Source organism: Achroia grisella, unplaced genomic scaffold, assembly GCF_030625045.1.
Source record: "Achroia grisella isolate CSIRO2021 unplaced genomic scaffold, CSIRO_AGI_Agris_v1 utg544, whole genome shotgun sequence".
Classification (NCBI taxonomy): Eukaryota; Metazoa; Arthropoda; class Insecta; order Lepidoptera; family Pyralidae; genus Achroia; species Achroia grisella.
Window position 1 is genome coordinate 3824209 of NW_026712929.1, and position 72089 is coordinate 3896297.

At 31.2% G+C, this 72089-nt stretch overlaps 2 protein-coding genes across 2 annotated transcripts in view; both read left to right on the forward strand.

The window, feature by feature from the left end:
• Positions 1 to 24440: 24440 nt before the first annotated feature.
• Positions 24441 to 26635, forward strand: LOC131847903 (uncharacterized). The gene is made up of 4 exons (XM_059197607.1): positions 24441 to 25223; positions 25405 to 25497; positions 25829 to 25979; positions 26463 to 26635. Exons 1-4 carry the CDS (start codon positions 24441 to 24443, stop codon positions 26633 to 26635), a joined length of 1200 nt encoding a protein of 399 aa, XP_059053590.1.
• A 38882-nt stretch (positions 26636 to 65517) lies between these two features.
• The window catches only part of LOC131847972 (peroxidase-like), an 8632-nt gene continuing 2060 nt past the window's right edge, over positions 65518 to 72089 (forward strand). The window contains exons 1-9 of the mRNA XM_059197702.1: positions 65518 to 65614; positions 66110 to 66294; positions 66952 to 67138; positions 68276 to 68476; positions 68919 to 69063; positions 69324 to 69480; positions 70223 to 70390; positions 70779 to 70977; positions 71601 to 71709. Coding sequence (XP_059053685.1) covers positions 65518 to 65614; positions 66110 to 66294; positions 66952 to 67138; positions 68276 to 68476; positions 68919 to 69063; positions 69324 to 69480; positions 70223 to 70390; positions 70779 to 70977; positions 71601 to 71709 — 1448 coding nt within the window. The remainder of the gene's footprint in view (positions 65615 to 66109; positions 66295 to 66951; positions 67139 to 68275; positions 68477 to 68918; positions 69064 to 69323; positions 69481 to 70222; positions 70391 to 70778; positions 70978 to 71600; positions 71710 to 72089) is intronic.

The window sequence follows — 72089 nt, forward strand, 5'->3', positions numbered from 1 at the left end:
GAGCGTGACGGCCATTGTTTTATCTTTTAAATTAATTATTGTTATTTAAAGGATTGTAATTATGTCGGTTGGCAGGGAGAATAATTGCTGTATCCGGGTCGTATTTAGCAAAGTAATGTCTATAACCTACTATTAGAAATAGTAACCGAATTGTACTATAAGTAATTTAGAGTCATCTATGGGTATATAGTTATTTTATGCGATATCATTATCAATATATTTTATTTAAACATTTCCCATTCGGTTACTACTTAAATTATTCTTCACTGTATCGTTTTCTAATTACAGTGGCTTTAGTAAATTTATTAATCTGATATCCATTGATTCGACAGAACTCATTATTATACCTAAGGCGCTTCACGGTCTATCATTGCTTACCCTTGAGATATTACATTTAACTCTATATAGAGTCATTTCACTGTCATATCTAGGCTTTGGAAATATAAGGCAAATTTTGTAGCAGCAGAAGAAAACGTGACGAAGATACCCATCAAACAATTTATTCGTAGAGAAAACATCTGTGCACCTTTTTATAAGCGGTCGAGATTTTGCGATTCAGGTAAAGTAAGTATGCAATGAAAATAAAATTAAATTCACCCGCTTGAGGAACGATAAAATAGGGCAAGCGAGGAAAATATAAATTCTCGGTTGTCCTATAGTAATATCAGTTAGAGTATTACCTAAGCGGACGATGTCATTGTACATCTATAAAGTTCGGATTTTATTATGGCTATAAACTATATTAAATCAAACATCCTTTGGCAGTCTCCTGTGTTTTATAAAAGTTTTATTTTGTGACGCTGAAGGATAACCTTATTAAATTACAAGAAGTTAAATTATTCGTTTCAATAATATAATTATATTATTAAATAAACCGCGGTTTCACCCGCGTTAAATTTCAATATAAAATATAATCTATGTGTTATTCTGATACATAAGCTACATTACTCTAAAGTTTCATCAAAATCTGTTCGTACTTTTTGCGTGATAGAGTAACAATTTTCCATATTTTGTGAATATGGAAAATTGTTACTCTACTCTACTCTTTAGCGTTTATAACATTATTAAGATTAAGATTGGTATGATGAGAATATTAAGATTAATAATTATAAGATAATATAATTTATTAATCTGAGCGTTTCAAAAACAAAACGGAAGTTTTAATTAGTGTGTTTTACTTGGTATCTGACAATCTTCTTTCGTATAATAATAATAGTCCACAATAAATTTTGCTCTATAAATTAAGGTGTTGAATATTTTTTATACAAAAAACTCTTACACAACTTGAATTACAAAACTTAATTATTTTAATGCTGATTTAATAATCAGCATTAAAATAATTAAAAACACTCATATTTATAATATATACGAAAATTCCAATTTAAAAATATATTTTAATTATTAAAAAGCTTTACATTTGGGTATGAGCAAACTCTTTGACGGTAGCGAATTGACAGACAGTATACTAGAACGACAAACAGATAATATCCATGACGTAGCCTTACCTATTTGTTTAGGATTGCCTTTCAGCAAGGTAAACTATCTGGGAGCAGGTAACCGCAATCCATCGCCAGTGCCAAGACATACACTTCAAGATAAGTATGTGGGCACATTTTCACACGTAAGTTTAAGGGATATCTAAATGGATAAAGTTCCTTTCAGCTACCCCCAACTAGAAACATCAACTGATCTATTGCAATGGCCCAGTTTTGTTACGATTTCTCTATGCATTAGCTTATTTATTTCTATTTTCCTCTCGTCGATTCAATTTCGGTTGCACTAGCTCTAGATTTAAATCGTGACCACGGCTAGTGCAACCTAGTCGCAAAGTTGAGAGAGTTTACCTTTATTTACCAATAAATTATTTGTGTTTAAACCCGTTTAAATATATTAATAATAAGCACAAAATGCGAAAGTTTAAACAAAATATATTTCTATTTCGTCTCTATATAGATACCGACTATCCCGATTCACACCAGTAGCTAGTTTAAAAGGCTATCTAAATTAGTTGGAATACCCGAGTTAGATGCATGATTAATTTTAAAATGTACATCAGTACTTAATAGTATATATGCGAAAGTGTATCTATCTGTTTATTTTTTTTAGACTAAATGTCTGAACTCAAGTCAATATAACTTCTTATGAAAATATATTGTACACGAAAATTGATTAAGGTTATCTTATATCTTAAAAAACCGTAGAAGCCACGAGTAACAGCTAGTTAAACATATAACTTAAATTATATTATATATAAAATGGCATCTGGATCCCTCTTAATTTTCAGTTAATAATTCACGTACCTGCTTTGCAAGCAAAATTTCAATGTTGCCGCAAATTTTATTACACTCAAACAAAGTACCCATAATAAAACGTGTAGGTCGTAAGTAGGAAATAATTTCTAGTATTGATATATTTGTAATTCAATGAATTAATATTTCATATAACTATAAATACAACATTATAAACAAAAGCACTAAAGTAGCGTCGTGGCCTATTTGTATACTATCTTGAATTACGCCTACGAAATCGTGAATTCAAATCTGATCAACAGAAAAAACTTTGTGCTACAATTTATATTTCGACGAATTCTCCGATGAAAGATATGCCGATATCAAACCAAAGTTGCGTCAATTTCTCCACTTAGGTATTTATAAACCACGTGGCAGACTTTGATACGTATTACACTATCCTTTAGATATTACTAGCTACTCGCCCCGGCATCGCACGGGTATACGTATATGTATTATACATATAAACGTTCCTCTAGAATCACCCTGTCTATTAAAAAATACTCTTAAAAATCCATTGTGTCGTTTTAAAGATTGAAGTATTCATAGGGAAAGACAACGACAGCGACTTTGTTTTATACTATGTAATAATGATGCTGATTATTATGTAATACAAGGGTCGTAAGTAGAATACACTCTACTATAGTAAAGAATTTAGGGGTAAAACGCATCAATAACAATGCGACTGTAATAAAAAGGATAATTTTATATGCTTACTTCATACAAAACCTTAAAACAAACTGTATCATAAGTTAATAATATAAGCAATTAATATTAACACATCATATAACATAACAATCAAACCTCATACAATAAAGTATCCAACAACAAAACAACAAAGACTCTATAGTTAATATTTCCGCGGTTTTAATACCACAACGTCTTAATTTTCAAGAAGCAAAGATTTACGAGGATTTGGATTTGCTTAACCACGTAACTTTATTAACTTTAGACACATACCGCACTATGGGTAAGTAATTTTATGAGCTTAACTCTTGTTTAAAGAGTTTTCTCGTATTTAAGTGTAATCAGGAGAATAGATTACAATATTCTATTAAAATAATATATGTTCTTAAAACTGATAATACAGTTGATATTGGTTACAGTTAATTTTTTAATTATTCAATTTAATGAAGTTCAGTTCAGTTCAATTCAATTGAATTAATGAAAATCTGATATATTTTTTGTTGTACTTGTACTCCATTCTCCTAGTACCTACCTATACATTTACATCACAATTTAATAACATTAAATAAACTTGAATAAATAAATGTAAACGAGATACAGATGGAGTCAGGTATAAAGCAAAATATATAGCCGAACGAAGTAGTTTCAACTTACTCAAATAAACACAATGCTTCAACACAATTTTCCTAACAGAAATAACAAACCATGATTATTATCCTACCGAATGAGGTACGCGTACTGTTTTAATTAAAGATTCTTCAATATAGACGTGACTTGACTGTTAATTTCGTAACACGAATAAAAGCAATTAGGAATTCCCATATGAAGGAACCAGATCTTTATCGTAAAATGGAATTGATATTGCTCACGACTCATTTACAAAATTGCTGTATGCATTATTCATTACCAAGTTATTTTATTGTGATAGTAAACCTCTTAGCTAAGAAGTCTGTTTATATTTTAGCATTCTATGAAATCCTACAAAGGCAGAAATTATTGGCAACGATGGATGGAAAACGGGAATACTGGAAAAACACTGAAACAAGCGCTGTTCCACGGAATAATAACACAAGTTGATAATATAATAGAATAATATGACATTACTATTATCTCATACCTTACTATAGTATTTACATAGTACTTATTTGACATTTACATTGCCTTAAAAACTTTATATCAACATATATTAAATATTTATATATTAAATATAATTTTAATTACACTATCATTAATCGAAATAGAGGCATCAGAAATACAGAAGATTTGATATCAAAACAGACGATCAGACGGAGAAATAGAAGCAGTAAGAATTACTACTGAAAATATGGTAAATTGTATTAGTTCTATATATTTAATAAATCGATAATGAAATTGAAAAAAGTATTGTTTATTTTAGGTTAGGTTGGTATTATTAAATTTAATATTTTTTTATTTCTTTAATAAAGTGACAGTAGTATTTTCGTATTACATTTATACAGGAAAATAGAGTATATCTTTATATATTAATATATTGAGTCTAATTAGCCATCACCAGAAAAAGTAGACTTAAACAAACCTTAGCGAGTAATAAAACGAGTGTAAACAAGTTGTGAGTAGTCTGTAAGCCTACATGGAAGTGTTTTACTCGCTTCAATAAACACGTGACGAAGGTACCTTGTCAGTGTTCATCCCACCCTTTCTTAACGTTGAATATTGTGCAGGTGGAACAAAACTAGTATCAATGTTCATTAAGCACAAATTGAAATAATATTTACGGTCTATGATTAAAGATACAAGTAAACTCTTTATAAAATTTTAAAACTTATTTTTTTTATTTATAATTTTTTTTTTTTAATAATAATAAGCGAGAGAACAAGAAGTCAAGCTTTACATTACAGTGCAACTACGGTTAGTAGAACACACACCGGTTAATGGTAACTAAAATAAGGAACTATGCATGGAGTTAAATACACTCTGTAATATCCAACAAATAAATTTTGGGCTAGTTTCTATTACATCTTGACTTTGTACCTTCGACGTATCCGTCGCACAGGAAATGGCCTGCAACCGCTTCATAAGTCATTCCGCCTATTTGAAGTGCCCTCTGCACTCACCTCCTATCATTCAGTGAAGCTGTATAGGCCAGCTGCAGCCAACAGCATTTGAAAAGTCTGTAAAAAAATTGCACCATCATAATATGAAGTCGATATACTGTGTTTACAATATTCCTACCTCCTCGATTACAATTATCGTTTGTACTTAAAATATGTAAAGTAGTGAATAATAATTATATCACGCTGAGTTTTTCTATCTTTTGCTCTTTTTTTTTTCTTCATCTTTCTTCATTCCGCCAAGCAGAGTAATCCCGTCGCTACGTAGTGATAAATATACATAGGTGATTTATAATACTTTAGCAGCATAATTTTTGTTAATTCCTATTCGAAATCGTTAACCGTTTTCAACGGTCCCTTAAAAACTATTACATTATGGACTTTAATGCTATTGACCATAAGACTTTAGTCCTGCGCAATCCGGAAGTTTATAAAATTATTATATTGAAATATATACTGTAGACAGTGCAAGGGTTCATGTAAATTGTTTCAAATTCCTCCAAGTACTATATTTTAAAGTTCAGACTAGAAAATATGCATTATTGCTCCCCGATTTTAAAAAAACTACGTTATATCGGTTGACTTGTTCATATATATATATATATATATATATATATATATATATATATATATATATATATATATGCATCTATTACCATCAGATGAATTGTTGTTTTCTATTACAGTTACATTAAAAAACCTGTGTGGCAAAACTCACGCAGCTACATTTTTCTTGCAGAGAGCACACAAATTGTTTGCCGTGTGACGGAGCGCGTAGTAAATCAACAGCGAGAGGTCACAGCTTATCGCGGGCCTGTTAAGTTGCAGCCATAGTCATTAACTTCAGCGTTTCCCTCTGATATATTTTATTCCCATATGATTGACTGTCTTCCTTGCAGCTTGCCTTACTTTTGTACAATCAGATATTGTCATATAGTCATAAAACTGAAAACTGAAATCACAGTGAATTATAAAACTGTTTATATTTTAGTATAGTTTTTATTTTAAATGCTTACACCAGCTGATCCGCGCAACTTGATGCATCATACACAACATCTGCATGACACTTGATGTTTATTATTACATCTTTTTAAATTATAGCCTATGTATTATTTTGATTACAACTCATATTACTGCATAGTTTCATCAAAACCCATTCAGTAGTTTTTACGTGACAGGAGAGAAGCCATCATCCATCCATACTCACAAACTTTCGCGTTTATATTGGTAAGATATGAAGAACATTATGAAAGCAGATTTAGAAGGTAGTTTCTGGACATTATATTTAAAAGAGAAGACGATTATTAACGGAGGTAGACTAAGGTGAGACTGAGATACCCATGCCGACGTCTTTTTATAACCAACTTCTGGTTTAAATATATAATAGAAATATTATTAAACACAGGATATAAATTTAAAAACAAGACTGTTGTGGCGCTGGATTAGATAAACATTACGAGGAAAGGATAAATGATAAATAATACTTGGAAAAGAGTAGGACCAAATAGAAGATGGAAAGATGAATATAAGTTAAAACAGCAGAAAAAAGATGGACCAGAATCACTCAAAACGGAACAGAATGGAAAAGATTGTAGGAGGCCTTTACTTAGAAGACTACCAAGAAATATTAGATATATTGTAAACAGCAAGAAATAATAATAATAATAATGATAATAACGTGTGTTAATAAGTAATAATAATAATAACGTGTGTTACTTTTGAATAACAGAAAGCTTATATCTTATATTACTTTATTTATAAATAATCATAGATTGAGGACATGCCTTACATTGATAGACTAGTAATATTAACATTATTAGACGACCCAGGCTAGCTTTGTGTGGTCCCTAATCAAGCGAAGGGTCGGCACAAATGTTTGTTTGACCTGCAAATATTGGTTTCGTGATCGGACTTTACCATATTGATAACGCGACCAATATTTTTGTCATAGTTCATCTGAAAAACTTTATTTGAAGATAAACCTACTATGTAGGTAATATAACATACGAAGATTACAGATTTTACATAAAGTCGTCGGTGTGTACACATCTGTTTTATCATTTTTAACCGCCAAGGTGTTGGTTGTACACTGTCAATCAATTGGAGGGTGAGGTAGGGGAGTCCACCGGAATGGCAACATATGAGGGGTAACATGAGCGTCATGTCAAATCAATCTAACTTCGACAAATCCTTATAGTAATTAATATTACTACCTTACCTAACCTAACCTTATTGATATGCTTAATATTATTTTTAATTAGAAAAACAGCTTGTAAGGTATTATATATTGGAAAATCTAAATAATGAAATACGTTAAATCTGTTTTAAAATAAAATACAAAAAAAGAAAATCGCATTCTTTACACTTTAAAAAACTGATATACAACAAAATAGATCAAATATCTAAAAAGCTTACGAATACTTGGGTATTGTAAAGTTTAAATCCACTGAATACAAAAGAAATTCTAGTCTCAGATTTTCACGAGTTATATGCATTAACTGAAATTAAATGTATTTCATTTGCTTTTCAGAATCTAATCAACAGCACCCCTCAATAGAAAATGCGATAAGAATTATTTATTCTTCAACTCTTAATTGTAAAACAGTTACATATTATAATGAAAAAGTATAAAGATTAACTTCAACACGTGAATCAAATTACAGAAAAGTACCGGGCAGTGTAATTTGATCTTAGAACACTTAGAAACATACGTTAGATGCACGTTTCAAAATTACTTACATCTTTTCTCTATAAACCCTGAAGTATTTTTATAAAACAAGTTTCAAAAATAAAAAGCAGCGATGTATAAGATATTAGAAATTCGCTCCCAACAAGAAAGCAACGCAAACGCTTAGGTTCATTGTTTTGAATTAATTACTCTTGAATCGAGTACATAAATACAAAGATTTACTCAGGTCAAGGTCATTATGTTATTCGACTGTGAAAACAGAATACATTATTCTGAGACAAAGTGTTAAATGAGAATAGCTCTTATTTCAAAAGCAGAAAGTTCCAAATTATATGTTTATACAAATACAATACTAGATAGCTACAACAGTCACTGTAATAAGCAGACATTTATAATACCATCATTCGTGATTAAAATAATGGATACGATTTATTAAAGTTACAATAAGAAACCGGATACTAATTGCAATGGTAGGGCATTGCAATTAGTATCCGGTTTCTAATATTTTACTGTGTAAATAGTGATAAAATAACAATGACTTGCATTAGAGGTCAAAACGTCCGTATGAATAAATATTTTTGTTGTGAATTGATTTCGGTGAAACAATATGTTATTTGTATTTGTGATATACTTTATACATATCTTATATATGACGAGTATTGTATCTATTTTGAAGAATAGTACAATTTGGCATTTTTTAGTTTAATTTCTATTCGATCTCATTCAAAAATAAGTTAAAATAGAGTAAGCTTTGATAAAATGGATGATGCGGATCAGTAGTAGAAGAAATGAATACATGTCTATTGTAATAAGTCAAGACAAAACAATAATGATGATAAGTGATACAATATTAAAGTTAAACTTAATATACAACTGCTATTTATCAAGAAAGTATACATATTTCATGAAACTAAAATCGTTATTATGAAGTAATGAACACAGACAACGGCGTAATAGCGTAGACGAAACTAGTAAATAATAATAAAGTCTAAATAATCCTTATCTTCTTTGTTATAAAATGAAATATTGTCACAACAGAAAGATTATCATTGTATTGTTTACAATGCTAGGCGTTATAATATTGCCGATTTGAATTTAAATTATTAATTTAGTATTGTAACTTTAATAAATCGTATCCATTATTTTAATCACGAATGATGGTATTATGAATGTCTGCTTATTACAGTGACTGTTGTAGCTATCTAGTATTGTATTTGTATAAACATATAATTTGGAACTTTCTGCTTTTGAAATAAGAGCTATTCTCATTTAACACTTTGTCTCAGAATAATGTATTCTGTTTTCACAGTCGAATAACATAATGACCTTGACCTGAGTAAATCTTTGTATTTATGTCTCGATTCAGTAATTAATTCAAAACAATCTAAGCGTTTGCGTTGCTTTCTTGTTGGGAGCGAATTTCTAATATCTTATACATCGCTGCTTTTTATTTTTGAAACTTGTTTTATAAAAATACTTCAGGGTTTATAGAGAAAAGATGTAAGTAATTTTGAAACGTGCATCTAACGGATGTTTCTAAGTGTTCTAAGATCAAATTACACTGCCCGGTACTTTTCTGTAATTTGATTCACGTGTTGAAGTTAATCTTTATACTTTTTCATTATAATATGTAACTGTTTTACAATTAAGAGTTGAAGAATAAATAATTCTTATCGCATTTTCTATTGAGGGGTGCTGTTGATTAGATTCTGAAAAGCAAATGAAATACATTTAATTTCAGTTAATGCATATAACTCGTGAAAATCTGAGACTAGAATTTCTTTTGTATTCAGTGGATTTATTCATACCCAAGTATTCGTAAGCTTTTTAGATATTTGATCTATTTTGTTGTATATCAGTTTTTTAAAGTGTAAAGAATGCGATTTTCTTTTTTTGTATTTTATTTTAAAACAGATTTAACGTATTTCATTATTTAGATTTTCCAATATATAATACCTTACAAGCTGTTTTTCTAATTAAAAATAATATTAAGCATATCAATAAGTAGGGCATTGCAATTAGTATCCGGTTTCTAATATTTTACTGAAGTAAATGTACTTTAACTCACATATACATTCAAGAAGTCTTGTTCATTATTATTGTTGTTCGCTCCATTTAGATTTTCACTTTGATATATTAGCTAAATATAAGCATTATATGTATATTATTCTTTGCTAATCGGCACTAGACACTCTTTTACCCAATTAGTGGAAATTGTTAACACAAATAATTTGCAACTTGTAAGCTACAAAAAAAATTCAAGGGTGCTTTAATTTTCCATTTTTTTAAATGTAATTAGAATAGATTAGAATAGTAAACAAGCTGTTGACCCACCTGATGGTAAGACCTTCTCTTATAACAGCACTATGGTTATCAACTGACGCCCGTAATACCGCCCATGCTCTACAATTTTTCAGAACAAAGATGACTTTAAAAAAACCATATCTTACACACACTTTGGCGACTTAAATAAAAGAAGCTGAGGAACCCAGGCAGATGACTTTTTACAAAGTTTATTTCTGTAATAAATGCTGCGAGAGCAATACACTGACCACATAACGATGCATAAAACTGTAATGCGCTATCGGAAAACCTTAATGGCGTACGAGCTTGTATCGTTATCGCCATCTCGAATCTACTGAAATGGCAAGTGGTCCAATGGGAGCTAATGCCGATTCAATTGAATACATTCACGAACAAAATTAAATTATACTTTAGTGGGAGTCTCAGGAATTGGTGCGCAGTTAATATTGAAAGTAGATCAATAACGTTCATTTTACGGAATGGTTATTTGATATACCAAATGATAGTAGGCTCGCCACATTGATTTCAAATATAGGTACTGGTAATAATATATGGAGATACATTCGTCATGGTATATTATTACATGATAGTAAAAGTAATTGAATCAACAATAATTATTCCGAAACATTACTTATTTTCTTTTGCTAGAACTGGTTTGCAAACACTAAAAGCTCTATTGTACCAATAGTTGCTAACTCCGCATTGCATAATTGCATTATGCATGCATGCATAAACATTGCACTGAATAAAATATTTTTCTTTCTTTCTTCTTTCTTTCTTTCTCCGTAATTTCAGGGCCATATTTCGCCGTTGTACATACAAATATTCTCACTCTACAATAAGGATAATGACACTCATATTAATTGTCGAGGATGATACTCCTATCAAACAATTCACTAACTTCAAGAAAAAATATGGGATTAATTAAGTATAAATTTAATTATATATATTTTGGAACTTACTTATTGTAACAATGTGTATAATTTAATAAGAAAATAAGTTGTGTATTCGAAGCACAATACGTGCTAGATAACATGAAACAAACAGTTATCAAAACAATTTAAACTAAATTTTCGCCTCAAATATTTAACGAACTCCCTCAAAATTACTTGTACCTATAAATAAACGTCGCCGTCTCAAATTACGAAATTAAAGTTGATTAAGGAAAATCCAAGTTTATAATCTCTTGTCTGCTTGTATAAGAACGTGGCTTAAAGAGTTTGCTTATCGCAACAATTATGGCCTGAACGCGTTTCCCCGGGGAGCAATACCTACACAAGTTGCCAACTAAGCAGTGTACACACGACACTAAAATCAGGCATAATATCAGAGCAATAGTAGTGAGCACTCTGGATCGCATCCTAGATCGCCTCATGTGTAGCTAAATAGGTAGCAATATCACATAGTCTGATCGCCGAGCCAATGCTACCCCCATCTACTTACCCCCTAGTACCTTACTGTTCTGATATTTTTCCTAAATTTAGTGTCGAGGATAGATCCTGTAAAAAGGTCTGCATTGGCTAAAGAAAGTAATAGTGGCGAACGCCTTAGATCGCTTCCTATATCGCCTCACTTGTGCTCAAATTATAATAATATTAAATCGTGCTTTGATGTAACCACACATTTCGGAGCCGTGTGGTGAGGCTTTAAAGGAATTTCAGTATTTCCCACTTTCACATAATATCACTCAATGGCCTCACATTTTCTTTGACGCCATTTACTTGATACACTGTATATTTATACGTAAATATAAACAATTAAGAATAAGTGCATGGTAATAAATAGTCATCAAGATAGGTAGGGAGTATCTTTTTAACTATTATCCGCGCATTATTTAAAACCATCTTAAACAGCATCATTCCTATGTACCGAAGTAGTACAAAGGCAACCTATGTCATCGCTCAAGTAAAATAAATATGGAACGTATAATAATATATAAATGTAATATTCCTATAAGACCTAGATTGGATAGTCGAGATACCGTTACTGTGACAACATCTGACATCCTAACATTTCGCTTGTTGTATTTTAATCCAACGTGGCAGTTGGCGAGCCTACCACCGTCCCTCGGATTAATTTGATTTATTACCAGTATATCAGTCAGAAATATAAATTGACACACAATTTTTTTTTTTACGTCGACTAGATTTTTGGGCATCGCATTATCATATGACCTTCGTTCATTCGCTTCACTCATGCGTTGCTATTCCAGAGGACAAAGATGTAATTGCCTTTTATAATATAATTTACTTGCCTAAGCTGATCATACAATGAAACACAGTTTACAAATGAAGGTGCTTGGCGGCTGAAATAATTGAGTCTGATCTAGCCACACACACAGTCACACTACCTACAGACCTTTGGTGGTGGTGCGATTAAGATACTGCAAAAATTTAAAACTAAAGAAATATTTATGAAGTACCACATTCCTTAATAGTAGGTTCCGTGAGCTTAGTACCTACTCTCTGTAATTTGCCTTACAGAGGTTTATTTTTTAGATAAAAGAAGTTAGTTTGATTTATGATATCGTGTATAAAAAATTACCTGATCTACAAAGGTTAGTCTGGCCCTTGTCTCGCATAGAGATAATATTATAAGAGCACGCTTTTTCAAAATCAGTATCATTTTCCATTAAAGTAATATTCTTAGTACATACATTCATCACTATAATTTTCAACATCCCTGTTATAATTAAATTTAATTGAATATTTACGTACGCCAACGTTTTATCTAATAATTTAAATATTAAATTTAGGGTTTAATATCGCCTGAAGTTGCTACAAAAATCTTACTTTATTTATTTACCTATACATTAGTAATATACACTGTCATGGGCTTGTATATACGAGTATGTATGTTTATCTGTACTAATAATATTGAAGAAATAGGTAAAATTTGTGAATTTTAATGTTTCGTGGCCTACATATTCGATTATGAAAAATATTTTGTGTTGAATTGCCCATTTATTTTATTTTATTTTAATTTATTTCGTAGCCTACGTATTCGATTATGAAAAATATTTTGTTTTGAATAGCCCATTTATTTAAGAAAGCAATAGGCTATTAAACTCACGCTACGGTCAATAGAAACGTAGCTGCAATGAAAAATGTTGCTAAAAAAATTGTATGGGAGGGTAGTATATAGATATCTGCAGGAGGAACCTCGATACGGCATATGCTGAGCGGAGACTAATATTCATATTCAATTTAATTCAATTTTTAATTCAATTCATGGGTAATTAATTTTTATGTTTGGCGTTGTCTTCTATACACCTAAAAGATATTAGGCACTAGTCTATTTCGCAATACAATATATTTAGAGCTCATACAATTATGGTGCTTTCTAAATAAATGGGCGAACATTAAATTTACTACTCTGTATAGACTTAATTACTACAAGGTAAATTCTAAACAACTAGTTTATTAACGAAATTGATTGCTTCAATTAATTTTAAATCTATCCTTGTATACATTATAATTAGTCTATAAAATAGCTTACACCGAGTTAATCAACTTTGAATAATTTAATGCTATATTACTGCACGATGTTTTATCGGTATCCGTATCACTTTCAGTTTGATTTTAAAATATCTAAAATAAAGCTTCTACTTACTTAATTTAGACACGTAGCTCTATGTAATAGGTTCAGTGTTTGTTTAATAATATATTATCTGTATCTAGACCGTTATGACCTCATTATTTAACTACCCCGACTCAGAACTCCAGGTCGCGAGTTCCAATTTCGACCTAAATCTCCGGTGTCAGAAACACTGATTATAAGCTAATGAATCCTAGACATAGCGGTAGAACTACCCTCTGATAAATTGAATTCAAATATAACCAGTGAAATATGAGCATATCAAATGTAGTTCTCGGTATGTATTGTTAACAATGCCTCTAACTGCTCCAATTGGTATATTATTATGATTATTATTATTAATGAAGTAGAGCGAATAATACTTGCATAATGAATTTAATAAAAAAACTCTACAAAATATTCTGACGTAAAAAAATCTAAAAGAAAGCTAATCACCGCTAATGAGAGTTCGTTAAGATAATAATTTCCTAACAGAAAGTGAAACTGACTCCAATTTTGTAGGTAAGTACTGAATTTTCTTCTCTATTTGATATTAATATTCTGCTGATAGTAATATATGATAAGCATTATTCACACTTCATCATGAGATTAGTATTATTATTATTATAGTCGTTATTACTTTCGTTATATTTCAAAATATTTATTTATCCAGACAATTATATATACATATCGAGATATAACAGATATATATATATATTTATTATTAGGTTACAAGTTATCTAATTTTATATTATTTTTAAACAATATAGTCATATTTAAACCGATCCATATACTATTCTTAAAAAAGAGGTAAATTTTATGACATTTTAATGTTCGGTAATCTCCAGTTACTACATCCGATTTATAAATAGAGTGTTAGGTAGCCCTTTTATCGAAAACGATTATAGCATATAACATCACTGTATTACCAATAGAAGTAGACTTGGAATGAAAAATATTGCAAATTTAACGAGAATTAATTATAGACTGTCCCTTGCGTTGCACGTACTTGGATATTTTAATATTTAATAGCAATAAATACATCAGTTAAAACTTAATTTTTGAGTGACGAATATATAAACATACAGACAGATAAACAAATATTTTAAAAACTATACTTACTATTATGTCTCTAATAAAGACCACCTACTTTGCCTTATTTTATATTAAAGGAACACATGTATATAAATATCGACCTGTTACAATTCTGTTATATGTATATAAGTAGTTTTTTATGGGAGGTAGCCATTCCTTTTATGAGGTTATTGCTCGGTACAGATAAATATCAAAATATAATATTTAGAATAAACATGTTATGAGTTTATGACTGTATCTTGTAATATCAAGTCTTTATTGAATGAATAAATCTGTTTAATAATTCTCTCAAAGAAGATAGAGCTATTTAAACTAATAATATATCATACATAATTTGTATCATAAAATGTATGTATACATATACATACATTTTATGATACAAATATATTTTTCTTCAGATAAAATATTTTATTCTAATTATTTACTCGACATTATTAATGAAACCAAACAATTTTAAACAAACTTATTCATATTAAAATTTTCGATCTTCCTGTTTCTCTCGAAATTGAGATAACTTTGGAACGTCAAGAAGATTGGATTGTCACGTTTCAGAACTTATATAATTTACGTAGAATTGTAATCATAAATTAGTAAACACAAAGGATGACACAGGCTCTTGTCATCTTGTATGTATGCTGAATAATTGTTAACAGTCTTCCGGAATAAACTCATCATATACTCGTATACAGTCGAAGTAATACAGTCTATAGTTTTTACCACAACTAAACCGCGAAAAGTCATATGCGTGGTTACTTCTTTCCTGCCTATTTAAACAGCTAAATAGCTTTGTTTTTGCAAATTGTGATTAGGAGATAGGGTGAAAATACAGGATATGCGTATACGTAAAACCAGTTTATTCGTGATCATGGTGGTTGAAACACTGCCGAAATATCGGGAACTCAGCAAATAAATATAAAACGTGGTAATATCACGTGATTTTTACTAATTATACGTATAAATAATAACCACGTCAAACTTAAAACAGTATATAATACAGAATAGGAGACATGACATATTAATCCTTTGGAATAGCAACGCATGAGTGTTATCACTAGTGTCACATAATAACGTGATGACCATAGTGCTGTTTATGTATAGATAATGGTTACTGCTTACTATTGGGCGAAATGTCAGCTTGTTTACAATTCCAATTAAGTATATTAGAAAAACAATCACCTAAGCATGAATACTTGTACTTAAAGAACTAAGGACATGTAAGACAGACTCGTAACAACAATATTTTCATTAACGTTCTTTCACCCTTCAACAATAGTACGCAAGCGACCAGACAGCGTCTTATAAGTCCTCTAATGATACTATAACATAATAAAATAAGTATAGGTATATTTTCTTTCGTAATCATCAGGTTCAGTGACGCAAACAAATTGTGAAAATAAAGATGGCTAAAATATTCAAGTAGAGATTTATCTCGTTTATTTACTTTTAAATGTAATTTATTATTTAATTTGGTACTTGTAATAATAATGTAGGTAGACTATTTACAAAGCGTCTGCGTAGGTATCTCCGTCTTATAGCCACCAAGCAGCGTGTTTTTTTTATTGATGATAATGGAATGGTGTACCTACCGGCGCGGCGCTAACGGTTTACTCTGGCGCGACACCAGTGGAGGATGATAAGATGAATATAAAGTCAGGTCAGTTAGCCCATCATGACAAATTCACCAAGAATTTGTCATGATAGTTTCCACGGGGAACCGCGTGGAGGTCAACCTGACACGGCAATGAACCATTGATTGCTAGCAATGGGGTCATCATTAGTCCACATTAGTAATACTCCCCTTTCCCCGCCAAGCAGCGTGTTCACAAGGCCTGTGTGAGATATCGCAGAGAAATTGTAGCTTAAGGAGGTATGATCATCGTAGTTCTCCGGAATGGCAACGCTTGAGCTATTACATGATATACGTGATAGATGTTGATATAAATAAAAAAATATTACCGTCAGGTCATTAACTATTCAAATTACATGAATAAAACAACATATATAAATATTCTTTGTAAATATCTGTTTCCCTTGCCATTTTGTAAATTTAAATAAATAATAATTCTTCAAAGTTAGTTATAATATAGACGCAAATGAAAGAAAAAAAATGTCATACAAAAATTACCGCTTCCTAAAATCGTTTTTAAGTTCGAATATCTCTTAATACCGATTTACATCATAATCCATGTAACAGTTTAAGCATCAAATATAATAATGCATAACAAATAAAGTATCTTTCGTATTTATAATATAATAGGCTATGATTAATTGTGGTAAAAAGCTTTTGTAAGGGACAGCTAGTATAGCACTGAATTAAAATATCATTATTTATGATTATCTGGGTTTAAATTTACAGTCTACATGTAACTTTATACTTGTGCCATATACAATATAGTCTAAGCACTTGGCTTATAATACCTCTGTAAGGTTACTCTGCTCAACCCACATTAGATTAATGATTTTAATTATTCAACACTAAATTAATCGGTGACTTGGATTTCAACATATTATATATTCACGACTGAGATCAATAATAATGATATACTATATACTGAACAAGATATATGTATTTCTGCTGGTAGCCAGTAAAAATATAAATATATACACATACTCGTATGTAGATTTATCAGTTTATTAGAAAAAGAGAAATAATTTAACATTCAGCTATATATATACATAATACTAGGTGTTTATTTATAATAAACACCTAGTATTATGTATATTGTAATAGTATAATTATATTTATAATATAATTATACTATTACAACTACGTATAACGGCCAAAATAAGAGACTAAATGCTGAAAACAAAGTACAACACTTATCTCCATTCGAAATTTCATTAAGATCAATTTAGACACTTGTTAGTGTAACAAACATGCAGCCAGTGGTCAAATGTATCAGCAAGTTTAAGGAATAATAAAGAGATTATTTATTCGTGACTTTTCACGATTAATTAGTTTTTAAAAATTAGTCACAGTAAAAGCAGAAACAGGTATAACATAACTTCCCTTTTTGGCACTATCGCAGTCAGTTAAGAATAATAGGAGATGCCGGAAGGACATCAATTTACAAACAGAGTAAACGACAGCAAACATGAGTAAAGGCTAATGAGGGCACGAAAAGGCACGGCCTCTCCAATGTAGCTTGACGGTTTGCCATCACGGCCTACTTTTTAATGGAAGCCTATTTGTTTACAGTCGCGGGTCTAATGAACACCTCGGAATTGGTTTAGACTATTTTTTCCTCGATGCAATATGATGATGATGTAATCCAGGCCGATTTCGGCCACGGCGACTATCTTCAGTTCCGATTTTGTCGTTGATGTGCTCGCATGTGACTTATGTAGCCTATTTTGTGTGTAAAAATCCTCGCACATTGCGGGCATGAGAGCACACCGCTCATATAATTATAGCTGATAGCCGCAGATGGTCGGGCTTTCAGCTTGTCACGTCTGGCATCCAGCTCAAGGAGCCGCCGGTTTTCAAAAGCTTTGATGCTAGAATTAACAAGCGCTCTCCACTCCGGCCGTTCGGCAGCCTGCTGCTCCCACATCGAAGGATTGATGTCGCACTGCTTCATGTGTCGCTTCAGCACATCTTTGTACCTGAGGAGTTGTCCGCCATGCTTCCGCTTGCCTTCCTCAAGTTCTGAGTAAAAGATGCACTTAGCCATTCTTTCCTCCATCATACGCGTCACATGCCCGCACCACCGAAGCTGACGCCGCATAATATAAGACTCAATACCACCGACATTGGCCCTTCGCAGCACTTCAGTATTCCGTACGCAGTCAGACCATCGGATATGAAGTATTATCCGTAAGCACTTGAGGTGGAATCGGTCTAGCATACGGATGTGACGGCGATATACTGTCCACGTTTCGGCAGAGTATAAGATGTTGGGCAGCACGACTGCCATGTAGACATTGATCTTCGTTGCCAACCTAAAGTCGTGCGAGTTAAAGACCTTAGAGTCCAGCTTGCCAAAGGCCGCTGCAGCAGCACCGATTCTGCTGTTGATCTCTGCATCATGATCACACTTAGATGATATTGTGCTACCCAGGTAGCGAAACTTATCCACCTCCTTCCTTGCTTCAGCTCATCCCCTCCGAGTGTAATATTCAGTGACTCGCGACCATGAGTATCCAAAGACATCACCTCCGTCTTTTTGACACTGATTTTTAAGCCAAATTTTTGGCACGACTCGTGGAAATCGGACATTAGCTGTTGCAGGCCCCCTGGGGATTCTGCTACGAAGCACAGGTCATCAGCGTACATCAACTCAGTGATCACGGCATGCGACACTTTGGTGCGGGCTTTCAGTCTGGCTAGATTAAAAATATTGCCGTCCGTGCGAAATCGAATGCGAACACCTTCAGAAGTCGTTTGTGAGACCTCTTGGACTACGACTGAAAAGTATAACGCGAACAATGTGGGTGCTAGAACGCACCCCTGTTTTACCCCACAGGTGACGGGGAAAAAATTGGACTGTTCGTCGTTAACAGCGACGCAGCACTGCATGTCGTCATGCAGGAGTCTTAGAAGTCTCACGAACTTCTCTGTACATCCGATTTTGTGAAGTACAAGCCACAGGGCTTCACGAGGCACACTATCGAAGGCCTTCTCAAGGTCAACAAAACAGAGATATAAAGGACGATCTTGCTCTCTGCTCTTCTCCTGTAGTTGTCTCACTGAGAATATAGCCTCACACGTACCTCGTTCTGGCCGGAAGCCGAACTGGGTTTCGGGAAGAAGTTTTTCGGAAAGCGTCATAAGGCGGTTCAGCAACACTCGTGCAAAGACTTTTCCAGGGACTGATAGTAGCGAAATACCACGGTATGAATTACAATCGGACCGGTCACCCTTGTTCTTATATAGGGCCCTGATACGTGATACTTTAAAAGTAGATGGGACTTATTCCTCTTGCCACATACGAACAAAATGTTCCCATATAGCTGAATACAATTCATCACCGCCGTATTTAAACAGTTCTCCCGGTATAGAGTCAATGCCCACCGCACGCTTATTTTGCTGTTGTTTGATGGCGAGAGCAATCTCCTCACGAGTGAGTGTCTCGTCCAGCTCAGTAGCGACAGGGAGTTGCGGAATCGAACGAATGTGTTCCAGGTCAGCAGCCCGGTCCACATTTAGCAGAGTGCTGAAGTGTTCTGCCCATCGTGCAAGTACTTCCTCTTTGCTCTTAAGTAAACCTACTCCAGACAGCGGCTTTAACGGTATTTTGGCAATAGAGGTTGTGCCAATTAATTTCCGAACCTCGCCGTAAAATTCTCCGAGCTGATTCGTGTCAACGAGCCACTGAATCTGTTGAGCCTTCTCTCGCCACCACTTGTCTTTGGCCTCCCTAGATAATCGCCTCAGCTGCAGATTACTTTGTCTGATCTCCGCAACGCTCACATTTTGGTCAGCTCCGCGGTGTTGTCGGAGGAGACGGCGATGCTTGTCAATTGCTTCCGTCAATACTTCATCATTCTCATCAAACCAGTCCTCGTTCTTACGGACTCTACTACCCAAAGTAGTTGTGGCCGTGTTCAGTATGTGAGAAGATAAAGCACTCCAGTCGCAATCCACAATGCCGCCGTCTTTGTTGATGGATGGCAAACCAGAGACCAAAGATCGAGCATATTCTTTCCTCATCTCAAGATCTTGAAGCCCATCTACGTTAAGACTCGCATTGGGCTTTGATCTACCAGATCTTCGAGGACGATAGAGGCGAAGATGCAACTTAGCAACAACAAGCCTATGGTCAGTCCAGCAGTGCGCACCACGCATGACGCGGGTGACGACGACTTGGGAGACGTCACGTTGCCGAACGATTGCGTAGTCAATTAGATGCCAGTGTTTGGATCTTGGGTGCATCCATGTATTTTTGTATTTAGCGGGAAGCCTAAACAAGATACTCGTTATTGCAAGATGGAATTATGCACATAAACTGAGTAAAAGCTGGCCGTTGCTGTTCATGGAACCAACTCCATGCCTACCCAAAACATTGGGCCATGCATCGTAATCCCGTCCTACCCTGGCATTAAAATCACCCAACAGGAGAATCTGCTCTTTAGGTCTTACGCTTTCGATACAGCTTGAAAGCTCTTCATAAAACTGATCCTTAATGTCATCAGACTTATCCATAGTCGGCGCATAGATACTGATGACATTAAGACAGTTGTCTTTGTCCAGGTGTAGGCGCAGTGTGGTAACGCGGTACAAAATATGAACCGGACACTCTTGTAGCTGGTTAACAAGTCTATTCTTAATCGCAAATCCAACACCTGACCGACGCGTCTCAGAGGCAGCGAGTCCCTTCCAAAAGAAAGTATACTCGCCACCGCATTCCACCAGCTCCCCTTCATCAGCTAGGTGTGTTTCGCTGAGAGCAGCCACATCTATATCATAGCGACGAAGTTCACGGGCAACAATGGCGGTTTTCCGTTCGGGGCAGATATTTTCATCGCGATCAAGCAGGGTACGTACATTCCACGCGCCGAATGTCATAATAGGGATTTTATTATTTGTATACTTCTTTCTGTGGCGTCGACCGCGAGTTTAACGATGCGGAGGCAGCCGCGGTTGCTACCGTCCTAAAGTGTTGGGGTGAGCAATTTTTAGGACACCTTTTCTAGCCCCCTCCCTGGCTGAGCAGGGAAAGCAGTGCTTCCCTGAATAGGGCTGCTTTGCCGCTCCAGGTGCTGCCGAGCCCTCTCTGTCCCCCTGATCAGAGAAGGAGCCGCCCGCGTGCAGGTCTCAGACAAAGCCCAATATGCATCAAATCGGACCTCTCTACCTCGACCCATCGCCACGGGACTTTCCGTCAAATCGGAGTCCATATTCGGAAGCAGTCAGTTGCGCAGGAGATATTTAGGTGCACAAGCGTACGCGCAAACACATGTGCACACCCTCGTCTTCTCCCATCTTGATCCAGTGGAGCGGAGAGACCGATACGACTGGAGACAGGTTCAGATGATGTGTCTGGCCAATGATAACTCTGTCCTCTATCATTACCCTAAGCCGTCCACCAGGCCTTGCTATCCCGCCGGGTCCGCCAAACTCGTTGCATATCTGCGATGAGTCGCCTTTTCCACCGGGATAGACTTCGTGCACTAAGCGGGAGGTATCCGCTGTACAACCTGCCTCAACGGCAGGCCCCCTCGACCCGGTTTAGCCCGCGAGCCGACGCGGTTTACCGGGGTGTGGCCGCTGTTTCCACTACAGCTACTTGGAGCCACTGGCGAGAGTTTGCAGAACGTCTGCGATCAGTGGAAAAACCCACCTCCTTTACAGGCCGACTGGTGAGATTCCAAGGCCACAATTCATTAGACGCTGCAATACACCCCAATATATCATCATATATCATCTAGATGATGCTTGTAGTTATAGCGAGATTTATAATGAATGAAAAATACAGTCTTCTACAATTAATCATACAGGGTGGTTGGTTGAAAAACCTCAAGCGGTGGTTTAGGATGGTGGTTTTCAGGAACGATAAAGATCGCCATCGCCGATTGCAGATGGCTAAGTTGAAGAAGAAGAAGTGTGTTATAAAGGTTATGATTTTTTCATTACAGTATCATAACAACGCCTCGAATTCAATGTTAACTCGCTAATTCTTCCTCAATGCAAGGAGATCTGTATGTTATCTTGATTATGATTTTAGTTACAGTCAGATGTTTTATAGGTTATGATTTTTACGTCACAATATAATAGCACGGATATTAATGTTATTCAAGATATTTCTATAAAAACCTCTAATACATGGTTAGTTCCATGGATTTTTAGGTAATTATATTTGTTTTCTTTCATAACGTTGTGATGTTAATGTTATTGACTCTGTTTGAATATCAATTATTTCGTTAGAAGTTTCAGGTTCAATGTACTTTTTTGTATCTATAATCGTCTTCTTTCATTTATTTCTTTTTATATATAAAATTATTCTACTGCCTACTTTGTGTATAGTAAGATAAATTATCTATAATATTCATGGAATTTCTTATAATTGGGGTCAGGATCTGGCATTTCTAACCAATATTATTCTCTCTTAGTTTTGTTATTACTCTTTTTAAAACGACAAACAAACAAACAGACAAACTACAAATTATAGCCTTAAAATGATTTTCATAATGTTCAATAAAATATTGCATTGCATTTATAATATTGATCTACGTAGAGTAATAATAACCAATAAAAAAGGGGTTTGTCATTTTAAATTATTAAGGTATTTCCTTTTATTATACATACTAATTGATTCTACTACTTAATTGGAATTTATTGTTTATTCCGTTCCCACAGAACAAAGATTAACCTTTTCTAAAGAATGTCACCATATCACATCGTCATCATATCCTCGTATCGGGTAAGAATAATACTTCAAATTTCTTGATTCGGTGAGTTTGTAATATTATTTCTACATCTTAATAGTTTTGTTAAAAACGTGAATATTTCAGTCATTTCAGTGATATTTGGCTATTCCGCGAAACAATTTTATTGTTGTATAGATAGCAATCAAATCAAATCGTATGATTTGTATGTGATTGATACTTATGCCTATATACATATATGTCCCTAGCCTTCAATCAAAGGACGACAACCATACTCGTAGCTTCAAAGTCGTCACAATAATGTAAAGAAAATAGTAGTCATTACTAAAATTCTAAATGTGAAAGTGAGATTATTTGTTTTGTTGTGTGTTACCTCGTCGTAATGAAATTTCACATATACATAGTATTTACAAGGAAGAACGTATACTTTTTGTGTCAATAAATTAATCCACCCCCTTTTGACCACCACCACCCCCTTTAACATAGAAGTATACATAAGACTAAGACTAAGACTAAGAATTATAGTCGACCGCTTTTTAAAATGGAATCTAAGATTTTTTTTTATTATTACAATAAATACTGTAACGATATTTTTTACGTTATGCTCCTAACATGCCTTCGTTACAAAACCGCTTTGTATTAAAACCGAAAGCTTTATAAATTCTTGTCTGAGTCACGGGCTGCTATCAATCTTCCGTATTTTGACGTAATACCACCAAGGTTAATTCCCACATACTGCCTTATATCCTTTGCGAACAAACCATCAATCATTGCTTAGTTTAGCTTATTACTAGGCCATAAATTGAACACAGTTTTCAGTATCTTTATTCTTTGTTAGACTCCTTGTTCTAACTTCAAACACTCACTGGAGTTCTAATAGTTAAGAACTTGGCTCGGTCACTTTTCTATGTACAAGATTGATCGGCTTTAGAAATAATATATATAATATATTAGATATTATTTTAGTTTATAACAAAAGTTGAACCTTAGTAAGATTTGTTTTACCAATTCATATTATTTATGTCTATGTAAGAAAAAAGTACCTTCTTCAATCAGTAAAAATATTTATTTATATACATAATAAAATGATAATATTTAATTTACTTTATTGGTGCTATAATATTTTGTTAGTATTAAATGCTATAATTAGTTATGTAGTATTAGGCTATAAATAGTATGGTAACATATTAATTTACAAAATTAAACAAAATTGTTACGACAATGATTACTATAAGTCTAATAGCCATTACATAAATGAAAGATTATTATCAGCAATCGAGTGTTATGACTGTCTTCATTAATGTAATTAATTTATAACTTTAATATATTTGAACGGCAGTCAGCAACTGTAACTCAATAGGTATGCGCATTGAAACCAAAACAATGAATAATTTAAAAAAGATTTCCGTTTCTAAAGTTACGCCCATACAAGTGGTTCCATCAAAAGAAACTCAAATTTTACCTAAAGAAAGCCAAAGTTATGCTTATCGTATGAACTATATAATAATTGTTCAAGCAGTGTTGGGATTTAATCGATTATATTTATTGAAATATGGAAAAGTGCGGCTATGGTTAAGTTATGTGTACAGCATTTTCTTGATGGCATGTATATTAGCTTTTGCAATACTTCGTCGATCAACTGCGACATCATCGTATTTAGTAATACAATCTACAACATGCATTGAGTTTCTGCTTCTCGTATTCATTACTATGACTTCTAAAAAGAAGACATTAGAAAGTTTCTTCGAAAATCTGAACAAGTTTGATGAGAAATTAAACATCAAGGATTGCAGCATTATCGTCTCTAATAGTAGAATTTTTATTTGGATATTAATCTGTATATTATATAGTATAATTGAATACCTTCTACTCATGTTTTATTTGAACAGTGAATATGACTACTTTTCGGTGTTGATCTACTTATCTCGTATAGCTCACGATTTGGAACAAGTATTTTTCTGTACATTACTCAGGTCTATTTATTTAAGAGTTCGTGTTATAAAAGGTCATATTTCTAAAACATTTGAAGAAAAATACATAAATGATGAACAAAAACCGTTTGAAGCCTTGTCAAATAACACAAAACTTGATATTAGTTCTATGCACAGAATGTACGAACTATTACACAAGTGCGCTGAGCAACTTAACTCAACAATGAGTTTACCGGTAAGTTTTTAGTTATGACAGTAATTGTTCTTGATATAATGCATAAAATTAGAAATTTATATACGCTAACACTACAAAGAGTTCTACAGTAGTTGACAGAGAGTTTCAGTTAATTATGACTCCGGCAGATCAAAACGTCAGCTTTCTCGTTAAAACATTTAATCAAATAATTATGTTACAGATGATTATATCCTTATTTTGCTCTGGACTGAGTACGACCATGCTGCTGAGGATTTTATTCAAAACACTACAAATTGATAGCTCGGACAATAATGTTAGTATGAGTTATATACGGTCTTTACTAGTTTTTATATTACATTCAAATTATACACAACTCTTTATTAGTGCGATAGGAATAATTTTAATCACCAGATTTCTATGTCCTACTATATAGTAAACAGGATCTGTATACTACAGTTTATTCCGATTAGCTAAGCTATTAGGGCCCCTAGAGTTAATAAAACATTTTGCCATTTATAATATTAATAGATATTTTATATTTGTAACTAAACATATAAAATAATATTTGCATCTTATATACATATAGTGAAATATGTAATCAACAACTTAACGTTACATAAATAATTATATTTTTTATATTGCAGACAAAGGACGCAACAGTAATCTACATTTCTGCCCGTTGTCTTAAATACACATTGCTAGTGATTTTTCCGTGCTATTATTCCAGTATTACAACTACGCAAGTTGCAAATATTCGGACAATGCTTCATGATGCCATGAATGGGGCCCAACTAGGTATGTTTGTATTAAAGTTGTATTTACCATACCTATGGTGGATAGCAGTTACAATTATTGCTTCCTGTAGGATGAAACAATCATAGTTGATTGCAATTTTTCTGACGGGTGTAACTTAACTATAACCTTATTTTTAAAAAACTGCAGGACGTGTTGAGAAACTCTTTTGATATTAATATATTCAAAGTTTATTTTTTGTATTCTTTAATCAAAAACTATATATATATATATACTTCACTATCTACCATTAAAATATTTATCCCTTTATAAATAGTGTATCTACAAATATCTACAATAAAACGGCAGTACTAGATGACTCGTAGAATTCTATTTACAATGTTTACCTTAGTAATAAATAACTGTGTAAATAAAAATACTTTCTATGTCTCACCAGAGATAATAAGATTATCAGTTCTATTCTCAAGCGACAGTTCAGAGCTATTTATTTGCTAATTTTATCTATTGAAAATTATTCATTTACAGAGAAAATCGACCGGCGGCGAGTAAAAGCATTTTTTCAGTTGACTAGGGAGAGCGAATTCGCCTATGCCCTCTGGGGAGTAATAAGACTCAATATGTCTCTGCCACTGAGCTATACCAGTCTTTGTACGACCTACTTGGTAATCATAATACAATTCTCAAAGTTCATAGACTAAATTCAGAGAAGATGTTATATTTTTTTTTTGCAATATATTAGTAAGACACTCGTGTATTGTTCAGAAATTATTAAAAAAAATGTTTTTATTAAAAGATGGAAAACTATTTTTTGAATAGTTGATAAATATCTAATAATAATATATAAAAGTAGTTGATAAAATATTTCAGTTATTCAATATATGGTACATTATATTTCTATGGCTGATTGTGACTCCCTCACGATAAATCAAAGATATTTACTATCTATAAATATTTACTGTTACCATATTGACCAGGTGACTTAGCGTATTTATTTCTTGTCTCTACATATAACTTTTACATGTACTAGTGCCATAATAGTAAGTAAGAGAAGAATAATATACTCATATTTTGTCATCTCATCAATTTTGTAAAGTTTATATTATAACAATGCAAGTAATAATCATTAATATCAATCAGCAAATTTTGTTTATGTATTTATTAATTTTATATTATCATATTATAAGATTTAATTTAAACATAATTTAAGGAGTAAAATTTAGGAATAACTTAAAAAGAGTTTGCTATTCAAACTCTTTTTAAGTAATAAGATCAAAATTTAGTTCGAAATTTAGTTCCTTCTCATCATAGTAAATACAACGATGTATATATTCCTACTAGTGATAAATGGAAATACAAAACGAGTCGAATCTTTACTGCATATCCCAACTGTAAATGACAGATAAACATAATTATACAATTTGTAACAAAAAGGATATAACAGCGCGAATTTCAACAATATTACTGAAAGTGAAAGAGGTATTTCCCTAGGGAAGTCCGAAAGTTAGAACACAAATTACCTTCCTTTCTCCGGCTGTTGGGTAAAATCAAATTATTCTTCATACAAACCACATCAGCACGTGTTCGATTAGCTGTAAAAAATGTTTAAACATTATTTATATATATATTAAAAATATGTACTATAAGAAAGGTGATATTTTTTTATACGATATGGTAATCAAACCCATGGCCCATGTGATGGTATATGTTTATCGTAGCCTATGGACACTTGAAACACCAGGAGTATCACGTGCGCATTGTGGAACCTTATGAGATCTTATTCTTTGATCTTATTATATTCCTGAAAAGTACAATTCTTTAGTTTCTAGACATAATATATAAGTAATATAAGTAAAGTAGTTTGCGACTTTATCGCATGTACACCTTGTAACATATATAGCATTCGATTTTTAAATATTTAAAATTTTAACTATATTGCTGTTATAGAGCACTGCAGGTTACAAGTCAATGCTGGGATTAATATGCCTATATTATTTTTATAGATTTAGATGACAAATCATAGTGTCAAAGAAAAGTTAAGTCAATGTTAAAAAAGAACATGTATGTTGATACCGTAATTCGGAAATTATTCAAATCACAAAAAACGATTAAATTTTAGAAGTGGGTGTCTATTGCATTTACCTGTTCAATATAAGTACCCATTCAATATTCTGACAAAACAAACGACGTCGAAACAAGCTCGTTTTTAAAACGAAAACATTATGAAGGACCTTGTTGGCTGTTATAAGGGTCAAATTGGTGTACAAATTGCATGAAACACGTTTCCCTCTTGATTAACTTTCAGATGAAGTTCCACTCAGGTCCTAATAAAATAAAATTGAATTCTATCGATATACATTTTTTTATATATAACACAATCACTCTATCGACTCATCTATGTAACCAGATATTTCTTTATCTCAGAATTGGAGGTACGGATTTGTAATTCAGCTCTTTCTCGGATAAACTTTTACCGACAATTTTCGATTTCTACAGAATTTTCGCTAAGTCGTGTCATAATCGTTCCGGTTCTCCGTAGATTCCGGTTATGGCGACTGAAATCACCAGATCTGAGGCGAGGGAAAAAATTAGCGAGATAACATTCAGTTTTATTGCTCACCGTCCGTCTTCGGCAAAGTTCAGGGGCGACACAAATAACCAAAGCGACGTGATCTTTTTATCTTTTTGCGGATGGAACTTAACAACAGGATTTTTAGGATAATTATACCGGATAAACTGGATACTTTGTGGATATTAGCTCTAATAATAAACTGAGTAAGTTAAACAAACCCTACGTTCTAAATATAACCATCTGTTATTTGCATTACTTATATTAGGACTCTGTTACGGATCTAAATTTGTATAAAGGGTACATATTAAATATCTTATAAGTAAAGCCTTTGACGCTTATCTTCAAATAATTTATTATAGATGATAATAAGTTACATGACATAAAAACTATATTCGCTAGTGTATCTAAATATTTATAACACAATATGTGTTTCCATATACACTTTTCCTTTTATAATATTAGTATACTAGGCAGTAAGTGAATTTTTCAAGATCCGTTATTGGCATGCACGCTACAAGCTATAACAAGTGCCTTACTGAAAATGTTTAACAGGAAAATTCTGACATGTGCCGGAAAGCACTCTCCGTGTTGGGACGTTTATGCTAGACCTTAATTTCTACCAGATTTTTACTAAGTTACTTACAAAATGTATGTAGTATATATTTTCAGATAAATTATTACCTGACGACGTTGTACTGAACGCAACGTTTAACATATACTCTCTCAACATACTTTCTTCTACTCAGTTATATGTAATGTATAGTATAATATATGTAACTGGGCAGAAGAATTTATATAAAGGGACGCCCGCTTGCTAACAATATACTAGGGTATATTAGGTATTAGGTAGACCTCCACGCGGTTCCCATGGAAACTATCACGGTTAATTCGTGATGAATTCGTTACAGATCACCTGCCTTCGCTCTCCTAAACTGTTACCGCAGGTCACGCCTACACCATACCATTTCTATAAAAAAAGCCCACATATTTCTGATAAGACACTTCTTCATGAAATACTTGTGCATTTTACAATTATATATATTTTAACATCGAAAAAGTTACAAATCACATTCATAGCATAGATCACACATCAGAAAAAAAAGTTTTTTTTTCTAATTAGATTGCGTTCCATTTCATATCAAGACGGAAGGATTGTGCGGTCAACAACGTACCAAAGCATTACCAAAGATGGCTGCGTGTAGCTATCAATCCAGTATGACCAGGGTATGTTTAACTTCGTGCACAGCGAGCCTACCGCCATCTCTCAAATTAATTCAGTTTGTCGTTGAAGAATTAAATCAAATCTGAGAATGCCAATTATGTGTTATTAATAATAACACATAATTGGCGTTCTCAGATTCAAACTGACGGCCTTTAGTGTCTCTAAGTCAGAGTAATGAAATACATTCAGTTATTGACTAATGTAATTCATGTTACATTGGATTTAAATAATTAATTCTGCGATTACACACGTCGTACTTATTACACATGAGACTCGACTATATAATTCCATTATTGCATACAATTCACTACTGAAACAAATAGAAACTGACAGTTATTGCTGCATCTATTTGCCTTTAGCCTCAGAGACTAAAAACATGTTCTTATTTTGAATGCATTGAAATAAAAAAAATATATAATTATAGACAATAATGTATGTTATGTTTACTTGGACGTAATCTTAAAGATTATTTTATAAATAAGATCGGTCAAGCCATTTTCGAGTAGTATGGTAACTATACCATACTTCTCTGAAACGGATTTGATGAAATTTGATCCGATTTTTATGAAACTTTATATGTTTATTCAGTAGGTCTGAGAATCAGCTATTATCTATTTTTCATGACTCTAAGTGATAAGGGTTGGCCACCTCTAACATTTTTTTTTTATAATGTGGTATTAAAAAATACATACAATCCTAATTTTCACCCTTTAATTTTACCCTTCCATCACCAACCCCTATATTTAATAGCACTTTTAATTTATATCGCAAAACAACGTTTGCTGGGACAGCTAGTATTTATTAGTTATGGTTCATTAACTTTTGTTTAAATTAGAACGGGAATAACATAATAGTCCTACCGCTGTGTTTAGTTCATCACCCGCTCCTCCATTGAAATATAAAATTATATTCCACGATTCGCTTGCAGTACAGATTACCATTTTATAACTGTGAGGGATGTCCGTAATGTTCTAGTGGCATGTTACACAAAACGTTTCATTTTAATTCTTATTATATTTTATATTTTAATATAAATGGCAACCCTGTTGTGATTGAAGTCATCAATGAGTTTTTAATCTCCGCATGGCATTATTATTAGATTTGTGATTTTTAAATATATAGATAATAGAAATGGTAAGTAAGCTAACGTACCATTTGACAGAAAGGTATAACTGTCGACTATAAACATGAACAGCACCATAGACACCATGACATACATCATGTTAGTGTATCTTACCTCGGTATACCTTGCCATTTCTGAGTATTGTATATGGTATATTCTCTGAGATAGATAGATATACATTTCCCGATATTATATTCCCTACAGCAGATTATGCCATATACTGCCAAATCTCACCCCTCAAACCTGAATACAATTCCAAAGCAAGTTACTGACAGTAAAGTTAATTTAGATAGAAATACCCTCTCAGAATACTGTACATATCTTCTTTCTGGCATATTTAATACCATACCATAATAATAAAGTGGAATAAGTACATTTATATCTTTTGTATTTTCAATTCTTTGATCTCCATTGATGTCTTACCATTCTGTTGAAATGTTTGATTAGATATACCCAATTGATGTCTTCATTCATACGTTCATAATTTAAGAGAAATTTATATCTTAATATATCAAAAAATGTTTAAAACATTAATAATCAAACGGAGATATACGAGTAGTAGGTATGGGCATAAAAGACTTTTTTGTATAAGAAATTTATATTAAATAAATCTCATCAAAAAGATATAGGGTCGTTCACCTTGATCGTGTGGAATAGAATACATATTAACGTTTGTATCCGAATTATTCATGCATTAGAAATATCCGGGGTTTTTGTTCCACTATACAATAAATTCATTACGGAGAAATAGACCGGATTTATTTAAATTGAACTCTATTTCAGTAACATTAAATTATAAATGGTAGAACAACATTAACCACACAATCTGTTTTTAAAAGCGCGAATTCTGTGAATTCTATTTTAATTATAAAAATAATGTATATTAAGATATATGGGAAGTAAATTAACGCGGGAAATGAATAAAGGTGTTTCTTTTTATGTACATAATGGTGATACATAAACTAGCTGCTGATACATAAACGGTACTATGGACATCACGTTATGCCCGTGGTACCGGTCTAGCGTTGCTTTACCGGACTAAGATGTAATGCCTGTAATTTCACTGCTTCTCATACATTGCCTTTCACTAGACCTAATATATCTCGTCTCATCTGTAATGCGAGGCATGACATATTAAGTCTGCATGAATTTGACTGCCTGAACTCGAACATACTCCTATATTAATTTTAAATTGTATTATAATGTCCGTGTTCCGTACACATACTGTCTCCCTTTAAACGTTTCAACAAAAACAACCCAACTTTTTTATTCATATGCGTGTGGATAGGATTACCGGGACCTTTTGTTAGTAATTCATATTGAAATAAATCCACCTTCTTTTTGATGGAGAATTATATAAAGAGACTGATTTAATTCAAGAGAAACAACTGGATACTGGTATATTCATACTAACGTACAATCACCCCAAGATGATTCACCTCAATATTACCCCGATACGATTAGGTTCGCTCGAAAAACAATATAAACTACCTACGTATCTGCAGTTGTATATAAAAGTAAAAAAAGTGTGCGTTATTCTGAGACAAATTAACAGTTTTGGGTTAAGAAATTATGGATGTTATTTTTAAAATAATTGGATATTACTTAACACCTATATTTTTATATTCGTATGTGTACATGTACCAACTATGTATAATAATACCTATTCACATATAAACTTATTTAAAACTAGCTGTGACCGCGGTTTCACCAGTGTGACATTTATAGCCTATATTTTATTGTGATGTGTAAGCTATACTGCTGTAGAATTTCATCAAAAGTAATTTATGTGTGAAAAAGTAACAAACATCCATCTACACTCACAAACTTTCGTCTTATAATATTAATTAATAATAACAAGTACACATTACGCATGGAATAGCATACTTACTGCAATTTAATATCTCTGTCGCAAGCAGAAGGTAAACATACACCCATACCTAATATCCGAGAATTATTTATCTAACTGTCAGTCTCTGTGGGATTCCAAAAAACTTCATTTTGTTTATTTCTTCATCTGTACATACATATTAATGGTGCACCATACCCTTTTTACCCTTTTTCTTAAAGGTGTTGAGAACGTTTATAGATAGTTTCGTTACAATAAAGAAACCGTATTGCATAAATGTATTACAATATATTGAAGTAGACTGTGTACAAAGTCATCTGCGTCACCTTTGTTTCTACCATCTATTCTAGTAGAATAGGTTACTATTTCTACCATCCAAGTGAATCGCTTAGTAAAACTGCATACACACAACACTTAAATCAAGGATTGCCTATTGCCCCTGATATTGACCTGATATTCGGATATTTCTGAGCAGTAGTAGGAAATGCCTTGGATGGCTACTACAGCCTCTCCTGCGTAGCGAAATCGCATCGATTTTACGTTTGCCACAAATGGTCTACTATTAGTCTGTAAGTTATGTTTCAGTTGAAGAGTGAGATACGGCAGTTGAAGAAATTAATTGTCACATTACATTATATTAAGACACCTGTCGTTTCACAGTTGGGCATGAATATTTCCACGTAAGAGGAGCCTACTATTGCCATCGTACCATTGCACATAGTAGCCAGGTGCGAGTCTTTCGTCACTTCCACCAACAAATGGGGCTACTTTTCATATTTGAATAATAAAACCGGTTACACATTGTATCTTATTACGTTACTGAGTAATCCCTACTAATTCTTAAAGAACAAAAGAAATATTTTAAGTTACAGAGAATATATCGTATAACATTTTTTTTTATTGGCGTGGCAAATATGCTGGTAAATAATATAGTCCGTTGCCTATAACTAAGTTATAACATCTTCTTAAGTTATTATTATATATAGTAATAAAAACTTAGAATATATTATTATATATCCTATGATATTATTACAGATTTACAAAAAAATATATATTATTTTAGAATACCTATTTTGAAGTCCGTTGATAAATAAAACCTGTATTAAACCAGATCTATGTCTCAGCGTTGATGCATTGCCGTTACAATGTCCTATCCGTAAACGAGGGGAGGGCCCTTAATACTGGGAATTTGTCTCTGAATTGCGTGCTGCGAGAAAGTTCTCGACATTTCTCGTCTGTTTTCGACACATCTCGCCTTTGTCCGGAATTATGTGAGCTATTATCATTATGAGCAGATGACGAGCGTAGCAAGTTACATCTTATCTTTTATATGGACTTCCTTTGTCCGGTAACGACTTTAACGGTGCCTTTATAAGAAATAAGGTCGTTCTGAAATACATTATATTGATTATATTGATGCGATCAGAAAGTTATTATTAGAATTTAAAATATATGGTACATAGTGACTGAAAAAAATATTAAGCAGACACCGGCCTATATTACAATTTTACTAACGGGTTAAGAGATTTTAAAATCTTAGGTATCTTTATCATTAGTAAAGATACCTAAGGTTTAAAACACACTATGTATAATGAACGAAAACAGAATTTAATACGAGAAATAAATAATGATTAGATACTATTGTAATATTATATATGCGTTTATATTATTGACATGTGATAAATTGCTCTTACTGGTATTGCAATAAATTTTATTATAAATAATACACATAATTCATTGATAATGTAATAACAATACTCATGTTTACAGGTATCATACGTGAATCGAACTCGCGACTATCGAAACGTAAGATATTGTGTTATACAATAGTGATTTTGATGAAGATATTCAGTGAATATGCAGCAGTAAATTTACTCTTGATTTTAAACGTGATGGATAATACTTTTTATTTCACAATCAATGTGCCTAATAGATTTTGACAGGTATATAGTCTTCTTAAAAAGTGGAGTTTTCATAATAAATTAAAACTTATATAACATTGTGCGGCGATAATATTCAGCGACCGGTTTCCTATCCGGGGAGTAAATGGCCTATTCTCATTTACGCAGCCATAATTGGCAATTAGTGTGGTTGGATCTCATCGATATTGCTATTCATACGTACCAAGTCAAGTGGTTAACGCGATATGATTGTAGGTATATTAATAAAAATATCCAATAAAAGCAATCATACTTCTATATTAATTAAAAATAAACTATTTCAATTAATTAAATAGAAATGATATGAAGAAATGTATTTTTATTTATTTATTTATTATAGCTTTGCATTCCTTAATGTTCTGTATAATATATTATACAGTTTTCTTTCAACTCAGACGGTTTACAGAAGATATTCTATTAATTCCAATATACAGAGTTTGTTATAACAGCATAATATAGTATTCTTTTAAATTTCGTTCCATATCTAACTCTTTCTTAGCTATTTAGATATCACTCTTAAATGTTTACAATCAGTTTCTATTTAAAATATTTATAAAACTCTTTAATTTTGGTAATAAACGGTTGTTCTTGAATAACTCCAGAACACAAAATTACTCTATGAAACCCATAAAGAAAAAAAACTTTGCCAAATTTAACACAATTAAATTTAAAAACTTAACAAAATTTATTCACATAGTAAATGTTGTTTTACTATGACAAATTTACCTATATAAATTCAATATAAATTTATGTATAATATATGTATAATAAGCGTACGGATTTTAAATGAAACTATTTTGTCGGCTAGTATGATACAAAACAGCTATTCAATAGTATAATTTAAAAGTTTTAAAAACCTTTTAGATTTAAACTATATTGTAACAAATATCATATATAGCCCGTGTACTATATGATATTTGTTTGTTACATAATAATCGTTTGTCATATATTGAGATTTACACTTCTGTTATGCTATAGCTACGACATACTACTGTAAATTAAACAGAAGATAACATAAACAAATATTATACAAAATAAAAAAATTAAATTAAATTTGGAATTTAAAAAAAATTGTGTGATTCTTTTCTCATCACAAAGGTAAGTATTTGTATTAAGGAGGGAATTATTTGAATATTCATATTAATTTTCCCATATATCATTTTAGTTGTAATGAGTATAAAGGCGACAACGTTAGTCCTTGTGAGACAAATAATATGTACAATTTTAAAATTTTAAAACTAAGAATATATTCGAGTGTTTCTTTACTCAACACAAATATCTACATCATTTTCCCCTTACAACGACAAGTTGGACCAATACACGACGACCGCATTCAAGCCAACTCGGACACCGCATGCATAATAAACTTGGGACCAAACGACCGAACGCCTCTAACACGAATAATACATAATATTAAACTTCTACACAAATGCGCTGCTCTGTTAGTCTGTTTGACACAATTTTATTTTAAAAGAATTGTTCTATAAAAATCATCTAAATGCACCGCTCAAAATTATTCTACATTAAAACAAATACCAATATAATATATCAATAGATATAATGACAATATGATGATGAAATGAATTAAAAATGTGAAACTTCTTATAGTTAATCTTCTTGAACTATCACCCAAAGAAATAAGAGTAATCATCTCCCATTTTTCCCTCTCTCCAAAAATGGGAGAGAAAAAGATGATAATAACTAAAGAATTAAAATTCTTTAGTTATCTTAATATATTTTGCAACCTAGTATTGGAGCCTTTTGTAATTGAGGCAATTGATAGTAAATAAAAAAAAATAGAACTCGCACTCCTCGCAATTGACAGGGAAACATTGTTTAGGGATACTATAGATACTGAGGGATGAATTTCGAATGAACGCAGTATGTTCCTAATACCGTAGTTCTCTCCCGAGATTGTGGAACTACCTGGGAAGGTTTTTTATAGAGAGTTTTTCAATAAGAGTATATTAAGACTTTTTATGGTCAGCAATGCGCATTTAATAACCACCATTTAATAAGTTACGGTGACTGCATACCAATAGATATACCCTAACGTTATTACCACTACTGTAGAATAAAAAAAAAATGAAAATACGTGAAATCAGGTAAAAGAATAGTGCACAATTTGCCCCTATCTAAATAGGTTGGTTTAACCGTCCCAAAAAAGGTATGGGAATCTTTAAAGCAACGTATATCATTTAAAATATTACATTATTTTGTTAAATTTGCCGTAAAACGTATCTTGCAAAATGAAGCTTTCACGAAACAAGCAAGCGGTCCTTGAGTTTGCATTTTAAAGACCACATTCATGACATATATCACCTCAAATTACGTATTCCATTCAACGCAACCAATGATGTTTTATTTATCGATACCCTGGAGAACTTTGAGCATCTATTTTTAAATACTCTCAGTATTTTGTATTCTGGATAAGTTCTAGTTTGTGTTGCTGTGTTGCCATTTAAATAATATAATTGTCATTTAAAATTGGTTGAAAATATAAAAATGTACAAATTAGAAATTATTATAAATACTAAATACATCTAGAATATTATAGAATATTTTGTGGGTTTTATGACCAAGTCTTTCGCCATTGTTTAAAATAGATTTCATAAGGAAATTATTTCATTGGCTCAATCTCATGAGCACTTTTACAATATATATCTAGATTTTCTTAAAACATGTAAAATCTTTTTAAACTCTGTTTATTTGTGAGTATGCCACTGCTTCTACTACTGTAAAGAGCCAAGTTATATCTACTGTTTGGGTTGTAAATGTAAATTCGAAACTAATATAGTGCTGAAAATTTAATTTAATTACTAAGCTTCGTGCGTAGTTTGTGCAACGTATTGAAAATACAAAGTTTACAAATTTTCCAACGAGACTTAAAGAGTACATCAAAGGTAACTCAAATATTATCCAGATAAGCTGTGCGAGCAAGTTTTTAATACTGAACCCTCAGCAGGTAACCTAAATTCAATAACGTTGCCTCGACACGACTTCACCCTACCTAAGTATAGGTGACTACGTGGGTACGAGTACAGGACCGGCCAAAAACGCTTTCTGCATATTTCATATCAGATTTCATGAGAAAGCGGCCTTGAAAGTGTTTGCCTCGTTTTGTTTACTAAATTTTGGGACTCGGTATTACACGTATGTTACACGAGTAGCTTAAATTATGAGTAGAAATGTAATGACATATTATTTAAATGCCACTTCTAGGTCACGGTCTATCAAGTTATGTAATGGGTTTGGTTTATTCGACAAACTCTTGTCTTGTTGCGCACCGCTTTAATTCCGACGTTTGCAGGTTCGATTTCTCGCACAGTACAAATATTTCTATTCATAAGCATGATTGTTGGTATCTGGGTGTTTTCTATATATAAATTTACAAAAAATATATTCAACTTTCATACCATAAATTCTCATTCTCTATGCCTAACTCGTTTAACCTAGGTTTTGCCTATATTAAGTTTTATATGGTTATGCAGATAGAATAAATTAGAATTAGTTACATAATATTGAAACAGTTATATACCTAGACGGTAAGTCTAATAGGATACAGATAAAGATACGGACTGTTTGCGATCACAAATAGCCATATAATACATTTAAAATAGAAATTCTAAAATTCAAATCTGGAACGTCACGCATAGAACATCGATGTTGTTTTATTTAACTTTATATACATTTTTTCACTTCTTCTCGAACATTCCGTGGCGTCACTATTAAATTCAGTATACAATCAATTCTAACCATTTTTTATTTCATTATTATAACAACTTAAACATAGCAATAATAAAAACACAAACACGAACATATAAGTGGTATCAAGAGAGTGCAGTACAGTAATAGTATTAATAAAACTAAACACTTTTCTCAAAGAAGTACAATGGAAAATTGAAAAAATTATTAAGTGAAGATAAATATCAAGTGAGCTGTCATATGACAATTTAATTTCGAACTTCCACTTTATTATAAGTATACATATTTTCTACAACAATAGTTCATATTTTTCCTTACCATATTACATTAGTGAAAACCGCACTAAAATTTGATTAATATAATAACGCATAAACAAGCCGACAAAATTACATAGTTTTAGGTTACTATTTGTAATAATATTTTTTCTCATATATCTTTGTTATTAATCTTGAATCCAACCGTAAGTCATGTAGGAAATAAACCTTGGTCTTAAGGCTTTGTGGTAGCGACGACGAGAAGACTTGACGAAGTTTCCCAAAATTCGTCTCTTGGCCTCCCTTTCAAAGTTGTTTTTACCTAGTTGGAGCGTTTATAAATATACTCCTGAACAACGAGAGATACTCCATTAATGGCGACCGGTTCCGGATGAATGTGATCATTGAACATGATCTTGGAAGAAACGAATGAGACGATTCAAGCCGTTCAATCTGTTGTAAATCCTGCAGCGACTCAGCCATGATGACAATGTCGTCAGCAAATCGTAAGTGAGAGATGTTCTCGCCGTTGACATTAATGCCGTAATTTTTCCAATCCAGCATTCTAAACATCCTCCAACGCATCCTTTTTTCTCATATATCTTTGTTATTAATCTTGAATAAAAGTGTAAAATCCTAAACGAAAAATTTTAATACTGTTATATACACAAAACTGAAGAAACAATGTCAAAGTAATAATTGAAACAAAACGCACAGAGTAGTGCATAACAAAACACAGATAAATATGATAAAGCTGCCACTGTAAAGATAGCATAGATTAAAAAAGAATGACATAATGTTTAATAAACAATATCCAACAGTCTTCCGTTTACGGATAGCTGTTAGTTACAATTTTATTTTTAATATAGAATGCAATATATCTTATTTCGGAAGTAACGGGCAGTAATCATTTCTTAAGGTTCGAAATGGTTATGGTGAATAATTAACATGTGGCACAGACTGTTTGCCAGCAGATATTTCCCATTCAAAGTGCCTACGCTAATTAAAATGGGCACGGTCGGATAAAGCGCAATACTAGGAGTATAAACCTCTTTAGCTCATCTATATGTAGTGTATAGCGTTGATCTTTTTCTTTTTTCTTATAATACTAGTACTATCCTTTTACCCGCGACTCTACACAAACTTTTGTCCATTATTTTTATGAAATATTATTTCCAGATATTTTTTTAAACAAAAGATAGTCATGTAAAGAATATAATCTTTTTCGTTATACAAAGTCTTCATGGTAAATTTCATTAAGTTCCGTTCGGCAACTTATCAGATTATTATATTCGATCAGATTATTACTATTCACGATAGTAATAATCTGATCGACAGATATAGTTTATCTTTATATTCTTTAAATTTATATCTATACTTTATATTTATACCTAATATTAGTATGAATTTTGTATATGAATGTATGTAACAGAAATAGCAAACTAGCTGATGATCTTACAAAGAACGGGTAAGTCAACCACTGGAATCAATAGGATTAGCACATTGATTAATATCATAAAGTGCAACATTTGGTAACCCATGCATATAACCCATATATAACATAAAAATATTTGTTTAAAATCATACCCAATCCTACATTTACGCATATTTTAACACTATATGCAATGCTCGATTGTTAAGTCTAACATAAGATCTAGTGAATTTATTACAAACTTTACTAAAATGTATATATTAAACTAAGGTACATATATTTTTTTCTTAAAATGAAAACGTTATGTACCTACCTGTTCACTAACTGATTATGAAATTACTCAATGTATAATAGCAGGAATTCTATAAATATATTATCAATATAACAAATATATATTCTAGGATCACTTCATTTTTATTCCTATTTAAAAAAACAGGGTGCTAACTTACTTCGTTAAAACAAGAGTTTTAACGATGTAAGTTACCAAACATACCTACACTCACACCTGAAAATGACAGTCGAGTAAGGACACAAACTCGATGGGTATTTGCAACGCACCCTGTGACAAATTACAACCTGCCAAACACCACAATGCGTTCATGCGTTTTTTACGCGCCATAAGCGTTTTTGTTCTTTATGCTTAACCTAATGGACACATTGTATAGGTAGGTATATATTCTTGCGGGCCTCATTGGTCTAGCGGTTTAGCACACCACTTCACTACCGATGGTCACGGGTTCGATTCCTCGCACGGTGCAATCATATGAATATGATTGTTTGTATCGGTCTCATTATAGATTACTAGCTGTGACCCATGACGTCGTCTGGTATTTTGAACTATTATGTCTCTTGATATAATCTATCTTCACGTGTGTCTTCTAAGATCTTATCATCTTCAAGGAACGTCTATTTCTTGCCTTTTACTTCTAAACAAATAGACTGACAAACCTATAGCATTTGTAATAATAGTATATTTTAAATATATTTTACTTAGGAATACAGTCATATTTATGCTATTATTTGATTGACTGATACTATTGCTATTTATAAAATCTATCCAAAATAGATATAGGTACCAACTATATACCAAGTGTCATTACGTGAACTCATTAAGGTAGGTACTAAAGCACTAAGGTAATAAATGAACAAACTCACATTCACACGTATTCAGAATTCTTCTGGAATTAAATCTTTTATACCTGTACATTTTATTTTATCAATAAAGTTGTTCATCAATATTTGCAACAAAAATATTATTAAAATAGCTATACTTTTGCTTTATCCTACCTTACCATTTTACTTCCCTTGAAAGTAATAATAATAATAATAATAATAATCTCAGGACAATTCACACAGCGCCATCTAGACCCGAGTTAAGCTATCTAAAGCTTGTGTTACGGGTACTAGATAACTGATACAAGTACATAGATATTTTTTTTTCGTAAATACATACATAATATACATAGAAAACACCCAGACCGATACAAACAATCATACTCATGAATACATATGTTTGATCCGTGCGAGGAATCGAACCCGCGACCATCGGACGTAAAGCGGTGTGCTAGACCGCTAGACCACCGAGGTCGTCAAAGTGTTCTCTCTTTTCATTTTTAATTATTATAAATATATTGAATTGTCGTTACCTGTACTGAATAATAATTGTCTTTTTAGTTATCTTACAGAGACTTTACGTAAATTAGGTCTAAATTTAATTCATGGCTTGGATAATGTAGGACCTCGATTAAAATTCTTAAAGAACTCGTCAAAAGTTAAATTAAAGTATTTAGTAACTCATTAAAATGACTCATAATATATAATATTTTAACACCACGTCAAAATAAAAAAAAAAAACTATATACTATAAAAAAATTTATGCTATTACGAATATTATATTGTATACATGTGCTGTTAGTATTCCTAAAAAAGTTAATATATAGGGGTAATAAATATCCGTAATGAATAGAATTAACTACACTTATTTTTAAACTTTCGCGTTCAGTACACATTATTAATACAATTAAATGGATTAGAACAGGAATAATTTTATGGGAAATATATTACCTCTCTCGATATTTCGATTAGGTTTTATATATTTACAGTTATTTATTATGGAAATATTAGAGATAAAATCCATTTAACATTAATAAAGAATTACCTACATTCTCTTTAAAGATCAATTTCCTCAAAACTTGACAATGAATTGAATGGATGCAAATGCAATTTAAAATATTGTGACTATTGTTTTAAAATTTCATATTTCTTATTCAAATGCGGGAAACGATAAAAGCTTCTATTCACGCGAACCATTCCATTTTCGTGAAATGCTTTTTGAAGACTAAGAATGTGACACGTCCGTACCTCTTAAATGAAAAATGGGGGTATATTTTCTGTCGTAACAATGTTATATATAATAACAGTATCAAAATAATAACGTATTATATACGACGAATGTAAATAAATGAATTTACGATAAAAATACCGTTAAAAATATCTATTACTTAAATTTTTATACTTGATATGGTCACAGATATACCTACTCGATACTAGAAAACTCGAAACAGATATTAAATGTGTATTTTTTTTAATAATATAAATTGCAGACGTAAATTTATTCAAAGTTTTTTTTTAAAAGAACATAATTACATTACACATATGTATTGTTGCAAACTCTTTTCACATTTTTATATATTTATTTTTGTGTTAAATAAGAAAATAGAGTTAACTAAATAAATTATTCATTGAAACTAAAATTGGTAAATGAAATCTTTGACTACAGATAAGATAATATTAATTTCAAATAAATATAAAATAATGGATTTACTTAGTTTTCACACGTTTTTTTTATTTCTTACATTAACAAATACCATATATTAATTTATATCTCTATTTTAGGTCTGCTATATAATAGTAAAAAGTATAATATAGAAACTGTAATAATGTCACTACATTGATGGCAAGTTTTATAAAATATTGCTGAACTTTATAATTACATAAAAAATGCATCGAGCGCTTCCTAAGTTGACAAATTTACGAGTCTTAAGCGTCTGAAATGCTACGTTACTACGTTTTTTTATTTTACATAAATCATAGTAAACTCGTGACTATACTACTAATACTATTTATTAAGCTAAAATTTATCTGCCTGTGTAACTGTTTATCTGATCTGTATATCTTTTCACAAATAAAGGGTTGAAGGCATTATAATGAAAAATGTGTAGATGAATTATATTACAAAAACAGACGAAGTGTCAAGTTTGAGTACCTGATACTTCGTCTGTTACTATACTACTATAGCTTATAAATATGCAATATTATATTCTTCGTTCAACAAACCAAAAACTTTAAATTAAATAATAGTATAAGATCCTTTCTGGCTATATTATGGCTAACTAGTAAGACGATATAAGTTTGCGCATATTTTAGAAGTAGTAAAAGTTGTTTTAATTAATGTTGGCTGCAGTGCAGTTTTGCTGGCCCCTTATTAATCAAATTAAAAACCCCAGTGGGCGGCTGAAGACGAACCAGTTCCTAACTTTTCCAGTTTGTAAACAAAAGTTTAGCTTGAAATATTTTAAAATTCTTTTTATGTTTATAAGCTTACAAATTTGGAACAACACTATATTAATTAATAATAGAAAACCTATTTATATACAAATACTTAGTCGGTAGTTTTAAAATATATAGAAAAAATTTACTCCACAAATGAAAACCTCGCTAAAAATCCTACGTATTACGTAAATATACTGAATATTATTATTTGCTATTTGTATTCAATATACTTCTATATGTATATATATATATACTGGACAAAACATAAAGAATATAAAAGATTTCACTCTTACGGTAATATAATGAAGATGACCATATTTCAAAAGACACTATTTATAATAATATCCGTAACCTTTTGTTACCATTATACAGGGTGAAGGGTAAAGATCATACAAAGCCAAATGCCAGGGATAATATATTCATGAAACTAAATCTCATTCAGAAGAATTGAAAACGGAAAATAAAATAAAAAATTTCGTACCTTTAGTAGGTATGAAAATTAAATAGTTATTACATTTTTTAAATTATCTAGCTTACTGCTATATTTTATTTAATACGTATGAATTACTATATTTTGGAAGATGTAGAAAATTTTTGCAAATGCAATGTAGAATTCATATGAGAAAATGCGTAAAGGAAAAAATTGAGCCGATAACTCATCATATACATAGAAAATATCCAGACCGGCACAAACACACTCATGAATACAAATGTTTGTGCCGTGCGAGGAATAGAATCCGCGAACAACAGAAGTAAAGCAGTGTGTTAAACCGTTAGACCACCGAGGCTGTCAATATGGTCTAAAACAGACAACTACTAAAAAACAAAGATTTTCGAGTGATACTTTGTATCATAAATTGCAAGAAGAAAGACTTCAAATATGTCTTATGGAGTAAATAAGCATAATTGCTCAGAAAATTTTCTCATGACGGTTATGGGGACAGACAGTCTACATTGAATGGCCGACTGTTATTATAAATATATATAATATCTAAAATAAATATATGATGATGAATTTAAGCAATCAGAAGACAATAGCACCAGAAATCAATTGTGTAGAACTCCAACTACAATATTTGCCATCGATAGGGAGTTCCTCTTCACACGCGAACAGAAATGGTCACGTACACAGCCGTTTCAGAAGAATTTATTCCTGCGAACACTCAGATTGTATCGTGCTATGTTCACTACCTGCCGAGCTTTTCTCTAGAGACTACAGCATGGAGTTTTTCAAAAAATGTATATTAACGTTTTTAAGGTTAAGTAACTCGCACGAGACCCCTCTTACATATATTTCAGGCCTCCATGGACTACGGTAACCATTTAACATCATATTCTTGTTTGTCACCATTGTATTATAAAAAAATTTAATAGTATCCCGTAATGAAGTATTAGTAAATAAGATTAGACAATATAATGAAATTAACTATTCTACATTATTGTCATTCATACGTTGTTTCATAATTACGGCAACTACATGCAATTATAAATTGAATTTTCCATATGGAATGGGTTTCCATTTATTATGTAATCCCACAATATTAAACGTATTTTATGTTCACTGTAACTATTTGAATAAATTTAGTATTTGGTATAAGTAAGCCATAAATATTATAATATGTTATTATATAATACATGAAGCCCATTCAATTTGATTATTAATTGTGTGTCGATTTAGTGCGAGTAATAGGTACATGGCCACTATACATGTATAGATATATATTATTTGTAATCAAATTCATAAAATCGATTGTTTTTATGAATTTTAGTGTTTCCTGTGTATAAAAAAATATTGATACTTCTATCAATTGTTTAGTTTAATACCCATAAGATGGCACTGTGTGAATTGTCCTGAGATTATTATTATTATATTTATAGAGAACTTTAGCTAACTTTTTCTCAACTCCAAGTAAAGAATTAGAGATTAGAAGGTATTCTTCTATCAGACTAGATTACACAATATCAAATTGAATTAGAAATTCATTGAATAATATCTATTTAGAAACTGTGAACATTGAATAACACGGTAACTTGTAATCGTAGGACTGAGACGTTTACCGTCATCTACACAGATTCTGACTTGGAAACATGTCTTGCATATTTCATTGCCAGTATTCAAACTTCGGTACATGTCGACACACCCGTCGCATCTGAACTATTTGCCTTCATATTCGAACAGAATTTATGTGGCACATTTATACTGCGTAACATTTACGGTTCTTCGCGAAACCACCATATGGGAAATAAGGAAGAATAATAAATAATCGATCAACGGATGTAACGTATTTATTGCAGTGACAGTACCCATATTCCCTTTAGGTAGTAAAAATGTTATATGTATTGTAATATACTGAAGGTTTTGTATGAGCAATAAGGTATGTAAATAAGGAATCTGTATTCTCGTATTGGTATATCACTATAATCACAAATAAATACGATTCTGATTGAAATATATTTAATGTTATTGAAATTAATCAAAAAACAAATTTATCAATCCAATGGAATATTCACAAAAATGTAAAACTTACATTTTTGTAATCGAAATCAATGAAAATTGCAAATGAAAACGAATGAATGAAATTTGCATGAAAAGGGTTTTTCAACTTCAAATGAGAACAGAGAAGTAATTAAATACTCCAATATATATATAATCCAAATAAACTATGAAATCACTGTATTATTTGTTGAATAATATGATCTTATTCATTGTTCCGAAAGTACTTAGAGATACTTTTCAATCAATATGAATATTAAGATGTCCAGAATGGAGTTATTATTATATAGTAATTATTTGTTAACAATGTATGCTATCAGATAGACTTTCACATAATTCTTTCTGATAACTATTATGTACTAATCAATCGTAATAAAACTTCAATTGTCTCGCATATTTCGGCCGCAAAGCAGTAAAAGTTGCTTTGTAAATTGTTTTTCTTTTGTAGTATTATATTAGGAAGTGAAATTATAAGATTAGAGACTTGACACCGTAGTCCTTTTGACTGGCAACGGAAGTGTGGCATCACGGGTGTCAGATCTTAAGATTATATTCGTTTCGTAGTGCTGTTTACGAATAGGTACAAGTGACGCGACGGTTACCGCTTAAGTTAATTGGACCGTTAGCAGGTTTGCCTGGTTTGTCATTTCAATTACAATAAAAATTCTTATTAATTGAATGGTATTTGGATTTTTTGAATTGAAACCAGTTATTGACCTGTGTTCATCTTTTACTGTATAAGTCATATCATTGCTGACAATCAGCACAGACAATAATCATTATCATTTTATCATCTTGTAATAAAATAAATCTCCTATTGTAATATATTATAGATACTTGCATATATATTCATAATGCATGTATGGCAAACCCAAACAATTTTATTTATAGCGGCATAAAGTTACGAATCTGATGCAAAACAAAATATTTACAGAAGCAAGCGACACCGAGACGATATTTTATGATTTCATGTTGTGATATTCCATAAGCTTTTATATGTCGTGCTTAAAATTAAATATGAATGATAATTAAACTAATTTGAAATACGTTTTAATAGAAGTTAAGTCCAATTGAATGCAATTGTTAAATATCTTTATATTAATTTTAAAATTATAGTTCAAAGACTAAGTTACAGTGCTTAGTAAATATATAATATTCAACGGTGAAGTAATGTGCTTTATCTTTATTTACGTCAATTCTAAATTTTACACACAGGTATATCAGTAAAATCTTCCCGATTGAATTAAGGCATCAAAATAAGTTATATTTCGTCTTACCAAAAAATAACTTTCTTTTTGTAATCACATAAAATATTTTATCACTATTGGCAAGTCTTACTAAAATTAAACAAATATTCTCCTCTATTCTCATAAATTCAAAATACATAAATATTACGTATAATACACAGATTATAGTAAAACACTCATATAAAATTAAATAAGCTATAAATTTGGAGTAAAGCTTTAAGCTCTATAAATTTTAGTGCCTACAATAGCCACAGCTGTCGCCTGAAAATACCCATGCTTTAGATATAGGAGCCACTAAATACTGGATGTGATTTCCATTGTAAATTTCTTAATTAAAATGATACTTGTTTTATTTAATTATTAATTATGATTGTCGGCTAACTCGTCTGCAACAGACTGACGGACTAGCAAAAGTGGTACATTTATGTTGTTGTACCTACCAAAAATAATTTGTTGTCTATTAATTTAAACATAAACATGTGATCTAATATTATTTACATACAATACTGCTATAATATATAAAGTGTTTTATTTATTATTTTTTTATTCACTCTCATTGTCACTAACAACCATTACACTCACTCTCAGTAAATCTTTGTGTTGTACAGAGATATTTATTTCTATTAACCATACTTATACATCCGTAATATTTCAAATATACCCATCATGGTAAATTAAAAAAATATTTGAATGGTGATCAAGAATTACATCTTACCTACCTTAAATAATATTGTTAATCTAAGTCAATTTTCCTGTCTTTTTCTTTATATAAATCATTGAACTGATTTTAACGAAACCTTAATAAAGCTTATAAGACAGATTTAGAAGTTTGCGTCCCGAAAGGATAAAATTTCAGTTCAAAGTTCAAAAACAAAACGTTTGTACGGAAACGTTCAGTGTTTCTAAAACATGGAAACAATAATTTAAATCGTAAATAACTGAAAACGTGTCCCGTGTTTTTAATAAGTCGCTGCTCGTTTACGATTATTTTCTCTCTTGTACCACAAACAGCACGTTCTCTTCCGCCATCATGTCCATGGATATACAAATGTTTTTGTACCTTATAAATAGTATTTAAATATGGAAGATGTTTAATCTGTTATGATACAACAGATACAAGTCATTTGTCCTTATAATGTATTTATACTGATAATACCTTTCTGTGGGATAATTTGTAATATTTATTTATATTGAACAATATAATATAATAATTAATATAGATAAAATGTTTTAACAACAAATCCTGCACTAAACCCAGGGCTTGTGTCGTAAAGGTACATTACTATCGAGAGAAATTGAATTAATATTTATATTTTAACAATAATATAGTATAATAATCTTATAGATGTTTTATATCTCACTCCATATAAGAGTTGGAAATTATATGGGAAGCTCAGGAAAGATTATTTTCTTCTGTCACTAGCCGTGAAAATGATATATAGATTTGCAAAATTTGTAATACAATCTATGTAGTCGAACAACCAAATTTAAGATGATAATTTTCTCTAGTAAATTTCATAGTCGCTACTACTGCATATATAAATTCAATTAAAATTTTCAATCATAAATTTTACAGATTAAACGAAGCCTACGGACTCTTAAAATATATGTCTAATAGTTTTGTTGTATTCTATCACTTCCTTGACATCATATATGATCTATTGTAAATGTTCATTTTTACTTCTTACTCACAGGCTACGGTTTCATGAAAATATAGGAAGAAATATTAACACCTACCCAAAATAGTACGCTACGCTGGATGTCGTGCGAAATAAAGTATTGATAGAATTTTGCATAAGCAAAAACCTATAGGTATGTTTTTGTAAATTTCAGGTAAATGTAGCATAAAGAGGTGGTAGAAGGTAGTGAAGCACCTATATTTTGTTTTAAGTAATCCTTCATTCTTATGTTTTCGATGATTACTATGTAGGCACTTAACTTCTTCTCTATCTCTCTAATATTCTAAACTCTTACATTGGTTCTTCCGAATATGTAACATCTTCGTCAAGCTTTAGCACAAGTTTCTACGAGAGTCATATTTTACATACACCTTTGGACGTTTTCAATGCGCGTTCACCTTTCTATAGAAATCCTATTGAAAGTTCTCTATCGTTTTCTATATTTTAGAAATTGTGTTCATAAGCCGTCGTTGAACTTTTATAAATCTTCTTCCAGTTCATATAGTTATACCTAAATATATAAATTAAATACAAGTCAGTATAAATATCTTACTTGTGTTGTGTAAGGAAGTAATTATATAATGCTCGTACTTTGTAAATGAGAAACCATTTTAGATTATAACTATATAGAATACGAAATCAGTGCATTAATTGAAATAAACTAAACGGAATGAAATAAAAATATTAATACAAAATACTTGACAAGCATAAGTAACTACTATGTCCACGGATCCAACATGGATAAAGAATTTTTTATTTTTAATTTATAGTATTTTATATTCATTTGAGTTTCGGATCCAGTTTCAAGAAAAAAAACTTATAAATATCGCATGACTAATTTCTATCATTTCTCAAACATTCATAACCATGTTTCATAGCGAATACTATCCTAACAAACGACTGCTTATTATCTTGGATCTAAATAAAATACACTTTCCCAACGTGTGTACGCTTTTTGCGTTACAGAAATATTCTGAGCGAGACCATTTGTCTGGCTACATCTTAGTGAAATCATAAAAATGTGGATAGAACATCTACTATCCATTACAACGTCATAGTTATCTGTGAATGAATCATATACCATTAGAATAAGACCCGAAATTGATGATGTTTGGTTGGTTTTATGGAAAACCTTTTTCAACCGACATCAAAAGCAAATCTTCTGAAATTGGCCATTTATTTAATGTTTCATTAGCGTTTTGCTAATTAATAGAGATTCCGGTATTTATCCTGTACTAATATCATTACAACTTAAATCTTTGATACTTTTTAGAATAAATAAATTATATTAAAAAAATAATCTATGCTTAAATATATATATATACTGTAGTCTTTTATATATACTATTACGTTATAATATACATATTTGCATTACGCAAAGTAAAAAAAAAAATATACCAACATTCTCGTATCATATATTCTCATATCGTAGCTTCTGCGATGAAAAAATTATTAGAATTGCATTTTTGGTTACCCTTATCATTTCTCACGTGCAGGTGTCAAGATGGGCACGCTAGCTTTAATTTTATAAGAGTTGCCTACACACATCTTAACTGGAGATTAGGTTATTTCAAATAAATGGTAATTTTTGCATGAGAATAAATAATATATGATGTAAAAAAATATCTTCATTTTTAAATATGAGTGAAGAGTGTATTATCTACTAAAATACACGTTCAATGATAAAAATGTATATTAGATAAGAGGAGTCAGGGAAGTAATAAAACATACATTCAAAAAATAAAAATATTTGTGTATTTTTTTTAATTTATAATTATTAAATAAATAGTTTAGTTACTACTATTAAAAAAAATGTTTTCTATTAAAATTGATACAATGAAACCATCGAGGTATAAAAATTTTCAATTTGTTCTAGGACAATAGTAACTACATATATAGTCGATAAGCCTATCGTTACCTTAGAAGCATATAATATTATCATCTGTTACATCTATATCTATTGCTGTAATTATGAAAGATTCAAAGTATATAAAAAAGAATAAAGAAATCTTCTTTTTATTTATTCAACCTGATGTGCGTATATATTTAAATGTTTGCGTATAAAAGTACAAAGATTGTATCTCTATTGAAGTGATTAAAATCCCTATTACAGTAATAAAAAAAATTGCTCAAAGGAAACACTGATGAAAAACACTCCAATCTCCAGTCTTAAAAAGGTTATTACTTTGTCGGCAATCCAATTAATATTGTGCCCATTCTGTAGAAAAAAAACAACACGTCAACAACAATTTGCCTTTTTTCCTTAAATGAAAATTAATTTATGAATGATAGACAGATTCATCTTAGAGAAAATAGAATTCAGTGTGACAACAAATTTGGTAGATTAATACTTTGAATAAATTAATATAGGTTACAAGGTAAAGAAGATAATTCAATGTAACATGGACTAATATAAGTGAGACCATCATTGCTAACAATGTATCAGGTTAAAATATCAGGTTGTTATCCTGGAATGCATCCTTGTTAATTCCTGATGAATCCGCTGCGAGGTCTAACTGAGCTGACTTCATTCTATTCATATCATGCTCTACTAGTGCCCTGCCAGCATATACCATTAGTACAGCTGGGATACAAATCATAACCAAGCGGCAGAACTAAACTGTTAAACAAAGCACCACTAACGCTCGCACTGTCCACTTTCAATCAAGTAGCAGAAAGATCGAATTTACATGTATAAATTCTATTGTAAATTCAGAAGAACAGCATTGTATGTTATAGCCATGTTACCGAATATATGTTGTAATATTAAATACATTATTGTTTTGGGCATATGCTTGTAATTATATAGATATAGTTAGGCAAATAAATAAATAATACATTTATGGGTGAATAAATATCATTCACAAAAAGAGTGCTGTGTTCTTTTAAACTAATTAACTAGAATATAAAAGGAAGGAAAATTAGACGAAAAAGATCACAATGGCATTTAAATAAAGAGAAATATTTATCATGGTAAAGAAGAATGAAAGTTAACATCGAGTATGATATTAGCATAAGTACATATATCAATTATTATCAGTAAACAAGCATTACTCACTAATGTCGATTTTCAGGGTTCTCTACCATGAATCTTATCTATTTTGAAGCTCTTGACTGATTACACATATACTCTTGAAAATTCGAATCGATTAATATCGATTTTGATATTTATAAATGTGAATATACTAATATTATACTCGTAAATTCGAAAGTAACTCTCTAGCTATCTATTAACTATCCACAACTAAACTACTAAACCAATTTAATCTTGATGAAATTGACTTTTTATTCATATAAAGACTGGATTTTTGCAAAAGATATAGGCTCCATTTTGGCTGACGTGAAATAGGAAATTAAAGTTTCTATGAAGCATGAATAATTTCCTAAATGTCAAAATCATAAAAATAAACGAATAGATTACTCGAAGTAGGTACTCATTCTATTCATTATATTCATCAATAGCATTACTCTGATGTTAGTTTTAAACAAATTAAAGGATTATATATTACGATCCATGAAATGGTTATTCGAGGCCTAGCAATAATCGATTGACTGTAAATTTAAATTGGAAGTGATCATAAGTTAAGAATTTGAATTGTAAACAGTTATGAGGTATAACAAAGAGTTAAACACAACAGGTAATAAAATAAGATCCTTAGCTTAATGGCATAAAGAACAAATTAATAAGATCACGGAACATATGACAGTATAATAAAAGACTCATTCTACGCCAATATTGTTGGGAGTATCACGTGGTATAATATAAAAAAAAACTATATAGTCAAGTTTATTACTAGTAGTCTGCATCACTCACGAGGGAGCAATATATATTTTTGCAATGCAATCAAACATCGAACCTTGTATAGCAAGATACGAAATTTCATTTGATATTCCTTTCATTTTGTTGAATACTATATATTGATTTATCGTCACCGAAGCTGGAAAAATATAAATTCTCGTAGTTTCTTTTTGAACAAAATATTACCTAGTATTTCTATCGCGTATATTATTATCGCGCGTGTAAAATCATAAATGAGCAGAAAAGAAATAAATTACTATCGTCTTTTATATGTCAGTTGCAAAATCATAAATTGAACAAGAAAAGCATAAACTATATTTTCAATGAAGCCGTTTGATATTATACTTACAAACACACATTTGTCTTTTTTTTTATAAAACGTACATTTTTATAACATTGTATAAAATTATTATTTAAACTTAATATTATTGCACCCGCGACTACGTGCGTCAATGCTTTATAAGTTTATTTATTTTAACACGATTGAATTAACAAGAATGAACCATAAACTATATTTTCAATGAAGCCGTTTCAGATATTATCGCGCACAAACGAACAGACAAACACACATTATAGATATAAGATTTTTTTGTACAAACAGCCATTTATTACATTTTTATAACATTGTATAAAATTATTATTTAAATGAGATATGTCTAAAATATATATGTTTATGTATATGAAGACTTGTAGATTTTCTAATATTATAAATGCGAAAAAAAGTGCTTGTTAGTTGTATTCACACGTTTCGACTTGTAAATGTAAACTTATTATTTAATCAAGAGTTCTTCATGAAATGTCACTATTAATTTAGATTAAGTTTGTTTGAATAAATGATTTTCTATTCTATTCTATTCTATTCTATTCTAATTGCAATTTATTTGATCAAGGGCTTTATGAAATGTCACATAATTTGGCATATAGCATTTGTGATACATTTAAATAAGTTGTGGATATATATTTATTATTATTTATTATTTATTTAATTACATTTGCATGTATGCTTTAAATACTGACATCATATGTGTTATTCCAATCACGTTGCATAGGCGACGGTAATCACTTACCATCCGGTGAACCGCATGCTTATTTACCTCCTTTACCTACGGACAGTTCCCTTTGTCGGGGCTGCTTCAAAGAAGAACCTCTCCGAAGAAATGGCCGCACACGTAATCCTGGACTGCGTAGCAATGGCCATACAAAGAACACAACATCTTTCGATCGGTGAACTTGCTCCGTGAAGCCTGTTAAAACAACACGAGACTTTTACGCTTCTGGGAGGAGCTTGACTGACTACTTTAATAGTCTCAGCGCACAACTACCAGATGGAGGGCCAGACGCTAACTACGGAGAATATAGTCCATTTCACATTACGTTACCTTCTTTGCCATAAAACAGTTGTTTTTATAAATGCAAAAATCATAGTCGACTCAGTATCGTATACTAACTGGATATTTACAAAATAGCCAGCGTGCTTGATTGCACAAACCCCCTGAGATCTCGAAGCGACTGCGCTGCCATAAAACCGAATGAATCTTGGACGCCACTGCTTTCATCTTATTTCGCGGAAGGTCACAATGTTAATTCGGTAGAAGTATGTTAGAATAAGTTCCATTCATTCCCAAGAAACACTGAGCTATTTCTTACAATTCAGAAAAGCTTTAAATCTAAAAAACTACCGTCCATTAACTGATGAGGGAAGCTGCGAACAATTTATCAACATTTCCAATACAAAATTGCTGCTCGCGAATGCTGATAAATTGATCACTTTTTATATAGATTTTAATTAAAAGATACTTCTAAGTGATTAACTAATTTAGGACATATATTTTAATTCCTATGATGTACAATGCACAATATTCGCATATACAACTTGAATAATTAGTCACTATTATTAAAAAAAAACAGTAAATAAATGCTTCGTTGTTACCTTGTTGTTGTTTATCTTATAAGAAATCATATTTAACAATATTTTATTATGAACGTCCCTAAATAAATAAATATATATATATATATATGTAACTTTACCGAGTTATACTTTGTTTAAAGTCGTATACGTGGGTATCTCTGCCCACGTATACGACTTTAAACTATAATATCACATCACTGGTAGCTGTTAAGCAGATTCCTATATAAGATGTGTTTCGTTTGAAGTACGACAAAGTATAATTTCATCTGTTGTCTTAATAATGCCTTTAACTTATAATTTCACTATATATTACCCCTCAAATGAAAATATTGTGGGAAATAAAGTGATGTAGTTGAATAACTCAGAAAACCAAATTTGTATTTCGTACAGAATATCAACGGTAGAATTTATATTCTAGGTACTGCAGTAAATATTTTTTAAAATGCTAATCTATATCATATCTAGTATTTTACTATCTGCCGTATACTTTGGTTCTAATATTAGGCATATTTATTAATATTCTTGCTATATTAGATTTTTTATATACCTTTGTAGGCATTACAAAATCTAAACGCTTTTGTTGTTAAACAATTGTACACATTATATAAAGGACCATGTTAACATTATTAAAAAGTTATTATACAGTGAAACCTGATTAAGTAAGCCCTGGATAAGTAAGAAACCTCTATCATTGAGAGTTACTATAAGGACCCGGTACTTTTTCACTGAATTACCTCTGTTAATGGGACTTTTCGAACCTGGTTAAATGAGATTTGAATTCTAAGATTTCTTTAATGTTTACCTCTAAATTGAGACTCTGTAGCTCAATTCCCTGTATAAGTGAGACAAATTAATCAGATTAGGACAGATTTTGAGATATTGGTAGTACATTAGAATTTTTTTTGCACTTTCTTTTGTTTATTAGTATTATTTCAGGTTTTCACTTCTAACTATATAAAATAACGGTACATTTCGACCTCTATAAGCGGGGGCCTCTGTAAATGAGACAACTGTAATTTTAAACCTGCTTAATTGGATAACTGGATTAATGGAAATCCTTAATAATTGGTATATAATTCTTGGTCCCTTGAGATCCCAATTAACCAGGTTTCACTGTATATGTGATGTTGTTTATGTGCGCTGTCAAGGCTTGTTTGCCTTTATAAAAAATTCTAGCCTATTCATATGTCTAAAATGTACTAGTACCATAACTTTTTAATAAACAGTAAAAGATTCTTCATGAGTGAGAGGAAAGTGGTTTGCCGAAGGGCCTTAAACACTCCAAAAAGTTTCATGGCAATAATGCGACAGACGGGGACAAAATTGTCTACAGGGAGGTTAACAACCACGGTTCATAATGGAATGGAAGCCTTTACATAGGAGCACTTTCTATGCTTTCTCATTTTGTAAAGCATATAATAACTTATAAAATGAAAGCCTACTTCGTTGAGCCTGCGGCATTGAGTTGTTATCGTATTTTTTATATGACTGGTGCGGCGAACAAATTGACGGGCCACAAGGTGGGCCATTACCCACCTTGTGGCCAATTATTGTATATAAATATGAATTGCAGCATTATATACACTGTCATGTTACAACATATACAGTAATAACTTAAGTACCTCATGCTATGCCATGCTTGACTAAAATGTAAGGTATTCAAAACCTTTGTTACCACATTTTACCTCTAAAAGCGAAGCCAGTTTTTAAGATTTGAAAACTGAAATATGACAGCAAAGTCAGAATTAATTAAATTAAATTAAATTAAATGAATATTTATTGCTTAAAATGTGGTACATATGTGGTTTTTAAAGTCTTTAGAATTTGTTTCACACATTTTGTCATTTCTGACATGGAACAGACAAAACAGATATCATTTTTGGTTATTCTTAGTTAGTCAATATTAAGTACGTACATTATTTATAATATGAATATGTCAATATCGTATTAATGAAATATTTATAAATTATACATGTCAGTGTTTTTAATTAAGTAAGTACTCCTGAACACTGTAATAAGATTTTTATAGATGAATTAAACAGATGAAATATCCTCTTCTGGTCCATTATGAATTCAGTCATATAATATTACCCTAATTTAATACAAGCGTGGCTGAATATAATCTGCTTTGTAGTAGTAGTGCATAGTAATAAAAGGCTCAATATCTGTACCTCAATTTGAACATATCACAGTAACTTCTATAATAGACTAGCTCGCCTTCGTCTCATCATCATCTGCTTCTTCCTTATCCCATTTATTTGGGGTCGGCATAATATGTTTTTCGCTTCCATTCATCCCTGTTCGCAGTCATCGCGTTATTTACTTCCTTTCTTACCATATCATCTTTCACACAGTCCATCCATCTCTTTTTCGGCCTTCCTCTGCCCTTATAACCATCCACATTCATTTGTAACACCTTTCTTAAAATATTATCCTCGTTCCTACGCATTACATGTCCATACCATGATAGACGATTACTCTTCAACCTCTCTAACATCGGTGCCACTTTCATACTTCCTCTAATGTATTCATTCTTTATCTTATCCATTCTTATCACACCACACATCCACCTCAACATTCTCATTTCAGTTGCATGCAGTCTTTCATCCGTTGCCTTTACGGGCCAGCACTCTGATCCATACATCCATACAGCAGGCCGATTCATGGTCTTGTAAATTTTCCCCTTAAATTTAAGGGGAACACGCGAGTCACACGTCGTTGCCGTAACCTGCCGCCACTTCATCCATCCCGCGCAGACGAAGGTCTGCTTTTATTAAATATAAAATAGTCCATGTGTTAAAAATATATCCATATTCTTAATACAAAAATATACTATAAAAAAATATACATCGCGACCATTATCGACCAATATCTATTGTGACCAATTCCTGCAAACAAACATATGACAAACAAACATTTAAGGAGGCAGTGCATTTTGCCTAAAAAGGTAAATAATAAAATCCATGCCTACGTATTTTTATGTAATTGGAATTGCAAACAGCTGACATCCTACATGATGGTAAGTGGTAACTGTCCTTATATACATGTACAGCACTACGACATCATGTTATGTGACGGTCAAATTATCACTCATACTTTACCATTTCGGAGGACTAAGATTTCTTGCCTGTTGTCTTGTTATTTTATTGCCTTATCCTTGTACCTTCAACCGGCCGGCTTAAACTTTATCTAAGTTACAGATATAGATTTACGTTTTAGAATTTGAATGCTGCAAAGGCAATTGTTAGTAATGTGAACTAATAACCACATTCCTAGTAATATGCAATGCCAGATTGATCTCTGACTCCACCCAATCCCCCTGGAAACCATCATGACAAGTTCCTGGTAAATTTGTCATGATGGGGTGACCTAAACTATATCCTCTGGCCGTATACCACTATAGGATGAAAAGAAGAACATCTTATCATCCTGTAGTGGTACCCGGCCAGAATATACAGTTCGCGCAGGCGGGTGATTCCATTATTATCAATAAAAAAATGTATTGTACACTTCTTAAAACGTAAACTATTGACATTTTATTTCACGGGCTTTATGAGTTACTTACCTATTTCTGCTACCGAGTGTCTTAACTCAGATTTGAGGGAGGAAAATCTAGCTCAGTAAATACAACAGCTATTTGTATAAAATCATATAAGCTACAATCCTCTTAGCCGTCGTACACAGACCCGTACGAGGCGCACAAAGTGGACTGGATGCACTCGATTGCACTGACTTATTAGTGTTGTCCATAGTCCGTGACAGGATACACCGATAATCCATTAATGGATTTATTTCTTTTTAATTTAACTAATTTATCACCAAATCACTGTTCCAATTGGCATGCTTGATTAGGAGACTTTCTATTTATTTCTTCAGGACGATTGTAACAGCGTATATCGAGAGCACTTTGACAACATTATCAAAGTAAATATCTCATTTATATTATACAATATACAGTAAATTGAAAAAAGTTTAAAAGTATTTTATTCTACTTATTTTTTATATTTATCATAATAACATATAGAATTAAGAGTTAATCGATTAATAATTTAAATTGATTGTGCTCAGTAGTCATTTTGTATTATTATTAAGCAAATAAAATAATATATAAATATATACTATAAATTTCACGCAGGTGAAACCGCAGGCACAGCTAGTGTAGATATAAATAAATATAATGTATATAATAACATCATTATGTACCTATTTATTGTTGTTTACATACAAAAGTAAAAAAAATGTCAACAATATTAAATATGAGGAAATCTTTCTGTTTAATTTTAAATGTTGCCCATCTCTACAACTTACTGGTACGTATTGCAGGTCCCCGGTGGTCGAAGTAAATCGACCGAGACGCATTAGTTTCGATGAAATTGCACTTGCTTCAACCACGTGTGTTCCGGTCATCCTTATTGGAGCGAAAATAAAATACTAGTCTCGTAAGTGGATAGGTAATATTGGGTGTAGTGTGGTGGATATAATATATCGATATTTTCTATAACTTCAAGAAGTTATTAAGAAAATATTTATGAAAGTAATAATAATATACTTAAATAATTAGAACAGTACTTGTATGAAGCAATATAAAATCTTGTAGATCGTGTATGCATTGAAATACGGAAGGGGCAGGGAGTGCAGTACAGTGACGGTAATGTGCACTATGTTGTGTACGCTAATTAAATATGTATACAAAATAGTCATTATGAAATATCTTACAAAATTGTACAGTTTTATAAAAAATATCTTACAAAATTGTAAAACGATAATAATGACATAGTACCAAAGTTAATACACCTAGTTCTTGGACGAGAATTCTTGTACATATGGTGGACGCGCACCGGGCGGCGCGCTCATCTCTGATTGTAATTAAAATACAAAATGAATTGAATACGAAATGAATTTTAATTGATTTTGTTTCTGTTCTGTAATAGGTGCATATAAAGAGTATAAGTAAAAAATAAAAAAATTGAAAAGTTAGAACAAAAACATCACGGACTCAAAACAAAATTACGTATTATCGATAATGCCAGTCCCATATCTTTTCACTGTTCCGTAGACCATGAGCAAATACAGAAGCCTTGCAATTTCGTAGTCGATCTGTCAGGCGATTTACAGATTTTAACTTTGCCCTCGTACCTTTACGAGGTATTTAGTCTTCTTTTGTTTTTAGGTAATCGTCTCTGTCCCTTTTCAGTGAAATTTACATTAAAACTCTATGAAACTATCATACAATTATATAAGAAAGAATAATGAAGAATTATACATATATGTATACAAAAATAAGAAATAGTATTAAGTATTTAATTACCCAATGAGAATATGATGTTAGTTTAAGACTACTATCTATTAATATTACAATCCATCTAAATTATAATTGTTATTAAGCGTTAATTATGATGTTAGATAAATTTTTCAATGTGAAGACCATGCATGCCATGTATTCGCTGATAACATTGTTATTTTCTAGGCTACCTCTATAGGTAAACAACAAAAAAGAGGGAATTGATGTTAAACTTTCTTTTAGCAATATATAAAAGAAAGTTTAACATCGATTTACTATTTTTTTGCCGATTTATTTAAAAACCAAATGTAATGTATTCTATGTATTTTTTGTATTTATGTTTTACTAAGCAACTCGCGCAACTTCATCTACATAACGTTTTCATTTGCCGCGCAGTTTAATTGTCATAGCATGATGTCATATAGCTTATAGCCTTCCTTTATAAATCAGCTATCCAACACTAAAATAATTTATAAAATCGAATTCCTACTCACGTAGATTACGTCGTACATCCAAACTCATAGACTTTACCTCTTCATAATAATAGTACAGATTTATTTAGATACAGTTTGCAACAATAACAACAGCCTATAACTATTACACATAGTATTGCAAAGTTTGAATATAATACTTTTATATTCCATTTTATAGTCCATTTGTAGATAATACTTTTAACGTTTTGAATTGCTTTAACACGATACTCGCTAAAAGCGATGGCTGCAAACGAAAAACCATTGGAGTTCAATACAAAAAAATCGGGACTTTGCTAAATCCGTTTTAAAACGTGGATTTTCCTGTTGAAAAAATCACCTAGATTAGCGGGCATTACCGGCCCTGACCGCCCCACGGATCTAACTTCATACAGAGTAGGTACATCTCAACTTAGATTAGGATTAATCCACGTTTTCGCATCCGCTCCCAGTTTTTCAGAGCTGAGTATAAAGATTAACTGTGTTCCGTACAAGCTTATGGCTGGATCTTCCTTTATTCGTATAATAAATTTACATAAATAAAAGAAATATGGTCACAAATGCAGTAGATCATTGAAATGGTGCATTAATCAGAGATATTGCCATCTAATTTATTTTATGTTAATCTGATATTTTTGTAAAATGGCAAATCTAAATAATCCAATACAATTATTGGTGCATCACATGACATAGTCGTTTAATAGCTCAAGTAAGAAAAGATTATGACGTCGAAACACACAATCATATTTATTAATTTTATTATTTTGTTTAAAGTTCCTCCTCATCAATCCTAATAAAGATAAATGACCAGCATCATTTAAAGAAAAATAGCTACATTTAGGTAGATTCATTTACATATATTATCTTATGTTAAATAAAAATAAATAACGTCGAAATAGTCGACTATTTTAGTTAAAAAACGTAAGAAACAGACTGATAGGTAGACCCATATTTGCATTTACAATATTAATACAAATAAAGCCTTGAAGATCTTTGATTGTGATTAATCAGTTCAAGCGAAATTACTGACACTAACAAAGATTTTCATAAATATTCTCTATTACTATGAAAATAAAAAATACAGTATTTTTATTTCTGGTCTTAAATTGCAATATAATATAAATAAATACAACTAATATGCACCTGATGACACTAGAGTAATGTATTTAATTTTAAGCATTTGATAAATAACCTTTACATTTTTATTTAAACGTAAAGCTAGAATTATGGCATTAACTTAATTTCAAAGTAAGGAAGATTATAGAAATTAAGATTATCCCATTTCCTTATTACGTAATGGACGACGGGCGTATACATCTAATTTATTTTGTAGGTACCTAGTAACAACCTCACTGTTATATAATAGGAAATGAAATCAGAATTAAAATTTAATTCACAATTTATTCAAGACAAGAGATCAAAGAAATACGCCAAAGCAAAAGGAAAAACGGTAGCTTTATATTATCAAACACAATAATATAAATGAATAATTAATCTATAGCTGTAATGAAATCGTAGTTAGAACAAGTCTCTGTTTTAAATCTTTTTATAAAAGCTTTGTTTCTGCATCTATACTAAGATGATATTATTAATTGTAAAGAGAGCTGATTTTGTTATAGAGAAAATAAATTCCGGAACTAGTGCTCCGATTTGAGATTTTCTCTCAATGTTTAAGTACATTATTTCAAAGTGACACGGGTTATACATTATATTATATACCTGAAGAAATTTATAAGGTTAGAACCATCCGGGCCAACAGACCAAATCAGAAACAGGCTCATTTATTCATATAGGATATTTAAGGCTCTTGTGTACGAAACAATAATTATTGAACAAAGCACAAAACTTACTAAACGATTACTTATATGAGAAACGTGTATAGCAGTAGGTGTTCATACTCAGGATTTTCATTTTATTTTAGACGTAAACACAATCAAAGTTGACCTCTTTAAAATAAATCAATCATTTAAATTTCTAACTAGTGCTTCCCAATTAACTTAGGTATATACTGAGCTGGATGATAGGGGAAATAATAAAAAAATACTTGACCTTAATAGGCGGCTAAAATGTATCACAAGAATCAATTTTTTTTTTCATTGCATATTATTTCAGCATCATATTGTTTATGTTTTTAAGACATTTTTCAAAAAAGTTACTGTTGATCATAGCTGAGTGGGATGGTAAAAACCAGTTTATACGCACGTACTGAAAAGAAAATGAATTAATTTTCCTAATTTATTTCACCAACAAGGAAAACAATTTTTGTTTGTTATTCAATCTTCACGCTTAAACTGTTAAATGGATTTAAATATTTGGATTACAATTATACTGTATTAGCACGTGAGATAGGTAGATTTATCATGTTTTACATGGATAAAGTCATATGATACGACTACTAATAAATAAGGCGCATTGTCAAGATTACGATGTAATTACTTGCCAATTATATCCATTACATCGTTGATAGTAATAGTTTTTTAACAATACTACTACTATATTTCATCCCAAATTAATTAATATAAAGTACGTATCATGGTATTTAATTTGCGTGGATATTTACATCCACTGTCGACATCCTCTCATTACCCTCCGGGAGTACCTGCTTAGAAAGCAAAAGAAACTCATTAAAAGTTTTTTTTTCTGTACAAAACTCAGCGGTCGAGGTCCTGACATCTTCACAATATAAATAAAACTTTGCCCATTTTAAAGTTGCTGAGTAATTGACATCTTTATTGCGTGTGGTAGAAGCATCTCTTGCAATAATTTCACTAGGGCCACTCTACCTTAACGTAATATATATGTATATATATTCTAATTTTATTTAAACGTTATTAGCAGATACTTTTTTCCATACTAATCTATACTAATATTATAATGAGAGAGGGAGAGTACGATATCGGATTCTATTATGATAAAGATATACTTTAGAACCAATACGGAAAATTAGATAGAATTATCATTAAATTTCACTGTATGTTGTGTTACGTTATTCCAGAGTAACGCACGCCTATACACGATTTGTTTAATATTAATAAAACTTACAAAAATATAAACATCGGGACCATGCTGGGCCGGGCTACTAATATAGAATATTCCAGAACTACAAATGTATATATATGTGTTAAATAGTAATACATAATAATAAGTACTCATGTTCCTGTTAAAGACCTACAATTACGAGAACATCATTTGTAATGCCCAAGTATTAAACTAAAAGCGTACCTCTTGTAATAATGGTAGATGTAATTACAGCCATATTTAGGTATCTTACAACATTATACGAGAAATAATATTAGAGGTAAAACATTTCAACTATTTATCTTCGCTATTAAATTTCCTAGATATAAACTTTCAAAAAACGATACACGCTTATGGCGTACCTGTCAATAAGCGATATCGTCGCCTATATGCATGAACAGTACGGACATCATGTTATTTATCGGACAGACGGCCGTGGTACCACTTATACAACGTATAATTCTAGAGGAATACTATATCATCCAGATAATCAGGATAATCTCACCTTACAAACAAAATACAGCTTACGAAGCAGGCTAAAAATGTGAGATCCCTAATAAATTTAAGTCTACCCCGCAAACATTTTAATAACTAAGCCGTCATATGATCACAATTTTAAAATGTACATAGAAAAAAAATACCTTAATATCTACGCTGATTGATAAAATAAATAGTGCGTAAAGTTACTTATGAATGCTCGAGTAACGAATACATAGTTTTTTTTTTATATTTCCGTATTTGTTAATCCAAAGGAAGTCGAAAGTAGATGTTCATGTTCGAATATTTTACGTAAATTTAGTACTTGCAAAAGCAGTAGGAAGTGACAGTCGAGTGTTATTCCAGAACGAAAATGAATTTAGTTTTTTTTATACTCGTCTCTTTATTGTTGCGAGTTAACGGGGGAATATTCGATAGGTATAGCGGAAAAAAAATTGACGATAACAAAAAGACAAAGGAATTTCAGTCGTCGAATCTTACCGAGTAAGTTATTCTGATTTTATTCTTTAAAAAAATCCGTATTGTTCATGGTATATGTAAGTATGCTTGTAAAATATTATACAGTTTGTCAGTAGTTATTAAGATTATTTAGAAATCTTATAAGACTTATTGTTAATCGATACTGCTTGGATTCAGTTATTGGTTTTATGATTATTTATACGTACTTTTTCAATTAATTTTAATTAATAGATCATTTTTACAAATTATCTTTTATAAATTGAAAATTTTTCGTAATTACATATATATTAGTGCGTATAACTCTATATAGCGGCCACATAAGTTGGGATATCTGATGATTTAATAACGAATAATAACTACAATTCCTTACAGGAGATGTTCAATAGATGTGAAATCTTGTACACCCCATGGAGGTAGACGGACCGATGGTACCTGTAACAATTACAAATATCCATCAACCGGATCTGCCAGAGGGCCCTATCTTAGGCTTTTCAAGCCAGACTATAAATCAAGTAAGTACGAGGAATACTAAGAGGAAGTCAAATAAAAACAAAAAAGAACTAATATTTGTTAGTATTACTAAAACTCTAGAATGGCTGCACTGATTTGACTAGGTTTGTAGAAGTCTAAAAAAGATTCAAAAGATGAGAAAATATTAAGATCGTTCTATTGAAAAATAGAATATCTCTTTTATTTTTGTATAAGAAACTGTAGGTGTCGAAAACTGCTTTTAAAAATGAGTTCTGTAAGGTACGAAGTTCGTGAAAGTCAGCTATTGCTATGATATATTTATTTATGAATAAGATGATCTTCACATAACTACAATACCTGGATAGATATTGTATACACGAAATAAAATATTGTTGTACAGGAAGATAATTTTGTAATTAAATAATCTATTACAATTTTGTTAGCTTTATGTTTGAGTACTTAACTTTAAATTAATTTAAACTTAATTTTTTAAACAGAAAATATAAATAATTTATGTAACAATGAATGAGGTTTTTTGTAGATTACACAATAAATACCAACAGTAATGGAAAATCATTGCCGTCGGCCCGTAAAGTCAGGACTATATTAATGTCCACTGGGCGAGTGAAGGATCCAGAATTAAACATGGCTGCGGTTCATTTCTTGGAATTCATCAATAGAGACGTCAGCGCTTTGAACGGACCTAGTAAGATATTTATATATATTTATTCTACACAAACAATACATTTTGCTTCCTCTAAGTTGCCTATTCATAGATTAATAAATACTCCGAGGAGTTTAGAATTCAAGATACAACGTATTCATTTAAAATATTAGGGAATTTGTAAAATAAGTATACAAACAAAAAGTCCTAAAACGCAATTTGTAACCTAAATGTATGTACTAGTTCATTTATGTAGAGAATTAATGCACAAAAGAATTGAAAAATATTTCTTTTCTACAATATACAAGTTTCTGCAAAATATTAGATCGTTATTATTGCTTAATAATTCATAAGGTACTCTGTACATAAATTTAAATTGATTGCTATGTTTTAATAGTACCAGAAATTACTTTTTTCTTTCTAATACTATACTTTATAAACAAAAGTATATCACTTATATTTATTTAGCCATGTTTATATCGGACAATATATTAAATGTAGGTGATTAAAATTGTGTTAAACACTTTATTATTACAGTCGACTATTCAAAACATGGAATTAACTGTTGCGACTCAAAAGCAATAGATACCCGATGTAACCCCATAGAGGTCCCCGATGACGACCCTTATCTAAAAGTGACAAATATACGATGTCTGAACTTCTCCCGCGCCGAAACTTTTCAAGATATAGGATGTACACCTCAAATAAAACACCCCGAACAGGTTAGTACCTTTTAGTAAAACTGCACACAAACTCAACTAAAATAAAAAGTACCTACTTATACTCTAGTTAATAAGTATTATATAAATTAGTATTCATTAGTAGGTATTATATATTATTATTATTAGTAGTATATATTTAAAACTGGACATTTTTGGAATGGACATTTTAATTTTTTTAATTATTATAGTATATTGGGGCAAATACGAGCCTAAATGCATAAAATACAGTTCAACATAGGTATAAAATATAACTTGGATTTAAAGTATCGTATTGTATTATATGTATGTTGTTATGGATAATAATAACATTATGACCGAATAATAAGTTTCAATTAAATAATAATCTAAAATGTTTGAGATGTAGAGCGTTTTTTTTTATGCAAAACGTATACTATAACGTTATAGTATGAGTAGTTAGTAGGAAGAACTCGTAGGTCCATTGTCAGCAATGTGCAATATCTTATTAATCTCCACGTGGTTCCACCATCTTGATAAATTCGCCACGGTAGGCTAATTGACCAGATTTCATTCTCATTAGTACCCGGCCAACATATACCGTTAAAGCAGAGGGATGGGCAACAATTCATTATCATCAATTAAAAAAGTACCTACACCCCAACATATGTACATACATAGATTATAAACACATATTTTCAGATTAATTACCAAACACCAACAATAGATTTGTCAACTGTATATGGAGTAAACGAAAAGGCTTTAAGTACTGTTAGAGAATTTAAAAATGGGTTACTACGTGAAGAAAAAATAGCAATACCTACTAATAACAATACCGAAGATATTTGTATTCAATACAGAGACAACGAAACAATTTGTTATAAATTTGGTGAGTATCATATTTCTAAATTTGAAACTTATATTTTTATTTGGACCATTTTAGGCTATTCTATTTATTCAGTGTCTACATTATTTCTGTGCATTTCCAAGAGTTACAAATTAGGTATACACAAACGCCAATCGATCATTGAACCAAAAACACTTTCTTTTAGAATACATGAATTATTGATAAAGCTTGAAAATAGAATCCATCGTAATTCTTTCCGAAGAAAATGGAAAACTTTATCACGAAGATTATTTTCAACACAATCATCTTAAAATGATTGTGTGCACTTCTGTATATAAATAGATGATCCACAAAGATATATTTATCGTCTATCTTCTAGTATTCCAATTGATCTGAATAAAAAATATCGATATCCAAAATGACAAATCAACATAAAGACATTTGTACTGAAGTTGGGTCCACAAAAAGCATTATTAGAATACCCTGTGCAAACAATCCAATTTCAATATCTTATTGTGTAAATTTAAATTACTAACTAAACCGAAGGTTACTTAAGTAATATAATATAATTATACCTTTTATATCAGATCTATTGCTACTATCTGCTAAATCTGATAGTATTGAAATTGTAAAGTAAAAAGATGTTTTTCTTATATAATTTGTAATCGAAAACCGTCACCTACACGAATAGATTACAGATATCGCGTTATCATGTAATACCAGTAATACGACTCATGTGTTACCATTCGAGAGGACTAAGATGTCATGCCTCTTATCCTGTAGTTTCGCTGCCTAATCGCACCCTACAACCAAAAGATAGCTTCTAAAAGTAATCAACTCGGTGGCTGAAATATTCTGCGTTGACGTAGATCACATTTTACAGTCTACTTGTGGTAAAAATATGTATTATTCTACAGAATATATACTAATTTTACATTCGATACTAATATTCAAAATTTTAATGTGTCTCTTTGTCTGAGAGTCTTTGTATTTATTATTTTCTAGACTAAACGGTTTAACTAGGAGGAGATGAATGTTAGAGCTAGTTCGCATAAATGGAATTAAAATATTATTATAGTTGCAGACTTTGAATATTACCATAAATGTACATAACGTAATAATGATAATATATTTTTTTATAATACCGATATACCTAATTGGATTATTATTTATTTATAGGATATCCAGAAATAGCTAAGTTCGATATTAGAACAACAACCTTCAGCCTTTTCTTTACGAGGGAGCACAACAGATTGGCCAGAGCACTCCACAAAATTAACCCTTGTTGGAAGGATGATCGGTTATTCAAGGTAGCAAGGATGATCAATATTGCAACAGCCGCTCATATGTTCATGTATGAACTTCTACCAGAAATTATGGGTACGTACAAAATATATAGATTTTTTGTCTAATTGGTTTGAAAAGACGCAGTTGGCCCACCTGTTGGTAAGAGGTTACCGTCGCCTATATTAATAGCACTGCGAACAAGACTTTAACATATGACAATTATACCACTCATATATTGCTAATTTTGAGGACTTTTATCCAGTAATTTTACTGCCCAGTCTGCAATTTACAATGTAAACACAGCATACAAAACAAGCTGCTTAACGGCTGAAATAGGTGACCCTATAGTATCCACGCAAACAACTTTTTAAAGCGTATTTTAAAGAAACAAAATATGAATATTATAATATAATACGCAATGATAAACACCAGTATAAGGGAATTAAATAATATCTTATATATCTAAGAGCTAGGTTTTTTGGGCGTATTACCTTTCGATAATAATTTTTTTTAAGAAGTATATTTATTATTACAGGTTATAGGAATATGATAAATCATGGTTTGATATCAAAATACGTTGAACATGTGACTACATATGATGAAGATGCAGTACCTTTGGTATACGCTGAGTATGAACTCGCAATGAAGTTCTTTCATACTTTATGGGATGGCAGAATCAAGTGCGTATACTATAAAAATATGAAGTTCATTTATTGTTTAACTACATTGTATATTTGTTAAATATTCTATTAAATAAGTACATTATTTATTATTCCGGCATCGGTATATAACATTTATGTATTTACAAAAAAAAACTATCTAAGTTTTTATATCAGTTGTTTAACACCCATAACACAAGCTAAGGGTAATTTAATGATACTGTGTGAATTGAAACATTATTAATGTCATAATAGTGATTGACTTGTCATTTAATTTACAGAAAATATGATAAAAATCTGCATTTTGTCGGAGAATTGTCCATAAGTGATACATTATTTAGACCAGATTTAATCAAAAATAATACAGACTTCAAAAATATCAACCGAGGTACATTTTTCCAAAATGCTGGACGAATTGACGATATAATTGATCCTGAGGCAAGTAAAACATTAATATGTCTTATAAAGTAACTTACAGGAAAAATAAAATAATAAAATATCATGCATATCATCTCTTGATCCTCTGGAATGATAACGCTTTAGTGAAGCAGTGTTACATGATGACGCGATGTACGTGATACCATGTGATATTATGTTATCTGTGGTGATACCGTGCATGCATCAAGTAGACAGTCAGTTACAAAAAATATATCCTTATGAGAATCTCTACACGAAAATATAGTCTAAATTACTCTCGATATACAATTGGGAACACGATATATTTTATGATATATTCATGTGTATCACAAAGGCGATGATCATACTCATACTCACACACACACACACACACACGGAATATTAGGCTGTTAGTGACACAAACTAAATTAACAATATAATGTATAATTTAACAATAAAAAGTTACGAGAAACCCTAGCATTTGTTTTAATATTTTACTGCTCTCAAAAGTAATGCATACTTCGTATTTCTAATCAGATTTTCAGACAGATAGAGAGAGTGACTAGCAGACTCTGTAATAGGTTAAGTTGAAAGTGAAAAGTTAAAACTAAGACCGTGTGTAGAATATCTACACGTACATTTGAATGTTGAGAGAATCGCCTGAGTCCAACTTGATAATTAAGAAAACTTTGGAACACTTTAAAAACTTCATTTTTAAAACTGACTTGTGCAAAATGTTAATGGACGAAAGTTTTATGGCTTCATTTTTTTCTCTTCTTTGAAGATTTCAGAGAATTTCTACGGTAGAATAGAAAAAGCACATGACGTTCTTGCTGCTGATATACAAAGGGGCAGAGATCTAAGAGTACCAGGATATAACAAGTATAGAAAGATGTGTGGTATGACAACTGCCAAGAAGTTTGAAGACTTTTTAGATGCTATGAATATCGAGGTAACCTTCAGCATAAAATTATACTTTTAATTCATAAATTTATATTTAAAATTACAAGCTATGTTCTAAGTCAGCCACAAAGAAATTTAATAATTCGGAAATAAATTTCATATTGCTGTCGGCATAAAAATGATAAGATCTTGCAAACTATAACTATTGTCTATATTTTAACACTATCCTTCACATTAAATAACAAATAGAAAAAATAAGTCAATAAAATGGATATATTATTGCTTTATTTCTTCTATTTGCATTTTTATAAATAATAAGATAGGTACGTACTATTACACATAGGCACACTGTTTATTAATCATACAAGAATATTTAATTTATCATATCAAATATGCGTCTCTATATTTATATAAATATCTTATAATTAATCTCATAGAAAATGGAGGCCTTAAAGGCACTTTACGACGACGTAGACGACGTAGACTTATTCGCTGGTATTGTTACCGAAAACTTCGTCCAAGAAGCCCACGTAGGACCCACCCTGTACTGCATTATGGCAAAGCAAATTCAAATATTCAGATTCGCTGACCGATTCTGGTTCGAGAGAGGCGACCAGTTTCATAGCTTTTCGTTATGTAAGTAATAGTTATTATTTATCTTAATATTATTTTAAATATACTATATTATATTTAAAATATATACCATATTATGTAACTTTTTTATTTTCGAGTCAACGCCAACATAAAATTATATTATTACATTTATCGAATGAGATAAAAAAAATTAATACAGTGATTTTTGTTGGATTATTCATTCATTTTGTTTTATTTATGATAGTACTACTACTATTCTATCTATACTGTTTTAATGAATTAAAATATTAAGGTCAAATGTGTCAATTTTTCATCACTCAATTGTCTAATAAATCGAATTGTTATATTTACTCAACATTTTCATTTTCCCGTACTATAACTGTAATTAATATAATTAATGTTAATAAATAATTAATATAATATATAATTAATTATAGTTGTAACTGTATCCTAGATTTTTTTTTGCAGTAGGCCACAATTACATTTAAATAAAAAAATACTTCAATTACGTATCGTTCTTGTTTCCTAACAGGATTACCAGTTTTTCAAATTGCGCTGCCATTGCAATCTGATAGTCAAATAAAGAGAAAAATATTCGGAATTCAAAAAGCAATTGGCTGTGATCACAGTTTAGCAATGGAATTGACGTTTATAAATGTTTGCAGCTCAATTACACGAGATCAGAAAAAGCAATATGGCGCGGTTTGCATGTGACAATGCCGATATCGAATTTATTCAGCCACGTGCATTCCACATTCCTGGCCCTGGTCACCAGTATGTACCAATATTTTTATTTTCTATTTATTTATATACAGTTAAGTTAAAATACGGCTAGTAAAAAAACTTTACGGCCTCAGTGGTCTAGCGGTTTAGCACACCGCTTTACTTCCGATGTTTGCGGGTTCCATTCCATTCCATTGTTTGGAACGGTCTAGGTGTTTTGTATGTATATTATGTTACAAATATTTATTAAAAATATTAAGTGGCAAATATTTTTAGAATAATGAACTCTATTAATCTGAATTCTTATTTAAACAAACCAGGCGCTGGAATTTACTTTCCGTTCACAATAAACTCTCTCGCTGTCACTTTCTATAACTCTCTCTCGCTCTCTCTCTTTAAATGTTAGTGTAAATTAGTGTACAATTATATTC

Excerpts from the sequence above, each read along its gene's own strand:
- LOC131847903 (XM_059197607.1), top strand. The coding sequence starts at position 24,441 with ATGAATAATTTAAAAAAGATTTCCGTTTCTAAAGTTACGCCCATACAA. Across the intron at positions 25,498-25,828 it reads TTGATAGCTCGGACAATAAT|ACAAAGGACGCAACAGTAAT; the intron begins GTTAGTATGAGT and ends TTTATATTGCAG. Across the intron at positions 25,980-26,462 it reads CATGAATGGGGCCCAACTAG|AGAAAATCGACCGGCGGCGA; the intron begins GTATGTTTGTAT and ends ATTCATTTACAG.